Source organism: Lissotriton vulgaris, chromosome 2_1, assembly GCF_964263255.1.
Source record: "Lissotriton vulgaris chromosome 2_1, aLisVul1.2, whole genome shotgun sequence".
In the NCBI taxonomy this organism is placed as follows: domain Eukaryota; kingdom Metazoa; phylum Chordata; class Amphibia; order Caudata; family Salamandridae; genus Lissotriton; species Lissotriton vulgaris.
Genome location: NC_141687.1, coordinates 713,931,841 through 714,003,929, shown reverse-complemented (window position 1 = coordinate 714,003,929; position 72,089 = coordinate 713,931,841). Strand labels below are relative to the sequence as shown.

The 72,089-nt window shown below is 45.7% G+C and overlaps 1 protein-coding gene across 1 annotated transcript; it reads left to right on the top strand.

The window, feature by feature from the left end:
- Nucleotides 1-38,682: 38,682 nt before the first annotated feature.
- Nucleotides 38,683-63,004, top strand: WEE1 (WEE1 G2 checkpoint kinase). The gene is made up of 11 exons (XM_086955968.1): nucleotides 38,683-39,627; nucleotides 46,308-46,516; nucleotides 46,851-46,917; nucleotides 47,008-47,180; nucleotides 48,534-48,655; nucleotides 56,554-56,700; nucleotides 57,742-57,837; nucleotides 58,154-58,239; nucleotides 60,208-60,378; nucleotides 60,499-60,644; nucleotides 61,646-63,004. The coding sequence occupies exons 1-11, from the start codon at nucleotides 39,103-39,105 to the stop codon at nucleotides 61,797-61,799; spliced, it is 1,896 nt and encodes a 631-aa protein (XP_086812094.1). The 5' UTR covers nucleotides 38,683-39,102; the 3' UTR covers nucleotides 61,800-63,004.
- The last annotated feature ends 9,085 nt before the right edge of the window (nucleotides 63,005-72,089 follow it).

The following is a 72,089-nucleotide window of genomic DNA, read 5'->3' as shown; positions in this document are numbered from 1 at the left end:
CCACCGGACCTCCTCTCGGCGACTGTGTCGGTTATCCCCAAGCCGGGGAAGGACCGGACCTTGTGCGGCTCGTACCGGCCCATTTCGCTCCTAAATGTGGACCTCAAGCTTTACACCGGAATCTTGGCGGCCAGACTGGGTCTACACTTACCAGGTTTGGTGGAGGCAGATCAGGCCGGTTTTGTACCCGGTAGGCAGACGGTCGACAACACGAAGAGAGTGACGCACGTCCTGGAAAAGGCCTCACGCGTCCCGGGGGAGCGGATGCTGCTATCGGTCGACGCGGAGAAGGCCTTTGATAGGGTTCATTGGCCATACCTCGAGCTGGTCCTTGGGAAACTAGGGATCGGCGAGAAGTTCCGCACTATGGTCTTTAACTGCTATAGGAGACCGTCGGCGTCAGTGCGTGTCAATGGACACAGCTCCAGCAGCTTCACCATTGAGCGCGGCACGAGACAGGGTTGCCCTCTCTCGCCGCTCCTCTTCGCCCTTTATATGGAGCCGTTTGCGCAGAGGATCCGCGACAACCCGGACGCTATTGGGGTGAAGATGGGGCAATACACACACACTGTCAGCCTATACGCGGACGATGTCTTGTTGACCCTAGATGACCCCAGGCGGTCGCTCCCTGCCTGTGTCCAGGAGCTGAACGCTTTTGCCCGTGTTGCGGGCTTTAAAATGAACATGACTAAGTCGGCTGCACTGGATGTGTCGCTCTCTGCCGACACCAGACGGGACCTTCAAAGTCTTTTCCCTTTGCAGTGGTCCTCCTCCACGGTGCCTTACTTGGGCATTTTGCTTGCTCCCACCCTGCCTGCCATGGTCGCAGCTAACTATTCCTCTCTAGGCAAAAAGATAAAGGAGGAACTCGGCCGATGGAACAAGGGCCTACTCTCGTGGCTGGGCCGTATTGCGGCGGTGAAGATGACAATACTGCCCCAGATCCTGTATCTTTTCCGCGCTCTACCTCTTCAGCCCCCCGTGGGCTGGATACGGCAGGCGCAGGCAGACATCTCCCGCTTTGTGTGGCAAGGCCGTAAGCCTCGGATGAAGCGGGTCCTCTCCATGCTTGCCCCGGAGGCGGGAGGTCTCGGGGTCCCGGACCTCCGGAAGTACTTTCAGGCGGCGCAGCTCCGGTACCTGGTGGAGTGGAGCCGGTGGGAATCGGACAAACACTGGCTCTTTCAAGACCAGGCAGTTGCGGGCCGTACCCTCCAGGAGGTCCCGTTCCTACGGCGCGTTCACCGCCCGCCTAATCTCTACGCCTCCTTTATCACCCGGGTCCCGCTAAGAGTGTGGGACGCGGTGTGTGAGCTACGGGAGCTCACCACTTTTCCGTCGCCGTTCTCTCCCATCGCTGGCAACCCGGACTTCACTCCGGGCCTGGAGCCGGGGGCCTTTTCACACTGGGTGAGTGCGGGATGTAGAGCGCTTTTCCAGATCTACGGGCCGGAGGGCGTGCTCCCCTTCCAGCAGCTCCGGCAGGAGTTTGGCCTGACGGAGGGGGACAGACTGCGTTACATGCAAGTCCGCCACTGGGCTCTTCAACCCTCAGTGCGTGACGTCGCCGCCCGTACAATTACGCCCTATGAGCGATGGTTGGTGACCCGGGCCTCGGATGCCAAACTCATCACTGATTTGTATAAATTTCTCCAACCCCCGCCGTTTCACTACCATAACCCAGGGAGGGAGCGCTGGCACAGGGAACTGGGCAGGACCCTGAGCCACAAGGAATGGGACAGGATTGCGTATCGGGCGAGGCACTCTGCGTACCACACTGGGCTGACGGAAACCTTCACTAAAGTGTCCACCTATTGGTACTACACCCCGGAGCGGCTCTACGAGATGCGCAAACTAGGCGATAAGGGTTGTTGGCGCGGCTGCGGACAGGAGGGCACCCTCACGCACATTCTCTGGGAGTGCCCGGTGCTGTCGGCCTACTGGAGGGAAGTCTTAGATGAGGTGGATAGGCATTTTGAGATTGAGCTCCCGCGCTTCCCCGCGTATGTCTTGCTTGGCCTCCCCAATGACTTGATGTACCCGCTGAAATCCCGCAGGGGCAGGCAGATTGCGATTGCGCTGGGCTCAGCCGTTCAGAACATACTTGTCCTTTGGCGCACCCCCACTGCCCCCTCTATCACTGGTTGGTTGCATAGGCTCTGGCGGGTACTGGGTATGGAGAAGATATCGCTAACGGTGGCTGGGAATGTTGACCAGTTTGAGGAGCTCTGGCATCCCTTTTTGGCATTGCTGTCCACGGAATTTCGCGAGCTAACGTGCCCACGGTACTTGCGCCTCCTTAGGCTGACACCGCCGGCGCCAGCGGCGGAGTGATTGTGCGGATTGGGGACCGGGGGCTGGGGGTGGGAAGTGGGGTTATATGCTTCTAATGCTGCTTTTCGGACGGGGATGTTGGGGTGTTGTTTTCTTTTCTTTCCTCCTTGCTTTTCTTTCTTCTCCTTTTCTGGGGTCAAGGGGCTGGTGGTATGGTATGCTTCTCTTTTGCTGTGTCGCAGAGTGCTATTCTGGCTTGGCCTTGCCTAGGGAGTGGGGGCCTACGGGGGGTTGTTTACAGTGCCTTACTGCCTTATGTTTTTTGCCTTGTTACCCTCTGGGGCACCCTGCCTCCCTCTTCTTCTTCTGACTCGCTGCAACGTTTTGCTTCTTGTATTGTATGTTTGCCTGACCTCCTGCTCCCCTCCCCGTGTTTTTTATGCCTTAATAAAATACTTTAAACCTAAAAATGTTAATGTTTCCCAAAGTGCTGTACTTGTTTCGGGCCATTCCTCTATTTATCAAAGAAAAGATAATGAAAAATTTGGAAAATGTTTTTATAAGATTTATTTGGCAGTATGGCAAAGTCAGGCGTTCCACCAGCCTTATGTCACTTCCTAGGGAAAGGGGTGGGATGGCACTCCCAAATTTAAGGCTTTATCACTATTCCTGCCTTTTGATACAAATGTCTGTCCTTTTTCACTCTGAGGGGGATTCGGAGGAGGAAAACTCCGATCTGCAGAGCCCACCCTCTATGTTTGAGATGTTGTTGGGAAAAAAAGCAATCGGCTTACTGCTGTGTGAAGTTGATCGGAGATTCTATAAGTAGGCTCGACTTAAGACTCTCTATGGGGCCTGGCTGATCTGGAAATCTATCCTGAAGTTTTTTAATGCTCCGAAGATAAATTCACATTTACATCTGTGTAACTCTAGTCTTTTCCCCGAGCTGGAAATGGATAGGAATCTCAAGGTTTGGAAGGAATTGGTTGTCAAGACTTTAGGGGATATCATGGAGGGAGAGAGGATGGTGGGGTTTGATGTCTTACAACGCAGGTTTAGTATCCCATCTAACCACTGGCTATTGTACGGCCAAATTGCCCGAACCCTTAAGGCTCTAAGACCAAAGATGCCGCCTCCTGTAGATCTCCCCTAGGTAGAGTTATTAGCTAAAGGGTGCAGGAAGATAAAAATAGTGTATAATTGTTTTATAATGAGGATCCAAGACGATATAGAGAAAACTGAATGTACCTGGGCCACAAAACTGGGTAACCCTGATGTCGACCTGGATCTTGCCATATGTTTGAACAAAAAGCTATTCCGGGCTTCTAATTTGCGGGCCCAGAACTTCAAAACGGTGTTCAACCTGTACTACACACTGGCAAAATTATTTGCATGGGGGGTCAGAGAAGACAATAAGTGCCCCAGATGCAACGCCTGCCAAGCAGACTTATTGCATATGTTGTTTCATTGTAGTTTGCTAGGCCCGATCAGGAATGAGATAGAGAAATTTTGGGAGGGGTTGCTAGGTCATAAGATCGATCTATCCCCTACCCTGATGTTATTGGGCACTGACTCTAAGCTTAATCTGGGAAAGGACGAGAAAGCTTTGGTCTTTTTGTCAGTTGCGGTACTCCGGATTCTACTATTGGCAGGCTGGAAAGATGCCACGGCTCCCTCCTTCTAGATGTGGCTCTCCAGATTACTGGGTATACATAATATAGAGTCTAGCCTATACGAATTGAAGGGTGCAAAAAAACAGGAGATGGGAAGACGCCTATGGGCTCCTATCACAAAGTGGAGGGAGGCAAGATTGTGATGAAGGATGCAGTATACCTGTCCTACTTTTGTATCCCCAGCTGGGTTAGTCTCCGATAAATGGATTTTATTATTATTATTAATGTCTTTTATCATCAATTGTGTATTTATTCCTGGACTGAATTTGTTAAGCCATTATTTGTACAGATTTAATGCTGGGCGGAAGCCCTGTTTAATGTATGTTCATGCTAAATTATTTGTAGCCTTCTATACTGTATGCATATGCTAAATTATTTGAAATGTCTTTTATAATGTACCAGCTAATCCCAATAAAAATATTAAAATAAAAAGTACAATACCAATAGCTCACACTTTCCTAATGTGAGACCTATTGCATTGCAAATGCTTGTTTTTTTTACAGTATGTGTAAAGTAACCCAATTGTGTGTTTGAAGATGTTAAGGCTGTTCAACAAGATGAAGGCTTTCTTGTGGTAAATTCCATGTTCACCCCAAAAAAAGCCTGCATCTGTGAAAAGAGGTAACTAAGATTTGGCCTGGGAACGACTTCTCTTGATGTACACTGGATTGAAGCTTTAATTGCTAAAACATTCCAAATGCTTCTGGTGAAACTGTTTCAGACCAATCATGTATATTGTTGGTCAAACACAATAACATACATAAATGACGAAAGCGGCTCTGGTCTCACACAAAAAGCTCAAACCACAAATCTGAGTGACAGAAACCTCTTTGAGAGCACACACCTTCCCTCTATTTTTACCAGGTCCTTGTATTCTCTAAATAGGGAACCTCTTCCTAGCACTTGGGTGTGGCCCACTGGAATGAACTGACTACCTTCCGACAGGGCAACTTTCTAACAAGCATAGTTCAATACCACATTCCCCTCAGATACCTATATTGAAGTCAAAATAGTTTGGGCCGAAGGCCACATCTGGTGCAGCATTAAACACCTTAAATGAGATGAGCCAGGCAAATAGAGACAGTGCATTATATTACATATGATGCACAGCCACCAGTGTGGCCGTTTATTGACAGGCAAAGCAGCAGTTTTAAACAGCTGTGTCGTTTTTTCCACGGTTGAAGCAGCATCTGGTGAGCTCCTCCTGCAGGCAGGTGCAGTGAATGACTGCGTTCGCTTGAAGGGGGGTGTCTGTGGTACCCATTGGATTCCCTTTCAGAGGGGGGCACTGTAAAGTATGCCTCCTGGTGGCCTCTTCACCATAATGCGGTTTGGGTGCACAGTCAAAGCAGTTTCCTCACTGCAGGAGGTTACACCTCGATTCAGTGAGGGAATGCCACCTTTATGTTACAGAAGGAGCTGCAAAAGTGCCTGTTGCTCCTTTTGTCTAACTAAGGTGCCCACATGGGCGGGAGAAGTGGCTGCAAATGCCCGTTGTGTCTCCGGGGCAGTTTAAATAATACAGCCCCTGATGACCCATAGTACTTATAATGCTGGGAACCTAATGAGTTGGTTTATTCCTCAGTTTCCCATCTTCTCTTCATCTGTAATTTAGGACCACATGTCCTCCTTCCTCCCTTGACCTTTACATTTTAAAATTCAAACCAGTGGTCCATATTTGGCAAAGCTCGAAACCTCTCCTTTCTTGTCTTCTTTAGGAAGAAAAGCAGTTTGAAACATAAAAAGGAACACTTCTGTAGATTGTACCATAATCATATTATTTCATGCTGCACACTGTACAATATAGGGGGTTCCTTTGCTCTTTTTGAAAGTGGAATGTTTATTTAACCCATTCGATGCTGATGACGGAACCGCTTCGTCAACAGCTGCGGTTGGGCTGTGCTGATGACTGAGCGGTTCCGCCATGGCCCGGCCGCCGCGCCTGCGCGGCGCTGATTACGCGCCTGTGTGGCGCGTTCTATTGAGCGGGCGGGGCCATGACAGAACCGCTCAGTCACGAGCACAGCCCAACCGCGGCTGGTGACGGAGCGGTTCCGTCACCAGCATGCAGCCGCTGCGCGGCCACCCCGCCCTCTTAGCGCTGCGGCGGAATAGCCGCCGCAGCGATGTGGTTAAAACTGTAAAATAAAGTGTTTGAAACAAGCTACTAATGTATGCTTTTCTTATTTTTTTATATACGAGAAATCTTTGTGCAAGGTCAACGGCTCGTCTTTCTTGGACAACATGAGGAGGAAGCAGGCATGTCTCAAAAATCTGCAATGTGAAAGGAGGCCTAAAGAAATCTCAGATTGTGGAACTATACATTGCAGTTTTTTTTCTTCAATTATTCTTTACACTTGTTAATGGTATTGTTTTGTCGTTCAGGGACATGGGTCCATTTGGGGTCAAGTATCTATTTACTTAAATAAATCTAATGTTCACACATTATTTATGATCTATTTCATTTTAATCGGTTCTTTCAGTAACTTGCCAGAGAAAGTCACTATATTTGAAAACAAAATCCTTCAGTTAATAGCTTGCACCTCCAATGAAGGAAAAATCCAAGGAGACAATGGTGACTATGGTGACACAAGCTGCAAGCCATCTTTTGAATGCAGAATATTTGATAGTTTTGCCTGCAGCCTAATTTTATTGCAGATGCATTTTATAACAGTGTCTGACGTGTCGCATCTCACCACAATTCCCTTTTTGGCATGGAGTCAGTAACCTCCCTAGTACTTTATTACCAGCAAATGTGGGTTCCTAAATTTTGTTTGAGGAACCATGAATAGAAAGTGACAATTGCAGAGTATGTTCTTGAAAAACACAAACTTCAAAAGGTAAATCAACCCTATGATGAGATTTAATCTTTCAGGTGTATTCCCCAGCAACTCCTGGAGTAATCTACACTTACTGTGCAGTTGATATAAAATCATCCTAAGTAATTTATGCTCGTCCTGAAGGTGTCCTGAAATCATACTAAAATAATTCACACTCATTTTAAAGATGTCTTGAAAACATCCAGACCTAAACAGCACTCATCCTAAAGTAATCATGAAATTATTCTAGAGTAATCCTCGCTCATCCTAAAGTTGTACTGGAATCATCCCGAAGTAATCAACCCTCAGTTGTCACTTAGTATTCTTGGGGGTAGTAGGAGATCATCACACACTTTCAATTGACGTCATCAGAGCATCATCCTGGGGTAGTTTTAGTGATGTCTCTAGAGTCATCTCATTTAAATATTTCCCCCTATACACATATTTCAGGGTGGCTTTGAATGTCTTTACTAGATTTTTACCGGAATATCCCAGCTGAAGTCATTGGATGACTTCATAATGGCGCCAGGATGAACTTCCTTTTTGACTTGGGCGAACTCATGACCACGAAGCGTGCCAACAAATAGTCCCTACATCATGCCTTTCCAGAATTGGTCGTGAGCCCTTGCTCACTGGCACTCCTACGGAGAAAGATTGTGATACAAAGAGAACACCCATCTGTGATGTTCAAGAGTAGTTAAATGCTCACTGGAAACATTGGCATTGATTTATTGGTGGGTGCTTGCAGTGTGCATACCTCTCTATTCAGATTCAGGAAGGCCTTAAAAACCTGGCTGTTTAGGCAAGACTAGTTTCCCGATCTTTCTTTGTTTCTCTGTTTTGCAGCTATTGCAGCGCTGGGACACCTCTGGGCATTTGTTTGTGCTTTATATAAATATAAATCAAGGAAATGCTGCGCACATTGACTCAGACTTTCTCCACAAGACGAGCCAATTCCTCCATACCCACGGGTTGCCTTCTCTTTCCAAAATGCCAACAGCCGAACAGAAGAGCACCCCCATCCTAGTCCTATGACTTTGGACTTAATTTACAGCCGATTGCCAGCAGGGAGTTCACCTGAGTGTAGCTAGAGTATCAATCAAGGTTCCACCACCCAGTGCTTGTGGAGTCAGGAAACAGGGGCCCCACATAAATTGTGGAAAAGCACAGTCAGAGGATCTTTCAAGGGAAAAGGAAAAAGATAGGGACGTCAAAGCTGCACAGGTTGTTGGGAATATTCGTCCTTTCAGAGAGATTCACAGAGAAGTACATTGCTTTAGGTAACAAAACGTGTTGCACTTGAGGCTGTTATCAGAATTACTCTGAATCCTGCCTCCTGTAGAAACGTATAATCTGAAAGTCCCTGATTCTAATGTTGACAGGGCCAACTCTGCATCTAAGCGTTCTAAAGTAGCCCAAATAAGCACAGAGTTGCTGAAACGTGCCTTGCTATTCGTAAATGCCAATATAATGCATCCCATTGACTTCTTTTGCAGGGCCACATTGGCTGCTATGAAACGGCAATACCTGACGTAAGTACGATAGATCATTTAAAAGTTATTTGTAATATTAGCCGGTTATGTTTAAATCGAACCAGCTGATAAAGAGAGATATTTAACTAAACGTTAATAACATATGAAATGGTAGAGAAAGAATCTACTCAGTGTGATAACTCTTAAGCTTCGGTAACGAAGGAGATAAGTACGCTTTTCAAAAACGAAACTAGACGCGAGTTGACCTCTGTATTGTACAAAGGTTGCAGTCTAGTTTGGACCAATGAGACGTGGCTCTTATGACCTCATCCCAAGTGTGAGATAATCCTGGGAGGTGATACTATTAAGGCAAGCAGAGATACTGGGGTGTTGTTTATCCCGGTGTACCCTCAATTACGCGAGTTCTGCAGGTCAAAACGGGGGCAGAGTGGTGATACTGGAAGTTTGCCTCAATTCCGAGCAACATACCTCAGAACTACGCAGGTTCTCATTCGCATATATTTTGCAGGTATAAACTTGCGATGGATTTACCTGCCCTATGGTATGCCGAGAAAGACTCCTCATTGGAATTCTGCGCATGACCTATGATACCGATTTAGGCACAAAAAGGGTTTCTGGCCAAAGTGCCGGTTTTGGGGGGAATGTGTAAAAGTGAATCAGCACTCCAGGTCCCCTCTTGGTGCACTGCAAGGGACTGAGAATAACTGTGCAGGGCACGGTTGTACAGTTCAGCCAGCAGGCGGTGCACAGTGACCGCCTCTGAATACTGGCGATTCCAGTGGGTTCCCTTACTCCTTCCTACCTGTGAAATTCTAATGGCATGAAGCGAAATGTCTGGATGTTAAACGAGGACAAAGGTCATGGACGCAGCACAAACACTTAAAGAGATGTGCGTGAATGTGCCATCCTCGTGCACGTCAATGAGAACTCACTTCAAATTAGATCGCACTCTTTCCATCGACCCCTGACAAATGAAAGGTTGAGTCAGTCGACTCAAACTTGGAAGGACATGAAGCTGAGGCTCAGCTACAGCAGGCACGTTAACCTCCTGAGAGGCCTCGGTGATGCAAAGGGTTTGAAACAAGCTATGCTGCTAAATACATCTCACTGATTATTGATCGCAACACTCGGAGGAACAGGTCTAGGTTTTCAGGGTATTTTTTGCCTTCATTTTAAACTGTCATATTATAAAAATGACAATGTCTTGTAAATGAACTGGTCTTTAAAAGTTCTTAGGTGACGAGTAGAACATTAACCGTGCATAATTCCTAGAAGAATAAAGGAACAATTCCCTTGAATAAAAAAAAGTAACTTGTTCTATATGAACAACCTGAATGCGGGCTGTCTCTTTGCAGAGGAGGAGATAGCAGGGAGCAATAGCACCAAGGGAGCTCAACTAAAGTAAAGATTGCATGCCCACTATCTAATCCCGCTTTGGTATGGCTGACTAATTAATATGTTAACAAGTGATAAACTAGCATTCCAGCAGGTGACAGCAATTCAGCACCGTAGGCACCTTTTGAACTCTAAATGAAGCAGTGGTTCTTTAAAGATGGATCACTCCCCCTAAACAATTCTGATGCAGATTTAACGCACTACATAAATGCTTTGCTTGGACTGTTTTGGGAATTTTAACGAGAAATTAATGTCTTTTTTCACTGTTGGTCCGCTGTTATTTTTTTTACACGATGACAGAAGTGCATTAATAACACGTAGAATCATAAGAGTGTGTGCAGTGCTTTAATATTGCCAAAAATAATACAGAAGCATGACGGAAACAATACGAACGTGAAACTACAAAATCCAGGGTGCTTCAATTTGGGTTAGCAGTCATAGCTATGCGCGGACTGTCTATGGTGTCTCAGAGAAATCAGAGCAGTTTGTAGCACGTTAACAAGCTACCAAACTATAAAAAAATGAGAGAGAGACTGGCAATGTCCAAGTTACAAGCTTACAACTCAATCAATCAAATCAGGACAATTGTAGAGCGCACTACACACCCGTGAGTGTCAAGGCGCTGGGGGCTGTTGGGGTACGCTGGGCCGTTGTCGTGGAGGGCTTTGTGTGCGTAGATGAGGAGCTTGAAGGTTATCCTCTTGTTGACGGGGAGCCAGTGTGGGTCTCTCAGATGGGGAGTGATGTGACTGCGGCGGGGGATGTTGAGGATCAGATGTCCCGAGGTGTTCTGGATGTGTCGCAGCCGTCTCAGGAGCTTGGCCGAAGCTCCTGAGTAGAGGGCGTTACCGTAGTCCAGCCTGCAGGTGCCGAGGGCCTGGGTGACTGTTCTTCTTGTCTCAATGGGGATCCACTTGAAGATCCTACGAAGCATTCGGAGGATGTTGAACCAGGAGGAGGAGACGGTGTTGACCTGCATAGTCATGGTGAGGGTGGAGTCGAGGATGACCCCTAGGTTGCGTGCGTGGTCTGTTCGTGTCGGAGCAGTTCCCAGTGTGGCCGGTCACCAGGAGTCGTCCCAGGCCGAAGGGGTGGACCCAAGGATGAGGATCTCCGGCTTTTCCGAGTTCATTTTCAGTCGGCTGTTCCTCATCCAGTCGGCAACGGCCTTCATTCCTTTGTGGAGGTTGGTTTTGCCTGTGTGGAAGTCGTTGGTGAGGGAGATGATCAGCTGGGTGTTGTCGGCGTAGGAAACGATGTTGAGGTCGTGTTGAAGGGCGACTTGGGCGAGGGGTGCCATGTAGATATTGGCGTCCTGACGCTTGCTGAAGGTGGTCCCTCCCCTCGGCCCCAGCTCCTGCCTGGTATCGTTATCTGCGCTGCTGCACAATTTGGTATCGCTTTCTGCTGCCTCCTACACAGCATAGAGCTGTAGTGCGAGGGCCTGTTTGCAACATTTAGAAAATCGTTATTTACTTGTTTGCGCTTTTGGGATCATTTAATACGGCGCTTTAAGTCGCGCTTTCATTACTGTAGCGCGAATTGTACCGCTAGGCTGACTGTGCATTGCCTAGACTGCTGTATTAAAGATTAAAGCCTTGCTGACTGTCTGTGCCCCAGCCTACCTCCAGTTTCGCTTCATTTCGCTGCCGCCATCTTCCTTGTTGTTGTGGTGCCTCGGAGCCCGTCCCCCACAGCCCGGCCCGCCTCCCAGCTGACCCTCCCTCGCCCCTCCCCCGCCACTATCCATATATGACAGATGCTTTTGCGCGCAGCGTTCGCCCCCCATGCGTGCCGAAGGTGCGCCAAAGGTAAGCCCGTCTACGCCCGTCCGCGCTTGGACCACGCCCAGCGCCAGACCCCCTGACCCCTGCGGTACCCAGCCCACTAGATTCACATATGGTGCCGCAACTCTCCTCGCCCTCAACCCCGGACGCACACCACAATGCTGCAAAGCCACCCCAGGACGTACCCACGGCCCATTCGCCTGCCACATCTGCAAGTTCACATGCTTCAGGACCCTCACCAAATCCACTTCCTCCAAACATAGCTCCGACTCCAACCACCTGAAGTGCATCCTGCTGAACACCCGCTCGGTACACAGACACGCCACTGAACTCTGGGACCTACTCGACACTGCGTCACCGGACATCGCCTTCCTTACAGAAACATGGATGAACACATCATCAGCATCCGACAACGCTATAGCCATACCGGACGCTTACAAGATCATCCTAAAAGACCGCACCAACCAAACAGGAGGAGGCATCGCCATCATCCACAGGAACTCCATCAAAATCACGACCAGCTTCGACGATAATCTTGCAACCGCCGAACATCTCCACTTCCAGATCCACACCGACCCTAGGACCACACTTAGAGGCACCCTCATCTACAGGCCTCCGGGAACCCGCACCCAATTCAGCGATGACATCACTGACTTCGTCAGCCCACATGCCCTCGCCTCCGAGAACTACATTCTATTTGGAGACCTCAACTTCCACCTTGAAAACAAACACAACAGCAACACCAACTCCCTTCTGGACAACCTGGCCAATCTCGGACTCAAACAACTTGTTGACACCCCCACCCATGTAGCCGGACACACGCTCGACCCTAACTTCACCTCCAGCAAGCACATTTCCTTCGACCGTACCACAGCTCTCCATTGGACGGACCACAGCTGTGTTCACTTCAGCTACAAAATCACCCACAACCGCCCACAACCTATTCCTCGGAGAAACTGGAACAAAATCACCTTCGACCAACTCCTCACATCACTCAACCAAAACCCTCCCACCCTCTCATTGGACCCAAACCAAGCGGCCACCAAACTCAAGCAATGGATCACCCACAGCGCTGACGAATTAGCACCCCTGAAAAAGCACCAGATCAATTCAGGCAGCAAAAAGGCTCCCTGGTTCAATGATGACCTTAAAAAATCCAAGAAGCTATGCCGCACCCTAGAGAAAACATGGAGAAAAAACCCAACCACTGACAACATGGCCACCCTCAAGGCAGCCACCCGCAAACACCACCAACTGATTCGATCCACCAAGAAATCAGCATTCAAGGATCGTCTCGACAACAACGCCCACAACAGCAAGGAACTTTTCAACATCGTCAAAGAATTCACCAACCCCGCCGCAGCATCTAACCACATCACTCCCTCCCAAGACCTCTGCGATGCGCTATCCTCCTTCTACAACAAAATTGCCGACATTCACAACAGCTTCGAGAACACTCCCTGCGAACAACCCTCCCCACCCCCCTCAGATCCTACACCGCCAACTAACAACCTTACCACCTGGAACCCAATCACCACTGAAGACACCATCCGCCTAATGAACTCAATCCACTCTGGCTCGCCAACCGACCCCTGCCCCCACCACATCTTTAACAAAGCGGATTCCATCATCGCACCCCATCTCCGTGATGTCATCAACTGCTCGTTCAACTCTGCCACCTTCCCAGAAAGCTGGAAACACGCCGAACTCAGCGCCCTCTTGAAGAAACCCACAGCAGACCCCTTTGAACTTAAAAACTACCGACCCATATCCCTCCTCCCCTTCCCCGCCAAAGTCATTGAGAAAGCCGTCAACAGCCAGCTCGCCGCCTTCCTTGAATCCAACAACTCCCTCGATCTCTCTCAGTCCCGATTTCGAGCCAAACACAGCACCGAAACCGCCCTCATTGCAGCGACAGACGACATCCGAACACTACTGGATAACGGAGAAACAGTGGCCCTCATTCTACTCGACCTCTCCGCCGCTTTCGACACAGTCTGCCACAGCACCCTTATACAATGCCTCAGCAACATCGGCATACAAGGAAAAGCCTTGGACTGGATTATCTCATTCCTCGCTGGTAGAACTCAAAGAGTCCGACTTCCCCCATTCAACTCAGAGGCCACTGAAGTCATCTGTGGAGTACCACAAGGATCATCACTCAGTCCCACCCTCTTCAACGTTTACATGAGTCCACTCGCCTCCATCGCGCGTCAACACAACCTTAACATCACCTCTTACGCCGACGACACCCAGTTAATCCTTTCCCTCACCAAAGACCCTAACACCGCCAAAACCAACCTTCACGAAGGCATGAAAGAAGTAGCCGAATGGATGAAACATAGCCGCCTAAAACTCAACTCAGACAAAACGGAGGTGCTCATCCTAAGATCCTCCCCCTCTGCCTGGGACGACTCCTGGTGGACCTCCGCTCTGGGCACAGCACCCACACCCACAGACCACGCACGCAACCTGGGCTTCATCCTAGACTCCTCTCTCTCGATGTCCAGACAAGTCAACGCAGTCTCATCCTCCTGCTTCAACGTACTTCGTATTCTCAAAAAGATCTTCCGCTGGATCCCCCTCGAAACAAGAAAGACTGTCACCCACGCACTGGTCACGAGTCGACTGGATTATGGTAACACACTATACACCGGAATCACAGCAAAATTACAGAAAAAACTCCAACGCATCCAAAACGCATCAGCGAGACTCATACCGGACATCCCTCGCCAAGATCACATCACCAGACACCTAAAAAACCTCCACTGGCTTCCCGTCAACAAGAGAATTACATTCCGTCTTCTCACCCACGCACACAAGGCCCTCTACAAACTAGGACCCGAATGCCTCAACACTCGATTGTCCTTCTACACACCCACCCGCCAACTCAGATCATCCAACCAAGCCCTCGCCGCAGTCCCGCGCATCCGAAAATCCACCATGGGTGGCAGATCCTTCTCCTTCCTGGCGGCCAAGACCTGGAACTCACTCCCCACCCACCTCCGCCTTACTCAAAATCACATCTCCTTCAGAAAAGAACTTAAAACCTGGCTATTCGACAAAAATTGAACCCCCTTCCCCAAGCGCCTTGAGACCCTCTGGGTGAGTAGTGCGCTATACAAATCCATGAACTTGAATTTGAAGTAGATATTGAACAGCGTCGGGCTGAGGGACGAGCCCTGGGGTACGCCACAGATCTCGGTGGCATTGGAGTGGAAGGGGGGAGGCGGATGCTCTGAGTTCTGCTGGAAAGGAAGGATGTGGTCCAGTCCAGGACCTTCCCTCGGATTCCGGCGTCGTGTAGGCGTGTGCATAGGGTGTGGTGGCAGACCGTGTCGAAGGCAGCTGACAGGTCCAGGAGGATGAGGGCCGCTGTTTCTCTGTTGTCTAGTAGGGTTCTGATGTCATCTGTGGCGGCGATGAGGGCGGTCTCGGTGCTGTGGTTGCTGCGTAAACCGGACAGGGATGGGTCCAGGATGTTGTGGTCTTCGAGGTAGCGGGTCAGCTGTTTGTTGACGATTTTCTCGGTGACCGTAGCCAGAAATGGGAACAGGGAGATGGGCCGGAAGTTCTTGAGGTCCATGGGGTCCAGAAACGATCAGCAGCGGGGCACAGGGCACACAGGGGGCTGTGCGGCGGTGAGGGGAACGACCTGCCTTTTGACATCTAAAGTTATGCAAGAAGAGGAGAATCAATCTCATAGCTCTAAAACAGGATATCGAGTATGGGTTTTACTCCGTCGGGTCAACGAGATAACCACACACCGAATTTAGAGATGTCTGCCAGCTCACAGGACATCTCCGACCATTGGGAAGCACTGTCGTCACAGCAGTTTCTGACAACATATTGGAAATGTGTCCTACTGCTCTGTCAACGTCACAGTTACACCCATCACAGTTTCAAAAAAAAATTTATTTTGAAAAAAAATCCCAAAGAAGGATTAAAAGATATATATATATATACTAATGACCCAATTCACAATGGAAGTTTTCTCTTTCTCCTTCCTCATTTAAAAGTGTTTACTTTCACTTACTGCCGCATTTTTGATGGTGATATCTTAAAGTAAAAACTTGCCATTTGACTGGCTAAAGCGGGCAGAGGATCAAACATCCGATGGCCCTTAGTCAGTTGGGCCATCAGAGGATTATGTGAGTGAGGAAGACTGATTAGTCTCCATCGCTGACACACTGAAGGTCCCTCCTACTCTAAATGAGGCGGGTAGGTCTTCAGTTTCACAGAGAAGGTACTCCATTGCCATGCCAATGGAGTACCCTTCATGCCAAATTCTAGTCCAGGCTAAGATTTTATGACAATCTGCTCTACTCTCAATCTTCTTTCACCTACCTTTAACCGGACAGTCTCCAAAAGACAAGCGAGCTGTCCTGGCCTAAACGACGACTCAGAGATTGGTCTAAATAAATTCTAAAACACAGGGCGACGAGGCATCATAAAATAGAAGAATGAATTAATAGGACCACTTGTTGCCAAAAGAGCTACAGAGGCCTCACTGAAAAGAAAATGGGAAAAAAGGATTTTAGTTGCTTTCTACTTAACTTGAGCACTGAACTCCATAAGCTGACTTCTCCAATTCGGAAACCTTCAGTCAACATACTCCACGCTAAATCGTTTTTCATTGTAATCTGAATTATCAAGAGCGCAAAAGTCAGTAAGTCACAGTTCCCATCATTTCATAAATAAAACAATTTTTAGAGAATGACAGCATTCCCAACGGAAGCATTTTTCACCTTCAAAGATAGATTTTACTTTTTGCTGTAACTCTCATTCCCTTTGATAAAGGGACATCTGAATCATGTCAATTAACAAATGTACTGCCCCCAGTAAATGCTCTGTAGTGTAGTTCCTATAGTACCCCTGCAGGACCTACATTTTTGGATAACATACACTGTGGGTCTGGTGGTAGACTGATTCAGTGCACCCCACCGCGTATGTTAGCAGTGTTTTCCATTAGCTAGCTCACAGTGCCACTAGAATCTCCTTTTATCAGAGAGATTCGTTTTTGGCAACCTCAGAACATAACAAACCGTGATTCCTCAGACTTGTGGAAACAATATACTACTTTTCACACAGTCACTTGTGCTTGCACATTTGGTCTCAGAGAGATACACGGAAGATACAGTTGAGCGTGTTTACAATACGAATTTATTGCACTGTTCTTCTAGTGTAAAATATATGTGCTGCTACAACTGTTACACAGTAGCAGAGATATAAGCTCAACAGTACAGCGAATAAAAAGGAATAGTACAGTTCTACCATTTTGCAATAGTCATGAACATATACATGAATATAAAATGCATCTATAAAATAAATCGCATACTCCTACGATGCCTGTCTAGATGTACCCAAATGTACCTAGCATGTGAATAGGTTCAAAAGAGCAAATAAGCCTAGGAGCCAAAGAATCCCTCTAGGATTTAGACAAACCCAATTACCTGAATAATGAGAGTGTGGGACCTCACCTGGTCTGGAGTTGGACATCCCACAAGGGATGTTTAGACCACTGTCAGCTGGAACGGCTGCATGCAGGAGCTTCAGTGTCTCTGGTCAGTGTGTCGGCGTTAAAGTCTCAGTTCCCTCCAACTAATGATAGCAAGAGGTGCTGTATTTATACAGACCTTGTGCGTGTGTTAGCCATTGTTTAGTATGAGGATGACGTATGGGAATAATCCTTGTGCGTAGATAGGAGCGGTGAAGTATACCCCCTGGGTAGTGTCCTCATAAATTATTCATATGTGCTAAGGATGACGCATTAGCATTATTGATTGGGAACAACCCTCCCTCTGCATGGAACTAGGTGGAAGGTTTAGTCCATAAAAGGCATCAATACTTATAAGGCGTTCTGTCCCCATAATGCGCGCTGTCCTTATTAGGAGTTATGTCCTTATAAGGTTTGTTCATATGAAATGAAGGGGAGATGATGTAGGGAAAGAGTACGACGTTTCCTGGACCTATATTAGGGTACCGATATGAAATATAACAGCTCCATGAATCTAAAAGGTGTTGAGCAAGTGCTATATAAGGTTATCACTTTACTTTCATCCCATGCATCATATAGGTGCATGGACAGCGACTGACACCCATTTTTTGGATTAATCTTTTAATCACAATGTCCAAATAACAAATGTCAGAAATGTGCCTTTGAGATTACTCCTAAGATTTGAGCAAGTTGTCTTTTTGGAATCCTCAGAGAATTCCAAGAAAAAGATTTGGACATTTTGTGACAGACCCAGACTTTTAATACTGAAATAGAGAGAAACCTCTACAATCAGAATTCTAACCAAGTGTACTAAATGGTACACAGAAATCTCTTCCTATAAATTCCAGTAATATATGGGGTTCACTTCCCAGTTCTATAATAAAAACAAACACCCAAGCTCAACAGCAGTAAATTTGCATGCATTACAAGAGTGGTGAAAGTTGCAAGGCTACCATTATGTGGAGTTAACCACATTCTCCTGGTGGTCCCAATAAGGAACACCCACAATCCTGATCTTAGGATAGACTTTGTGAATGAAAAAATTCAATCAGAATGACAAAGTCTTCAAACAATTATCTCCAGAGTCTGCTATTCATGTTTCTGGAAAAAAAACCAGTGACTTCACACTTCTTTTTTTTGCACACCCAAGTTGAACTAAAAGCTTTGAAAATCACGACACTTCTGAACACAAAGCAGTGCACACTTTATGACTCATTAATAAACTCACTACAACGTTCCACCTGCTTCTTTACACGCCACATATGAAAAATTCCATAGTGCATCCAATATGTAGAAATAAAGCCTGCTAAATTATAGTAGAGTAAAGTCAACTGAAAGAACAAATGAAGTTCACTTATCCAACATAAAGGCTCCGGGAGGTATGTCATTACACATAGCATCAGAACAATGGTCAAGTTCTAATGTGCACAAGGAATATTAAATAAAACCCTTGGTGTAAAATACAGATTAGATTTAACATGGACAAAAACTTCGGGATATATCATTAATTTATAGTCCATCAATGTGTGTCTGTTACACATGCTAAATACATGTTATATTTCAAAGATGTTCTCATGTTAGTATCTTAAATTGGTAAATTACAATGCCTAGTAAATGACTTGCCTTGCATCAGAAGCTTCTCAACATACAGGCGAATGGTGCCACCCAAAATGGATACAGTGACTAATTAATGTATGTTGAAGTATCTATTATTTCATCAAAAAGATGTCGACCAAAATATAAAATCTAGCGGACTGCAACATTATTCGGTGCCTCACGCCCAAAACCCCCGATCCTGACCACATTTTTTATTATTATTTGTATTTGGTACTTTGATCAGATGGTTTAGACTATGACTCTCCCATATAGTGAAGGCAACTCATCCATAATGCCCTGCCAGGGCTCATCCCATTAAGGGGTGTGTGGCCACTCCCACTCTGGTCATAAACGCAAAAGGTTTCTTGGAGCCACTTCCGAAGTGTGTCTTGGTGATCACGTAATCTGTAATGGATTTCAAAAACACATAGCCTCCATAAATGAGCTAAAAGCTCACTTTAAGTAGGTATTTCCACCTCACCAGGTGCTCATTGTGTCATATCAGCACTTCACCGGATGACAGCATGAATAAAAAAGCCAATATCGTGTGACGGTGGCAAAGAGCAAGTGGGTAAGAATGTAGTAGGGTCAATCAAAAATGCCAGCCTACTTGAGAGGGCTACCAAAGAAGCTGATAGGACTACAATGTGTTAAAAAAAATGAAGACTGCTCGGTTTGTCCCTGAGCTCGGAAAAGCCAATAGAACTAAGATGAATCTAAAGTTTATCCTCTTACTGCAGATGAAGAAAAAGTTTCACATTGACCTGCCTGGTTTTCAAATGTGCTCACTGAACTGATCCCAGTTACATTTAAGACACGTTACATGATAAGTTAGATATATCAATCTATAAATGCTGCTGGTGTGCTGTCCGACTTGTCACCAAATTCAGAATCGACTTCTGGAATCAATGTCATACTTTTGTCATGGACAGCCCTATAAATAGAATGCAATAGCCCGATGACGAAGCATGAAACCTAGGTGGGTGAAGGCTATTGCATCCTATCTATAGGGCTCTCCATGACCAAAATGTGACCTTGATTCCACCAGTCGATTCTGAATTTAATGGCAAGACAGAAAAGCACACTAGGTCCATTTATAGACTGCTTCTTGTGGAGAATGTGTGCTGAACCATGTTAAACACATTCACTTCTTTCTTTATTTTGCTACTTGAAGTCAGATATTGCCTGAGCCAAGCACTGAGATCAGACATTCACAGTGTATGAAAACGTATGGAAGAAGCAGCATTAGCAATGAGACTGGTTTCCTGTGATGGCAACATTGACCTGGAACTCACTACCAGATTATATTAAACACAAGTCAACCCTTCTAGAATTCAGGAATGCATTAAAAACGTCTCGTTTTTCTGAATCAAGGGTCTCTCACTCAACAGTGTGCACTGCAACTAACTGTACACAATAACATTGGTAATAAGCTTTGTCTCTCACCTAGAGGAAAGTAAATGTGCAGTGCGCACGTTCTAAATAAACTTACTGCAACTATTACCGCGGCTATGTTCATTCTGAGAAATGGATAAGCCACGTAAACTTGCGAAAGATGCATTACTTTGGATTAGTTCGAGATCCTTTTGGATCTTCAATAATAAAACAAGCTGAGCTGAATGTGGTTTCTGCATGCCACCAATGCTTTAACCTCACCCAACAATTAAAGACAAAAAATAACCTTTGATGTAAAAAAGGACAGAGAAAGAGATACCCATCCTGTGGCTGAGTTGCACAACATGAAACCATGATCAATTCCAGCATCCCAATTTCAATAAGTTTATTGCACTGTTGTTCTTCTAGTGTAAAATATATGTGCTGCTACAACTGTTACACAGTAGCAGAGATATAGGATCAGCAGTACAGTGAATAAAAAGGAATAGTACAGTTCTACCATTTTGCAATAGTTCTGAATATAAAATGCATTTATAAAATAAAGCGCATAATCCAACAATGCCTGTCTACATGTGCCTAAGTGTACCTAGCATGCGAGTAGGTGCGTAAGAGCTAATAAGCCTAGGAGCCAAGAATCTCGCTAGGACTTAGTCGAACCCCATTACCTGAATAATGAGTGTGGGACCTCGTCCTGGTCTCGAGGGATGTTTAAACCACTGTCAGCTGGAGGGACTGCATGCAGGAGCCTCAGCGTCTCTGGTCAGTGTGTTGGCCATGAAGTCTCTGTTCCCTCCAACTACTTATACCAAGAGGTGCTGTATTTATACAGTCCTTGTGCGTGTGTTAGCCATTGTTTAGTATTAGGATGAAGTATGGGATTAATCCTTGTGTGTAGATAGGAGCAGTGGAGAATACCCCCTGGGCAGTGTACTCATAAATTATTCATATGTGCTAAGGATGTCGTTTTAGCAATTATTGATTGGTACAAACCCTCCCTCTGCATGGAACTAGGTGTAAGGTTTAGTCCATAAAAGGCGTCAATCCTTATAAAGAGTTCTGTCCCCATAATGTGCGCTGTCCTTATTAGGAGTTATGACCTTATAATGCTTATAAGGCTTGTTCATATGAAATGAAGGGGAGATGATGTAGGGAAAAAGTACGATGTTCCCTGGACCTATATTAGGGTACCGATCTGAAACATAACAGCTGCATGAATCTAAAAGGTGTTGAGCAAGTGCCATATAAGGTTATCACTTTCGTCCCATGCCATTAAATTTTACCAAACTGCGTGATCATAAGTAAATATTTTATTTCAAAGAGCCTCTTCTTTTTTCTTCATTCTCACATGAGTTCGCCTTCAAATATATGTGTTCAGGATATGTACTGTACAAAAACCTCTTGTGTTTGATTTAATAGGCTATAATATTGCTCTGTCTATAAGAATCAAGGCCATACATAGGGTACACATGACAACTTATTTGCCTCTTTGGTCATTAATAGCCTTGTAGTCTGGGTAGAAATGTTTATAGGTTCATGCATTAAACTATCACTTTTCATAAATACTTCTCAATTCAGTGATACACATGATTTAGTAAGGTGAAAGGCTTGCGCATGTTAAAGAAACACTTTTTGGTGTCACATTTTACATGACGATTGTTGCATTATTTACCTGCCAAATATTTTCACGGCTTGGCTCATGTACTGGCTTTTAGAGCAAAGCAAGACTATGTATCCGGCCTCCACAACTAACTTCCCCTCTGTGGAAACACTGTACTGCACCTGCTCTGCTACTGCATTCATGATGCATCTGAAGACCATACATATTTGTGCTGCCTCCCTCCCCCGCACTGTGGAATCTGATGGGCGTTATATTTTTGTTGTTCTGCTCCTACACTGGTAGCAAGAAAAAAGTATTGTTTTTAATGTGTCCATCATGCCACTGCACACCTGGGTGGACATTCTATTTATGACTGTTCTGCTACTACACTCTTGCCGCATCATATTGTACCTTTTGTTCCAACTAATTTTTGCATCCTGGTGCTCCGAATATTGTGACTTTTCTACTTCGATCCTTTTTAAATTGGACGTTGCTTTAAACGGAGACTGTTATTCTCCTATAATTATGTTGCATCTGGGTTGAAATTATATCCATATATTACTATTGCTTCGCTCATATAACATCTACTTGAATTTATTATTTTGACTGTTCTGCTTTTGCGCGCAATTCGCATCTTGTGTGTTATACATGCTGACAGGGCCACAGTTATGTTTACTTCTTTACTGTTCTGTCACTTCACTCCTCAGTAGTGTTGCTAGATGGATCCTTTATTGTGCTTTTGTTTAATGAGCAACTCACCTGCCTCTGGCTCAGCCTGTTACTTTGATCTAATGCACAATTTGGGATCGTTTGGTTGCCCTGACCCATTAGGATTATTCTCCAGTTTTGATACAGACAGGCATTTGGTTCTCTTATTTTACTCTGGCAGATGTCTACTGGATCTTTCAGCATTCCCCCCTCATGATCCCAACTAGTCCACTTCAACAGCTGTTGACTGTGTTATAAGCATAAGCAGTACAAACCCCGAACGTTGCAAATCCTGTTTAGAACAACAGAGACGTACATGTAGCCTTTGGTTGCAGGAGTTTTGAAATGTATGTATGGGTCAGTGTGCAGTTTGCACATCACAATATCACGAAATTTGAACAGGAGCTCAACTCTTTGGGCCACCTCAAATACATAAGCATGCTGCCGTGCACATAAGCTTCAGAGGACAATTATTTGGACAGTGAATTAAGCCTGTGTCTGTTTAAGTCCGCTGCTACAGAGAGCATATTTTAAGGGAACTTTACAGGGTATTCAGGTGAACAAAGTGCACTTAACCTGAACATGTTCTGTATAAATTGCAGCTTGGTACGACTTAGCCAAAAAGCTACACCGTTTGCAAATCAGGTTATTGAGCAAATCTAGGATGTGCAAAACGGTTGCAAAGAAAGGTTTCAATCAAACAAGGGTGTGTAACAGCATTGTTCTGTAACCGCTGTTTTAAGAATGAAATGCAGTGCTCTTCACATTTACAGCGAATTTTGAGTGTATGGAGGTTTATACATTTTAAAAGAAAATACGACGCATCACTGCAAAAGATGTGCAATGCTGCTGCCTGCAACGAAGCATGGTTCCCGCTTAAAGCTTCGACCACGGCTTTCACCGCAGGCCCCAGCACGCTGTTGCAGCGGGCCAGAAGAAGCAAAGTAGCATGCGTCCCAAGCGCTCGGTCTCTGACGTCCGTGGAACCCGCTCCGGCAGAGCACCTGCTCGCCGATGATGAATCGACACAGCGCCTGCCTCAGGGAAATGAAATTGACAAATTACCTGCATAGCCCCTACCAGATCAACACTTAGCATCTGGATTTTCACGGCCTTGCCTTCAGCGATAATGCAGTAAGGAACCAAGGTTGCATGTCCGGAAACCAACGCATCAGCTCCCCTGCCAATAAGTAACCAACGCATCACCTCCCCTGCCCAGCAGTAAGGAATCCGATGCAACATCTCCCCTGCCAGTAAGGAGCCAATGGATTATCTCCCGTGTAGTAAAAAACTAACACATCTGAGGTTCCGTGACAATTGTAAGTGATGTTATCGACTCGCACGAATATGGTCGAGTCTGGTATCTATGAACCGCAAATGACGAGTTTAGTGGGTGTGTGTAGTTTCGCTGTGCTAACCTAAACCGTTCGTTTGTTACGTGGGTATTTCTATCTGTACCCACGGGTTTCATCTTAGATACGGCATCCATTTTGTCTCTTGCCCTCAAGTAGCCAGCGAACGGACGTTGTCCGCTTCGCGACCCTGGGACTCCCAAGATACTTGCGGAAGACACATGTCCTTTGTAAGTGTCTTTATGACGAGGGGGATGATACTGTAAGGCAGATGGCCCCGCTCGAGGCTCATCTTGCCGTGCCGGTCTATTGTCTCAGCCGTTCATCTCATTAGGCACGTCCCTTTGATGCCTGTAGCTCGTGTTTCCTGATACCTCCCCTTTTACGCCCTTTCCAGTTTCCCACTGTCTCCATCTTCCTCCGCACTTGTCCTTGATCCTTCTTCGATCTGTTTTACTGTTGATTGGAATGCACTAATGGTGGGAAGATGGGTTTTTACAGTTGGGAACCACCAAATGTTTCCGCACTTATGTTCCGGACCTCGATTGTATCAAAGAGACCAAAGCGACCCCTCTGGGGGATAATTGTGGGAACCAAGCCATAAACCTTTGTGTACCATGTAAACCTATGGGTGAATTGTGTATAAAAGGAGCGATCCACAGAACCAATTTGAAGCAGTCTCCACAAGTAGCACGTGTTGTACTTGCCGTGATTTCTGTGTTCCCTGCAGTAAATAAAGCTCGAATCTTTGACGCCGAAGGAAGTGTCCCGTGTCTCTGTCACTTGTACGCCGGAGCAGGTTACCCACGAAGGTTTCAGGTGTTGTTCCCTGGCACCGCTGGGTCTTAAATAACCCAGTCCTTCAGTTGGCGCCCAACGTGGGGCTGCATCAGTGGTACCGGTCCAAGCCCGACGATCGTGAGGAACTTCGTGTGAAATCTCCGAGGGAAGGTGCACTCCGCTTCATCGATCCTGTTGTCGAAATAAGTGGCCCGAAGACTTTTCCCGCGAAGATTCCCGCCTCCTGACGGCTGCGACGGACTGCTGCCCTGACTGTAGACCTGTTTTGGCGCTTGGCGTAGACCTTGGTATAGCGAGACGATTGACGGGCCTTCCTGGTGACGCCATCGATCTTTGAGTTAAGTATTTGTGGGTCGCTCCCAGAGTTCTTGGTTGTGGTTCTTAGTTGTTGCATGGTTCCATTGCATTTGTGGTTCTTGGTACTTTGTTGTGATATTTGACGACTGCAGACGCCAAAAACCGAGGGTTTTTGCTCTTTGCTGGGACTTGGTAAATCCCGTAACCCTTGAAGTTTGTGAAACTCGGCTAGTGTGCAAGATGCCTGGTCGCTGTACTTTGTTTAGTTGTTTCAGACGTTGTGGTACGGATTCCCGACTGGAGGAATCGTGTCCGATACCTCCGGTTGGAACTCCCACTTATGAGCTCTACAGTAAACACGGGCTAGGCCCGATTACTTTTAATGATTACTGGATCCGGTATACTAAGAAGGATGGTGTCCTTAGTTGGCCACCTCATGGTAGTTTTGAGACTCCAATCTTAGATAATCTAGAGGCTAAATTATTTGCAAAAAAATCAAGGCCGGCCATGTTTGATGCCTTTCGGTTGTGGCGTAAAGAAGCCCGACAGAAAGAAATCAGACAGACTAAACGAAGTCAGAGAGATGGTGTTGCTACCATTGTAAAGAAAGCAGAGCAGTATCAGCGTGATAAGGAGGATAAGGAAAAGGAAGTGTTCGATAGGCTACAGCGTATGTCCATAGATAAATGCTATCCTGCTTTTCCTACGGAGTCGGATAAGAAGGAAGAACCAGTTGAGGATTCTCTAATGTCTTATCTTCTGAAGTCGCCACCCCCGTATGTACAGGGTACAGCTGCTCCAGTGGTTCCCCCTGTACCTGTTCCACCACCTGTTCCTCAGCCTGTTCCTCAACCTGCACCCGTTCTTCCGACTGTTCCTGCTCCCTTACCCACTGCTATTCCCACTGCTCATCCACTTCCGCATACTCCTGCTCCCGCTACTGTTCCTGCTCTACTAACTCCTGCTGTTGCTTCTGTTTCTACCCCTTCTCTTGTCAGTCCTGTGTCCTATACTTCTCCCTCTGTTCGTAGTCGTACTTCTCCTGTTGCGGCTAACTTCTTTCATTCTCTCGGACCTGTTCTTGGGTCCGCTGGTTCAGATGGTCCTCAGAGACGTAGTCAGCTTCCTGGTAACAGGGAACGCGCTTCGCTATATAATATGGCGATGGGTTGGATGACACATCCTCTTAGAAATCCACCACGTGTTGTACTCGATACGTTCTGTCAATTTAATATACCAACCCAAAGATTTGTGTTCGAAGAAATGTGTAAGGTCCTTCGTGATCAGATATCTGCCGATGCGCCTGACGAGGTGCTGTCCGCTTTGTCTGATCTACAGCTTCAGTTCTCGAATGGACTGATAGTGGATACCAACGTTCGACGTGCGGTTGAGCGATTACTATCTTTCCGTCCCACTCCTATACCTCAAGCCCTGTTTGTCGAGGACGTTGAGAGGCAGTTCGATGCGTCTGGTCAGTTTCCTATGCGTGAAGTTCCACCAGTATGGATGCCAGGTGATGCCACCCGAGCACAGCCAATTCTGCCGCATTTCCAGAGAGTATGGATTCATCTCCCGTGGAAACGATCAGAAGTGTTGCAGGTGAAGCAATCTTTGCCTGACCCTCGCAAAAATCCTGCAGGGTATTATAAAGAGTTATCGCAGCTTGTAGATGCTACGATAATGAATCTTGCTGATATTGATATGCTGTTTGGCAATGTCGTACCGCAACCGGTCTGGGCTAAGATTCGACAGGAAAACCATCCTAACAAATTGGGCGGTGATTGGGCTGCCCTTATAGCGGCTGATGGGTTGCAAACTGGTGGTGCTAAACCCGAGCAGTTGATTGCTGCTCTCCCTCAGAGAATAATTGCATTAATGAAAACTCTTATGCCAGCTATGAGGGTGAATTGGGACAAATTGTCAGCTTGTAAGCAGAAAAAGGACGAGAGTGTCTCCGACTTCTTTACGAGATTCGAGGAGGCATTCATCGACCATAGTGGTCAGGATATGGGTACTGAGGGTGGCCAACGGTTGTTCGTGGATAAATTTGTCTCGACCTTATTGCCCGATTTGAGCAACAAACTGAAGAATTCAGAAAGTGCGTGGGCCGTTTCTACCTCAGCTCAGATATTGGCCACAGCACAATATTATGAGAATAGAGAGAAAGAAGAAAACGACTGTGCTGATAAAAAGACGAAAGAGCTTAAAACTAAAGTGTTGTTACAGCAAGCGTATCCTCCACGATCGAATCAGAATGCTTCGCTACAGAATAGATCGCAGTCGCAATCTAATCGACCACAATTTAGGAATGACTCCTCTTCCCAAAGATCCTCTTTAGGGTACAATCAGTGTGCCTATTGTAGACAGGAGGGTCATATAAAATTCAATTGTCCTGTTCTAAACGACCGTAATAGTGGTACTTTCTCTAGAGGAGGTCGTGGTGGTTCACAACAGACATCACGCGGTAGGGGTCGTGGTGCTCAGAATGACCGTTCAGATAACTCATCAAATTCTAATAACTGTTTTGATCACCGCGGATCATCGCAAGGACGATCTGCGCAGTACAATGTAGACGATTATTACGTCGATCAGGGAACTGACGACAGCAATTACTAGGATAGCCATAGACAAGGAGAGGGAGTGGTATCAGTTCCGGTTGATCAGAGAGGGCCTTACGTCGCAGTTGCTACATCGGGCGTCGTTGAGCCTTTTCTGTTGGACACTGGTGCAGCGAAAAGTTCTATTATGCATTCGAAACTCCCTGGCGCACCTTTGTCTGGCTTAACAAATGTTTCCGTTGGATTCTCTGGCGCCCCCGTTAGCAATCCAGTTTCACGCCCTTTGCCTCTTACGATTGGGCCACGTGAGCTTGAAGCTCTAGTTACGATGAGCGTTTTGTTGGAAAAGCGCGGCCTACGCCCTCCCCAGATAAACTTGGTGATTTTGTGTTGAAGGCTTCAGATCTGGTGTTTCTGGATGGGAGTAGGAAGGGACTGAAAAAGATATAAGACTTTGGGGAGTACCCACATTTTAATTGCATGCAGGTGACCCAACCAGGAGAGAGTAAGGGGTTTCCAAGTTCGCAGATCCTCTAGAACCGCATTCTTATTTGGGACCATATGGTGAGAGTAGAGGTTAACTGAAGCCCGAGGTAGCGGCTAGAATGGGAAGCCCATTGATAAGGGACAAGAGACTGGAGTGCAGGGATCTCTCCCTTAGGAATCGTACGGTTTAGGGCCCAGGATTTCCCATGATTCATTTTAAGACCAGATGCCAAATCAAAGGACCGTAGTAGGGTCTCCATTCCCCTTGTTTACTTCCTTCTTATCTGATTGGCCGCCAATGCAGTTGGATAGATCACACTATATAGATCTATAGGGCTATATGAGATATAGAAGTAGGAAAAAAAAAGATAAGTAATAAAGAAAAAAGAAAGAAGAAAAAAGAAAAAGAGAAGGGGGAAGGAGAAAAAAAAGAAGGGGAAAGGGAAAAGAAGGGGAAAAAAAGGGGAAAAAAAACCCATAGGAAAATAACCAAATAAATCAAAAGGGGGAAAGCGGAAGCTGAATATGTGTAAGCTTCCGCACAAGATAACGCACAAGATAACGCACAGGTAATCTCTTAGTTCTTTTTTTTTTTTTTTTTAAAGGCGAGCACTTTGTGGTGTGGGAGGAGTAGGCGAAGTCTGGCGCGAAGCCGGTCTTACAACTGGCCGGAGTAAGTATGGTTGGGTTCTCCAAGGGGAGGGAGGAGGGGGAGCTGGGAACAGGGGGGTGGGGACACAAAAATTCAAAAATATCCTCAGGAGTCTGGTCCCTCAAAACAGGTTCCTTTTATTTTAAACAGTCCAACTGTCATAGCTAAGACAAATAAAGTAAATAAAGGCGACAAAATTAAAGTGCGGAGTAGGGAAGTGTCCACCATGAAGGAACGATGACATCAGTTCAGTTCTTATCTTGGAATGTTAATGGTCTGCGCGTGCGAGGAAGAAGAGAACGCATCCTACAATATCTGCGAGATTCCCCGGCGCAGATCATTGTCATCCAAGAGTCACATCTTTTAAAAAGTGAGGCTGATTTAATACTAAAAAAAAAAAGTGGATAGACAAATTCATTAACACCGATCACAACGCCAATATAAGAGGCATTCTCTTAATTTGCAAAAAATCAGCAAACGTGCGGATCCTTAATTTCAGTGAGGACAATAGTGGAAGATGGCTTCTAGTTAAGCTGTCTATACACGGGTCGGTATATAACCTAGTCGGATATTATGGCCCTAATATAGACAACCCTTCTTTTTTAGAAATAGTTAGAAACAACTGGACAGGGGACTTTAACGTTATTTTGAATCCAAAATTAGACAAATTCACTCACCACAGCAGACATAGAAGTCAACCTCCTTCGAAAACCAGACAGTCCCTTAAAGGGATCATGAAGGAAATAGGGTTGGCAGACTTATGGAGAGAAAAAGCCGGTACTAAACTAGGGATATCCTATAGAAATCTAAAATATAAACACACGTCAAGAATAGACTTTGCCCTGTTTAGCTATTGCCTCCAAAATTCTATATCCACTATCAAGTATATACCCTCCCACTTATCGGACCACTCAGCTCTCTTATTTATACTAAAACTTCAAGATCAAAAGAAACACCCCTCTTGGTCATTTGACCGAACCATCTTATTGGACCCGGAGGAAGTGACACATTTTAAGTCCGAAGCTAGGACGTTCGTAGATATCAATTTGGGCTCAGCATCTCTTGATACGGTCTGGGAGACTCTAACAGCATACTTGAGAGGTTGCATCACAAATAGAGCCTCTTATTTGAGAAAAATCTATATATCGAAAATCCAGAACCTTGAACAGGAGCTAGAGATAATTGAACATAGAATTGAGGCTTCAATTGGGTCACTACAAGATCAAAAGAAGATGTCTGATCTGAGAAACCAGTTAGAAGATATTCTACAAGAGAGGGTATCAAAGAGATGGGAGGCGAGCAAAATATCAAATTTTGAATTCGGGGAAACAGCGGGCAAGATCTTGGCTTGGAGGGTGAAAGCTGTTCAAGCAAAAAATCATATAAGAGGGATCAAGGTCGAGGGGGAAAGTGAGCTCAGGACATCAAATCAAGAAATTAGCATAGCCTTCAGGAAGTTTTTTGAGGAGATATACAGTGAAGACATCCTTGATAACCAACAGGCAAGAAATACATGGCTAAATCAGATACACTTACCGTCCTTTTTGCCTGCACAAAGTGAGGCGATTGAGATGGATATTTCTGAAACGGCAAAGCCGCAGGTCCCGACGGACTCCCCGGAGAACTGTATCGAACTTTGGCTGACGCAATTGTCCCTACTTTAACGGCCGTTTTTAATGGTATCTTGATACATGGCACCGACCCCCCTCGATCATGGAGCGAGGCTACTATAGTACTGATTCTAAACCTGGCAAAGACCCAACCCTATGTGGGTCATATCGCCCAATATCACTACTGAACAGCGATTACAAGATATTTGCCTCTATCTTAGCATCTAGATTGGGTTCAGTAGTGGGGGAAATTATTCACCAGGACCAGAAGGGATTTATTAAAGGTCGTCAGCTTTCTGATCTAACATATGACCTAGTGGGGGCAATCGACATCGCCTCATCTTTTTCCCTCCCGCTGGCAACTCTCACCCTAGACGCGGCTAAAGCCTTTGATAGGGTGAATTGGCCCTATCTCAAGGACGTATTAAGGAAGTTTAACGTAGGGAAGAAATTTTGCCGCACAATAGAACTAATGTACAACTCACCATCGGCACGACTCTTAATAAACGGTACACTGTCTGAATCACTCGGGATTTCGAGAGGAACTAGACAGGGCTGCCCGCTTTCCCCTCCTCCTCTTCAACCTATATATTGAACGTTTGCGGAAGTTCTAAGACGGGATGTATCTATTCCATCTTTCAGGTTTGGGGAGTGGGAAAAAGCAGGTAGCTCTATATGCAGAAGACATCCTAGTTTTCACCTCGGACCCGGAGACTATACTCCCAGAGGTAATAAGGAGAGCTGAAGAGTTCGGCCACATCTCGGGCTATGAGATTAACCCAAGCAAAACTGACATCATGACATGGAATATTCCCGATTTACGGCTAAACGTAACCAACTCAATGAGATATCTGGGTATCCGGGTTGTGCAGGATGTTGGCAAAATTGCTCAGGTTAATCTTGAGAGAGTGTTTAATGAAAGTAAGAAATTGTTAAAATCTTGGTCTAATCTCCCACTGACTATCTTAGGTAGAATAAGTCTGATAAAGATGTCCATCCTTCCTAAATGTACCTTTATTTTTAATACCATTCCTCTTTCATTTGATAAAGCAGCCTTGGAGAAATGTCAGAGAGAGCTTAATTCTTTCGTGTGGTATTATAAATCGGCAAGAGTGGCATGGAAGAAACTGAGAAGGAGGAGGGAAAAGGGGGGTCTGTCTCTACCTGACTTGCAGTACTATGCGTGGGCATTCCAATTATCTCATTCAAGAATGCTTTTAAAAGTTCCATCTAATACATCAATTGGTCTTATGCTTAATGCCATGCTGATTGGAGCCGGCTTACCAACTAACGGCTACATGTTCAAGTATGGAGATCAGAAATACTTCAAAAAAGTTAAATAAAGATTCTTATGTCCCAAGCGAAGCTATGGTCACATATAAGGAGGAACCTAGGTCTGTCATACTACTCTAAGGCTGCACCCATTTGGGAATCCCCAGGGCTGCCGCTTTGCCTGGATGACAGGCTTGCTACCCCGTTGAAAGCAGGAGGGATATCATCATGGGGAGATCTGCTGGCAGGCGAATCATTGAGGCCCTGGGAGGAGTTGCGGGACCAGCTGGGTACAGAGTTTTCGAGGTTTAAGTACTTACAACTAGACAGCTGGTTCAAAGCACTGATCAGGTCAGGAGCAACACTTGGGAAGCGCAGCATCACAGAAGAGAAACTGGTAGCACAATCAGGAGGGGGCAAAGAGGTTTCGCAGTAGTATTGGTGCCTGTTAGAAGAGATAGATGGAGAATTCATCCTCCCGGAACAACTATGGGGCACAGAACTCGGTGCCCAGTGTATTGAAATTTGGCAGAAATCCTGTACCCTGTTATACAAGTGCGTTAAACCTGCATGGCTCAGGCGCAATCATTTTTTTACAATTCATCGAGCCTATTTCACACCATTAAAGTTATCTAAATTTATCCCAGGGAAGAAATGTAATAAATGCGACTATGTCGCAGCCTCGGACATCCACATGTTTAAGGAATGCCCTAGCATACATCAGTTCTGGAACGAAGTAAAAGCGACTTTGGGCTCCATTCTTAACATCTCGATCACTATTACACTTTCCCTGATCATATTTGGATGGGACAACAACATCAAAGGTCATGCAAGGACATTTCTGTTCTATGCAATATTGCTTGCAATAAGAGAGATATGCAAGGTCTGGACGGAAAATCTGGCACCAACACATGCAAATTGGCTATAATCTCTCTATGCAACCTCCAAAACGGACATGTTGAGATCAGGTGGCTCACGTAGCCGGGCTTTCTGGGACTTTTTGGTTTATTGGAGACAGTAACCGGGGTTTTTTTTTCCCCCGGTCCTATGATTATGCCTTAGAACTCCAAGAACTAGGTCCCCTCAATTGGCTCCGAAGGCTAGTTCAACTGAGCAAAGCATCAAGTCTGGAGTCATACCCGCTTCACTCTTCCGGCCATCTCCTGCCGATTTTCATCTTTCATCAATCGTGTTATCAGGTGCGGGGGAATCTCTCTGAATACGCGCATGGCAGTTGGAGGCTGAATAAGAGTTGAGCCAGGCATATGAGGATTAAAAAAAAAAAAAAAAAAAGTAGCTGTCCCCAAGGGCCTCACCACCTTCCCATCCCCTCATCGCTGGGAATCTACACTTACCGCCTGCTGTAAACCCCCAAGCGTGTTCTGACTGGCTCCACTGTGGATGTCGGACGATTAAAGATCTTTTCCTGGGTGACATATTTAAATCCTTCGACCAGTGCAAAAAAGAATTTCAACTCTCGGAGGGGGCTGGACTACAACATATACAACTCCAACATTGGATACACACATCCTCCTTGGCGCAGGCGGCCACCCGAACACTTACCCCTTTTGAGCGTTTAGTATGCTCCTTCGATGACTCCAAAGGGCTAATATCCAGCACTTACCATGTTCTGCAGCATCCCCTGCTCACCACTCTCCACCTCTTTCAGCTTTGATGGCAATTGGACACCTCCTCTGAAATTGCTCGATCCCAGTGGGATCGCCTGTGGCGCGACATCCCGAAGGTCTATTGCTGCATTCCCCAGAAAGAAATTGGTTATGAATCAATGGTATTACACTCCCTATGGATTGCACAAGATGTTTCCCACAACTTCTCCTCTTTGCTGAAGATGCTCGAGCTCTCCAGGGGACTTTCTCCATATATGGTGGTCCTGCCCACTCTTGTCTACATACTGGAAGGAGATCCTCAGTCATATAAAAACGGTGCTTGGCTTCCCCCTGCCTTAGAGACTCCAGCTACAGTAATCCTAGGCCTTAAACCGGACAACCTGCCTGCATTCACATGCAAAGACTGGCATATCTCCCTCCACATGTTAGGCACTGCTAAACAACGTATTGCCCTATATGGGAAGACAGCAGAGACCCCCCCCCAATCAGTGTTTGGTTCACGCGTGTATGGCACACTATGACCATGGAATTGATTAGTGCGCGTTTGCAATCCCACGATTCTCATTTCACCTTAATTATGGCAACCGCTTGTCACTCATCTCTGTAAAATGGAACATGTCCGCCTCCAACCTCCGAGCTCTACGCCTCTTTGATGACGCTGTATATCCCCCAGAATTTGAGAAGCCTCCTGCATACTTCAAATGATCCTCCCTGAAGCGTCGCCCAATCATTTTAAAGGGCGAGCCTGACACTGCACACCCGTGCACCTCCCCCCTCTCTCCCTTACTAGTGTTATAGGTCATGCCTGTGGACTTGATAGGATCGTATTCCCACCTACCCCCCTCGTCTATTTCTTCCCTTTCTCTTCATCTATTTATCTTTTCCTCTTTCTCTCTCTTATTTCCTGTTGTTGGTTTTTTCTCATAATTGAGAATTAAATCTGTGATTGTCTTACTACGTGGCTGGCCCATCAAAGGGTTGTAGGCGACATGCTCTATCCACAAGATGTATCCTGTTTTCTCACTAATAAAAAAAGATTTAAAATAAAAAGCTGAGTTGGTCTTTCAATAACCCAAGTTTGGTACGAGGCATCACCTTTCTCCCTTGTAATCAGCAATACCCCAGGTTTAATGCACAATTTACATACACGTAGGGCTGTGGTACTCAAACTTTCAAATGAAGCCCCCACCCAGAATGAAAACTTTTTTTATAACAATTATTCTGTTTAACTGCCAACTCTGAGCATATTTAAAAAGTCAAATATTGCAGTTAATCTTTTTTACAGTGTAATCAAATACATAATCGCCTACATTCTATGGGCAGCCAGGCATTACTAAAGTGTAAACTTATCTAGTGTGATTCTTGATCAGAAATGGGGGTGGGGTTTTTGAGGATTAGTTGGAGGCCCATAGTGGCTCAGTGCCTCTTTTTTCACAGTAAAATGCACAATATTGGAGTTAAAGTGTTTTCTAAAAAAAATTCTTGGCAGATTGAAGGACTGGGTGGAGCAACACTCAATAGTGCCAGCAGAAGAAGGTGGTTTTAAGGAGGGGCATTCAACAATAGACCACTGCTTTGTGTTATGGGCTGTAGCACGGAAATCCATGAAGAAGTAAGGAAGATTATATTGCTGTTTTGTGGATTTTCGTGCAGCTTTTGATTTAGTCGACAGGGAGTGTCTCTGGGAGACGCTAAGAAGCTGCAATATCCCAGAGGAACTCCTAGTGGTAATTCTGGAGTTGCATAGCCAGAACTGGGCTCAGGTCATTAAAGATACGAAGGTGGGAGCAAGCCTAAAAGTACATGGGAAGCAGTTGTCTTGCCTTCTGTAAACAGACGATCTGGTGATCTTGGATCAGACAGAATTGGGTCTGCAAAGGAAGTTGAATACGTTCAGTACTTACTGCGCAACCAAACGTGTCTCAGTGAACATGGACAAAACAAAAATCCTGTGTTTTGGGAAGAGAAACCAAAAGTTTAATTGGATCCTGGTGCAAACGAAATTAGAGATAGTCAACGAGTATAAATATCTCTGAATATGGTTCGACAAATCTCTAAAATGGAGCACGCGCCTAGAAGCCCAGAAAGTAAAAGCCTTAACTTCAATTTGCAGGTTGAAAATCTTTAATTGCAGCTATGGCTCCATGTCCGACAGACCATTTCTGAAGGCTTACAATGCAATGATACCACCACAACTGCAGCATGGTTCAGAGATCTTATGCCGGGGGGGGGGAGGGTGTCTGGGACAACGTGGAAGGGAAATGTCTAATGGCATTGATGTCATTGTCTAGTACATCAATGATACAGGCAATTAGACGAGAGCTAGACATGACCGCATGGAATGTCCAGGTGCAAGTGAGCCTAATTAGATTCTGTAGAAGGCTGGAGACAGGTGAAGAATCAAAAGTGGCACAATAGTGTATGAAGGAGATTCAGATGAGTGAATTAAAGTGGGTGAAAGTAGCAAGAAAGTTACTATACACCATTTGTGATAAGTTAAAGACTATTGACCCACAGTCTTTGCATATTGATGAATCGAAAAGTGAACTTTAAGCCTTAGGGAAGAAATTATCTAAATTGAAGGATATGGAGTATCTGATAAATAGAGTTTGTGCGATTTATGATAAATAAATAGCTGGACGAGAGAGAAGTGGTACCCTTACTTAGACTTTTAACCAAACCCATGGCTTAGAATGGAATTATTAAGGGTAAGAATTTGCATCATTCCTGTTTGGTCAAATTACAAATTGAAAAGGGAACTGATGTATCCAGATGGTAGATGTACATGCAGGATTTGTATGAAATGCAATTGCTTACATATTTTAATGCACTGTCAAAAATTGCTAGACCAACGAAAAAAAATGTACGGCCGATTTTCTTAAATTATTATACCAGGTCCTGTGTGCAAGCAATTGAGCTCCTTACGGACATGCATTACTTCGATATTACAATAGCTGTGGCAAAGTTTGTACAGGCTGTTAAAAGGTTTTTTTTGGAAGAGGGATCTGAGGGATAGACTAAAAAAGAATTGGGATTTTAAGCTTTATCTTTTAATGTTTTAAAATTAAATGTTAATATATTGGATCAAATAGTCAATACCGATTGAGTCTAATTCTCCTGGTTGGACGCATTTTTAACAAATTAGGATGGCCGCCATGAAAATTTGTGAGTTATAACGGAATAAGAGGCTGTTTTAAAGAAAAAGAATTTATATCTTTTTTAAATAAAAAAAATCTGTATGCTTCATATGGTTTATATTTCTAAATAAACTTTACTTTTTGAACTTTGAACAGGAAAATGCACTCGTTTCCGCATGATGCTCGTCGTGGCCTACGCTATATACCTGGAGCCTTTTCTTAAAAAAATAGTAAACATGCTGTTCACACCTGTTGTGAGCAATGGGAATGTAACCAAAACTGTAGCTTATGTGGACATCGTCACTATTACAGCTTCACAATTAAATTAGAGGCAAGTAATTTTGGACTTCTATCTGGATGTCTACTTAATCAAAATAAAACACAGATTTTGGTCAGTAGACAAATCAAAGAGTCAGGTAATCGGAAAGCTCAAATGGAAGATGTTTGTGGGTTAATCTAACAATTAATATAAGATTAGATTATAAAGTTACATTATGCGCCACACTTATTGAGGATCAAAAATTATTTGCAAAATGGCTTAGCTTACTGGTTTTACTTTTAGGTCCATGTAACATAATTAAGATGGCGGACCTACCCATACTTTTATACCTTTATTGTGCACATTGTTTGTTTTTTAACAATTGATTCTAAATGCAATAGCTTCATATGGGAATATAAACATCCCCATAAAAGCGATCAAATATCTCAGACTACCCCAAGGCAAAAGTGGCAAGCCCTCTCTTAATTTCAGGGTCAATATTTTCTCCAGCCAAGACACACAAAATGTGTTTATTTGCAGGGCAAAATCATGCTCTATGGCCATTTGACCGCCCTTGTTTTATGAATAAAGCTCAGGTGAGTTTGCCAGTGGCTTTTTAATCTATTTCATAGAACAAAGCTACTTTAGGAAAGTGTTATTTAAGGTGGTCAGCACTGCTATTAAAATATAGATTTTTTTGCATGTTTAGCATTACTGCATATAATTACAAAAAAAATGGGCATTACTATAAAATATTTTCAGTAACCGTCTCTCACAATTTAGAGTCCCAAGTAGCTATTTGGGGTAGCCTGTTAGATATCAGTATAGACATATCAAACCTATTTATCAAATTAGGAAATTCCCTCCTATCATCTAATTTGAAAATACAAGAATATATTTTAATATGGATCATACCCCCTCCTCTCCCCCACCCCCCCCCCCCCCCAAATTGTTTTTACGTGGGGGCATTGACCAAATGACTTGTCACTGGTGCTGAATTCCCAGGACTGGTTTAATACATGTTTAAGGGATGCTCTTATGTGCAAACTTATTTCGAATTTTTTTGGTGTAGCATAGTAAACAAACATACAGAAGGCTCCAAGAAATTACGTTTCGGGTCATGGGTGATATATCTGCAACATGATATTTGTAGCTATTGTAATTGTGCATATTTGTATAGCGTCATGCTAACTTGGTATTGATCCACCTCAACATCTTGCCCATTGAGAGCTCGCCACCTTGCTACCTTTTACACTGAACAAGCTTTATATACGTGTAAGTGAAAAACTGTTACCTAGAGGGGTGCCAAGATATGGGGACCTCTATCTATTTGAACTGAACGCACGAATCTGCATTTCTATATGATCTTTGCTACTTCCCACCAAAATAAAACCCAACAAGAAGTTGTTTCTTAGGAAGCTCAAGCCGCTAGACGAGATACAGAGCAATCTCGTTGAAATGTTACATTAATTTCTGCAGGGCGACAGGCTGGATTGGATGACCACGTATTAGATGCAGAAAAGCCCATAAAAAATATGGGGCGTAGAGTCCCACCTAGAATTATCAGTGACAGCTGCCCACATTACCTCTTGCACTTGGCTGAACACCCCGTCAAATCATATGGCAAGACTGCGTGTGGGGGGGGGGGGGCGGGGGGCACTTACCTAAAAAGACGATACGACATAGAACAATGTTATCTTTGGAAAGCTCTCTGCCGGATCGATGATACAGGAAAAGTTGCCCTCGTTATTATAGATGTAATTGGAATGGCTACTTCAAACTTTCTTGAAATAGTTGGAAAAAAACACCTGTCACGGCGGTGAGCCCAAGTGGCAGCGAGATCTACTCATTTAGCACGTGCGTTACCATCAGGGTTTGTTTCTAGTCGAAAAACGTAAGCAGTATGTTGAAAGGCACTAAGCAGCGAGCACTCGGGTCCGTAAAGTTGCAACTACACTCTAGATTAGGAAACCTTAGATTTCACGAACTTGTTAGGTTCTATAATGCATGTAGAACTAAAAAGTTGGGAAATTCAATGAGCCAAGCGAGTGAGATTAAGCGTAGAATAACACGCCCACCGGGAATTTCTGTCGGAGTTTCCATTCGAAAACGGCAAAGTGAGTTTTCATAGTTACCACACAAATATTATGCCGTTGCAAGGACCGTGATGTACGGTCACTCCTACTACCACAAAATCCTTTCGAACTTGAGGACTAACTACTGGTCATTACATAATCATATTTTCACAAAAATACAACCGCCCCTTAACAGTTAAGTACCAAAATCAATTTCGCGCCAAATGGGCGTTGGGCGTGCTCCGCCTTTTTCTGCGTGCTGGCGTCACCTTCCTTTTGAAACCTCGCCGTGGAATATCATTGGTCGACAGCTAAGACCACGTGACGTGTAACGGTCGCGGGAAAAGGAAAAGACACCTATGCGTGGACTGGAAGGCGTGCGTGACGCAATAAATAAACAAACGGCCGAGCAGTCGTGTTGCGTTCCCAGCCCCTCCCACGGCGGTGATTACGTTACTTGGGTCTGTCTGCGGTGTTTGTTATTGTCGGTGATTGAGTTACCGCCCGTTGTCTGGTGCCTAGTCTCTGCTTACGGCGCCCTGATAAAGCGGCCTGCCCCGGGACCGCCATCTTGAGAGGGGGCGTGTTGAGGAGCTGGAGTTCTACTGAACGGGACATGGATTTTCGCCACAAGAAAACACCAACCGAATAGAGTTTGTATAGCGGTGGCTGTTTCTCACCCTCCTTGTACCGATCTTTCTTTCTGTTCACCGGACTGTGGTTGCTGAACCGACCGCCGATATGAGCCTGAGCTTCGGCAGGTGCCGAGCTTCCCCCAGGGTTGCCGCGCCCTCCATCCGCCAAAAGCTGCACTTTTCCCCCAGCGATGACGAAGACGCTGGTGGCAGCAGTACCGGCGAGGACTCGGCCTTCCAGGAGTCGGACTCTCCGCTGTGTCGGGGGGCGCAGGAGCGGGCCCCAGAGGAGGAAGAGATATGCGAGGCTGACTCCTGGGAGGAAGAAGGCTTTGGATCCTCGTCGCCCGTCAAATCGCCCCACGACTACTTCCTGAACGCCATCTCTTCGCCCGTCAAGTCTCCCGGCCGGTACTTCATGGACGGCTCCCCGATCTGCTTCATGCGCGGTTCCTCTCCTTCCCCGCTGCGGGCTGGAGGGCCCGTCACCTCTCCGATCCGGTCTCCCCGGAACGGTTACCGACGGGAGCAGCGCGAGGGCTCCAGCTCCCCTATCCCCGATTGCCCAGGAACACCCCCGCACAAGACTTTCCGCAAGCTACGGCTCTTCGACACCCCGCACACGCCCAAGGTGAGTGCCTTCCCGGGCCATGTGGGTGACTGCATGCAGCCGTGGGGTTGATGTTGGTGTTGGACAACAACGTCTGCTGTCATCAAAGTTGTAGTTTAATGTCTTTATGGGAACTTATGGATGGGTTATTGGTTGAACTTTCTTTAAAACGTGAGTGTTGGTACAAAAGTGTGGTCCCCGTCCTTTGGTAACTGACGGGCCACTTTGCCACGCCCACTTAAGACCAAGCGACCGCTTGCAGCATGTCATACCTCTACGAAGAAGGCCAGACATCTTTCATATTTAATGACTTGTCGGAGCCCCCTTATAGATTTGACCAGCCAAATGCTAGTCCCAGGCTGTCATATTACAGCCACCAATCACTCGCCCCAAACACCTAATCAGCCTTTTGGCACTACCCAGTTACACGGGCCGTGCTTAGTCGCTTTCATCACCAGAACGCCACAGGCCTTATCTGTAATGCACGTTTGGTTATTGGCCACATCCGTCCTTTTTCATCACCAGATACGATTGGCACCCCAAATGATTCCCGAATTACTGTTCGCAGTTGCACATTAGCCTTCATCCCATTACAATCTATTGCTCACAACGGGTCACCGCAGAGGTGACATTCACTTCTGTTTTATCGCAAGTGACATGCCCCCCACAGCAACATTGTAGAAATGACATTTAGCTCATTATATTTCACCAGGCACTTACACCGCCCTCCTCAAACGTGACACCTCAGTACATATTTCTAGTTGCCGCAGTACACCCCTGTTCGAGCAAGTACAGTTTTGGCACTTTCTACATATAAATCTCGCATTAGCCATTCAGTCCAAATAGTACAAGGGGTAAATTGACCAGAGTGTGCATCAATGGTTCCAGACACTGCACATACATCACTGGTTATTGATGTTTGGTTTCCATTTGGGCGCTGGAGACGGTAAGGCTCCAGCTACATATTTCTCAGATACCGCTTGTGGCCCACTCACGTGGGGGCGCCACAGAAGTGACTCTTCATTACACACGTATGCACTTAACAATGCATCACAGGTGAGATACCAATACACATCCAGCTGTCACTTGTCACCCCCTTATGGGGTCCACGTCCTAGTGCATACATAAGATGCTTCAAAGGTGACACGTTTTCATTACAGTCTTGCACCGTGGGATACGAAAGGTGACTGTACAGTCTGCGGAGTACCCTCGCTGAGGCATAAAGATGTTTTCATACATCATTATCGGTCACACACAGTTACTGACGCCCACCGCCCCTGTTCTCCATGAGAAGGGGCCGTTTACACATCAAACGGTTACCCCTGAATCTCAGGTGTAACGCAACTTGAGTATTAAGTAAAATACAGCGGGCGTGATCAATTAAACTCTTATTGGTGGCCGTCGGAGTTCATGTGTTATTCCAGTCTTCTACCCAGACATGCATGGGCATGTTCATTAGCTTGCATCTTCTAGCACCTCTACAATTACTAACATGTTTCTTGTTTTAAATGTCTACTGCATGGCGTCCAACATGATTCGGCATACCGATCACACTTATCTGAGACCTTAGGTCTTCTTTAAATGCTGTCCCCGTTGGTGATTCCTAACTAGCTAACCAGACAGAGTAAAAGCCTTGTCGGATGTGAGTACAGGCTTCACTCTCCCCGGAGGAACCATGAAATAATAGCCAAACAATATTAATAATGCAGTAAATGATCATCTGATAGGTGGTATAAGTATATACACTTTTAAATGGCATGCTTTAAGTGGTAGCGGGAAGTTCATATCTTAATAGAAGTTATTTCTCTCGGTCCTGATGAATAGCCAATAGGGGTATGGCTAGAAACATGGCAAATGCAAAAAGAACAATTGCTGAGCAGAATGCAGAACAATGTCATACATTCACCCCTGTACTGAGATCTGTGCTTACATCCATCGTTTTTTTGCTCGCCATGCTAGTCCGTTTTAGACGCATCCATGTGCAAATTAGTCTTGACCCTGCACCTAGCGCTTCACATCAGGTACAGTTATGAGCAATTTTTGGCAAAGACAAACATCTGCAGATTAACAATTTAAGCGCATTAAAAAACAAAGTTACAATACAGATCTTCAGGCTGAGGGGTATCAAGAAGAGGAGTTAGTTGTCTTTCCTAGAGTCAATTGTGGAATTCACGTTGCGGTCAAGAGCGCTAAAGGAAGAGGGCTTTGAGAAGTATCTTGAATTTCGGAAAGGAGGTGGTCATTCTGATGTGGGGGATGGAGTTCCAGGTCTTATGTGCATTTCCCGCAAAGGATTTGTTTGCAGTTTTGAGTTTCCGTGATGTCAGTGGGATGAGTAGAAGCGTGTTGGAGCTTCTGAGGTTCCCGGACTGGTAAACTCTTTTGAGTTTGGCGGCCAGGTATTCTGGTTTACTAGGGTGTAGGGCTTTGTGGGTGAGACAGGCTGTACGGAAGCTGGCTCGTTGGTCAGTGGGGAGTCACTTCAGTTCCTTGAGTGCCTGAGAAATTTGTTCGAATTTCTTAGTTCATGTGACCATTCTTGCTGTGGCATTGATGGTGGTGGTCAGGGGACCTAGGTGGGATTTTGCTGTCCCGGTCAAGGCTGCGATTCCGTAATCAATTCTGGAGAGCACCAGTGCCTGGGTGGCTTGTTTAGGATAGGGTTTCATTTTGTATAGTAGTTTCAGATTTAGGAATGCACTTTTGGCGGCTTTTGAGATGTGTAATGCACTTTTGGCGGCTTTAGAGATGTTTTTTCATGTCCAGTTTGGGGTCAAGGGTAATACCTAGGGATTTCACGGAGTCCTTTGGCGCAAGGGCACCATTGAGGGCATCGATGGCTTTGAGCCATTCTTCGATTTGGGGGTTTTCATCTCTGTTAGAAATGAGGAGAGCTTCTGTTTTCTCTTGGTTGAGTTTGAGGTGGTTCGCGGAGAGCCAATGTTGGACCTCTTTGAGCGTGACATTTAGTCTGTGTATGTCTTTGATCGTGGTGGTTTTCAGATAACATTGTGTGTCTTCTGCATAGAGGTAGAAGGGAATGTTAGAGTTCCTGTGAAGTGTGGTGAGAGGTTCCATGTAGATGTTGAAAAGTTGGAGAGAGAGTGCTGACCCTCTGTCAGGAAGAGGGTCAGACTCGGCGTTATTGATTTTTATTCTATGCATGCAGTTGAGAAGAAAGCCCCCTCTCATGGTCTTTATATCTTTTCCATTATCATTGCATAATAGCGGGATTGACCCGATGATTAAGCATGCCACCAAGCTGTATCCCTGGTGCGTGAGGGTTTTAGAAGAGAACTTTTCTCCTATGTAGTTAGTCTACTTGGTGTAGCTGGGTTTCTATTTTTGGTTGTGAATCTTTTTAAATGTTAACAAATGTAATTACTAAATAAGAAAGGGAATATGCAGGCACTACCTGATCACAGATGCAAAATTGCAGCAGTCATCATGCAGATTTGACCTTTGGACTGAGGTATGATTAATCACTGTAAATACCCAAACCCCTGCACCAGAAGTTCACAGCAGCACTCTGCCTAAAATAGTTGCATTGACTGCAATCTGTAGATAGACAAGTACATTTGGATTTTGCATCCTCCCCCAATTTAAAGAGTCGAAGCGCCAATGTTGCGGGTTTCTATAAAATATTTTGTTTGATGTTCTAACCGAAGCAGTCAAACCTTACTAAGGGATGAATAGGTTTACTGATAAATCCTAATGTGGAAAAATACTAATCTAATTTTTCCCTAAATCCTACTGTGTTGACCTACTGATGCCCTGGTTGGCGTGTAGTCCCATAGCAATGTAATGAATAAATGCTTTCAACTTGTATCCTTTACATTATCTCTCGTCTAGCAATGTAACTCTTGGGTTGCCAATTTGCTCTGTGTGTCATTGGCGAGTGGGTGTTGCAGGTTACTAAAGATAGGCGATAGGGAAGTATGGGCTACCGTTGGTATCAAATTTTTCTCCCCTCCTTCCTCTGATCTGCCTGTTCTTAGCCCTAGTTCACTAAGAGTGAGAACGATTGAGGTACCTGACACACTTTGAAGTGTTATGGAATGGGAATGAGAATGTCATTGATAGCAAGTGAGTAGTCTTCAGTCTTCCTTTTGTAGGTCTTGCCCAAGACAGTGCATACGCTGTCACCCCCGCCGCCCCCTCTTTTTCTTCTTTCTGATACTTACAGCTTAGTCCCCGTCCTTTACTTATGGTTGGCTTCATTTGTGCTCTAATTTCCTTCATTCTTGTTGGTAAGCTGCTGTAGACTTCCTTCCATATATTGATTGCCCCTCCCATGTCCATACATGTATCCTTCCACCTCTCCTTTAGGTGCTATTTTTTTTCTTTGCTTTGTTTCAGAATTATACCTCAGTGTACCTTTTCCAGCTGGCTCCCTCGAGTATTCTCCCCGCTCTGTGTTCCTCTGCTGTCCATGTTGGCTTTGAACAACATGGCCAAATTAAAGTTGAGAATGCCAGTATTTCGCATAGGTGAGACCTATCGGCTTTGCCCAGGTATGCGCGATTTACTGTCACTAGTTCTTAAAACATAGTCCTGGATGGAGCGAAAGTCCACACTAATACTCTCGCATAGTGCTATTGGCTATTTGGTGTATCTTCCCATTTTCGACGGCATGCTTCCATTTAATGGATAAAGTACTATTTTACATTTGAAAAGTGGACTTGTTCATCGGTTCCATGCATTCTTTACCAAAGCAATCATTGTTGCTGTTTTTTCTGATCGTTGGCAAAGCCATAGGACAGTTAATAAACAACGTTTGTAAATGCCTGTTTGTTTACATTTAACCCCTTTAGGCTTTTGCCAATGCTTGTTTGAATAGCATTGGCACAGTTTGTGCTTTGAGTATATGATGTATTTCCACGGCACTGACCTAAGCCGAAAGGCAGCGGGCACTGTGAAACTTTAGTCCAGTCATCTGAGAGGTAACTGGATTCTGAGAGTGGAAGTGACTTTTACTTTGTCTATTCAGGGTGCCTTAAAGAGGCGTGTTTAGCTCCCGTGTACGTCATTGGTCGTGTTGTGCTTTAAACCTTCGTTTGGATTCCAGAGATGAACCTGCAATTAAAAAACATTTTTTAATACCTTTTTTCATTGTCTCGATTTTCAGACACTTTCGCTGAGTCATGATGACTCGTCAATGGTTTTGGTTAACATACCACAGTGCTGACTCATCACACTTCTCCAGATCTGTACATTGCATGCATTTCTCTTAATCAGTAATACTACTGCAGTTATATGAATTTATCCCTAGTAAAAATACGAGTTCATGAACTCTGCTTAGGATTCCGAGGTGAGGTTATGTATTTTAGCTAATAGCGTCCCATGCTAGAGATTATTTCTGGGAACACCAGAGGGCCATCATCTAGGAAATGCCCGGCCCAGGGGTGGATACTAAATACTAATACTAAAGCCTACTAAAGCCGCTTTTTTTAATGTCCATGTGTCGCCATTGTAATATGTATATTTTTTAATTGGTAGGTAATGCATGCCGTTGAAAATGTGAGTTGTCTCGGAATATTCGTTGACTGCATCGTCTAAGGTGGCATCGTAAAAACTTGAGCTTGTCACTTCCCATGAAGATACTTTACTAACTTCTATAATGAGCCATTACCCAAGATCCAGAGTGAATTGCAAGAATTCATGTCAAGTTTTATGTTCATATTTTTAGTTTAGTTGATTTCCTATGCGAGACAGTTTACTTGTTGTAGATCTCAATCCACCAGTAATAAGTTTGTCTTCGGACATGGTGGGTGTGACAGGTGAATAGATTTTGGAAGCATCTACCTTCCTTTTAGACCCATTTCATTTATCCTCCTTTCATTTCTGACATTGTAACCGAATTAATTTTACCATGCTTAATTTCTTCTTGATGTAGTTACTAATATTTTTACAAGCTCGCCTATAATCCTGTCCCTTCGCAGACGTAGTTGCACCGCTTTACCTCAACCATCTTTTGCTACTGGGCTTTGGTTCAGGGCAGCAACCGGGTCACATTTTTACACAGTGGCATGCACGCCCTTTTGCTGTCTGTCAATTTCTTTTAAAATAAAAATGACAGGCTAGGTATTCTTTTCCGTTTTCATAATTCGTTCATTCATCGCTAATTTATCACTGAATTGCAAGAAATGTCTGATACGGGGTAAGTTTACTAAAGTAGCGACATATGGGCCTTCCTAACTGTAAATAGGGGCGAAGTGAAGAATATAGTGAACTCTTACACTGGCACTTTTTGTTAGACCATATGGAAGATAATGGAGCATAAAAAGGTTGGCATAATGTGCTGCTTTTCTCCTCTCTGTTGTGCTGTCCATGGCAACATTGTTCTTGCCCCATGGCTGCTTTTGAACAACTCTGCTGCAAGTTCCGCCTGCCAGTACCCGATCTAAAGTTTTCCCCCACTGAAGCAAACGCGTGGTGCTGTCAGGGAATTCACCTTTGTGGAATCGTCCATGGATTGCCTTCTCCATCATGCATGTTCAGCTGAGTTTTCTGTTTTTAACTTTGTGTGTTGGCTTAGTACTATGCTGCCAATTGTATGGCTTGAGTGTTGGCAAAATTCCTAAACTACTGCTTCAGAGAAATCTGTCTGTTCTTGAAATTTATCATATCATAATTTGCTGTTAAAATCTTAACACAAGAGACTTAAACATTTTGAACCTTTTTCATATTATTTTCGGCAGAGTTTGCTTTCAAAAGCTCGTGGATTAGGTTCCAATTCTCTCAGAAGCAAAGGTGTGTCACTCTTCAGGAATGGGGAGAAAATAGAAAAGCAGGACTCGAGCACTGACAAGACGCCGCAGGTGAACATAAATCCATTCACTCCAGACTCGGTTATACTTCAAGCTACAGCTGGACCGTGTCAACGGCGAAAAAGGACACACAGGAATGAGTAAGAATTATAATTAATCCTTGTTCCTTGAGTCATGCCTAAAGTTTATTAAACTAGACTAGTTGAGTAGTTTGTACTTTCTGCTTCTTGTTTCGTAACTTAAGTTTCAAGATTCTTTGATATCACAGCCCGAGTTGCCATCGCTGGTTTACTAACAGCTAAGACATTTAGTACATGTTATGCCGCACTGAATCCAGAGTACGGTGGATCTTTATTTGTTCAGCTTGTCAAATCCTGATCTATTTTTTAATCTAATTTCCAGTTTCTTCAAATGTTATTGCGTTGACGTTGAAGCATATGTACTATAGCTAATGGAAATGCTTTTTTTTTTTAGCTCCTGTGAGGAGGACATGGAAGCAAGTGATGGAGAGCTTGAAGATGATAATAGCAGACCTGCTAAGGTATAGTAGAAGCTTTCCTGTCTTATGTTAAAAATGTCACTGTAAAAGTATGTTTAAATTAATTTGTTTTCTTTTTTGTCCCTACCCAAGAGGATCACAATTACAGAAATCAATATGAAATCGAGGTACACAACTGAATTTCACGAGTTGGAAAAGGTTGGATCTGGGGAATTTGGATCAGTGTTCAAGTGTGTGAAAAGACTTGATGGATGCATCTACGCCATAAAGCGATCAAAAAAGCCCCTGGCTGGCTCAGTAGATGAGTAAGTTTTGGATGAAAGAAATGTTTTATACTTGCAGTGATGTCAGGATTATATTTTTGTTTCTTTCGTAGCACAACCAAGCGGACAGCAGAGCAAATTCTTTATTAGCTTAATGCCAAAGTCCGTGTGTTTTTTTTCTTTTTCTTTTCTTTTTTTCCCCAACATATTTTTATTGGCATGCGGTTCATCATCAATCGGGAGTAATAGCTGTCAGTACACATCTTAATTTAAGAGTACAGCAGGTCAACAACCCGCATCTATATTTGCGTACTACTATTCGCCCTCCCCCGTTCCTAATAAACCTTCAGGATGCACCTAGGACATATGTTTGTGGTGGGTCAAGTGGAGGTATGCCCCTCTCCTACCTTTATGAGGAGTTGTGTATGGCCTGTATTATGTATCTATGAAAGGGGGCCTTTAGGCGGATGTCTTTCAGTTTATATAGAATGGTAAAAAGTAAACCACTTCAAACAAATGGGGGTGCGCAGTTCACAAAGTCCGATAAGCCAGAGTAGATGAAAAAAGTCACTTCTTCATTAGAAATCAATTCACTTTAAGAACATTCCATTTCATTCAACAGCCTCGATTTGCATGTCTTATTAAGATTTGCATCATAACAACAGATGCACCCTCTAGATTGGCCTCCCACTCCTTGGAGCTCGTCACTCAAATCCTCCAAAGTGGGAAAGATGAGGATGCTTAACCCCCTAGGTACTTTTTGTTACCGATTATACTGTTGGAGGGTTACGCTATCCCACCACCTCGGCAGTTCTTGTTTTTGTAAGCGTTCAAGTTTCAAAAACATAGCAAGTAATCCTTATGTATTCTGCCATGAGTAAACAACTTCTTAACCTTTCAACTGTGCAGAGAGGTCTAGAGCAGGTAGTTGTGCCATGGGCACCTGTATAAAAGTCTGGGGTATGCAGGATAGATGGCAGGTAGGGATCGGTAGGGACTTGGCTGCTTCCCACGTGTTGTCAAGCCTTCACAGCGCCTATTTTGTATGTTAGAAGCACTGGTGGGGGAGTGGGGCGTGGTATGGCAATTGCGTTGGGGCACTTCCTACTCATCTTCCACATGTTCCATTATACTTGTGCTGTAGCTTCGAGTTCACCTCCATTATGGACATCCCAGTGCTGCCTGCAAAGATATTCCACTATCTAATTATGTTAATTGCCAGGCTGTGTCCTCGCTGTTCCCCTCCCTCTGGCCACGGTCCGGGTCCTCCCATACCTATGAGCACGTCCGTGTTAGATTTAACTTTGACTTGACCTGTGTGGCAAAGAGCAAGTAATGTGTTGGTTTAGACAGCCCCTGTTAATTCATTTAAAAATCTTATTCTGTTTGTTTTAGGCAGAATGCTTTAAGGGAAGTGTATGCACATGCTGTACTTGGACAGCACCCGCATGTTGTCCGGTACTACTCTGCATGGGCTGAAGACGATCATATGTTAATACAGAACGAGTATTGTAATGGTAAGTCTTGATTTTTTTCTTCCTACTTTATATTTCTTTCGTTCTGCTTTGCCTGTCCATGTATCTATCTTTCCATTTGGTTAAGAAGTAGAATTTAAAATGATTTGCATGATGGAAAATCCGGCCTGTTTAAGTGATTATCAAAAACTTTAGACTATTTTTCAGAGCTTTCCCAAAACTAATGTACTTTTTTAAATTTCATCAAAATTATTGGAAGGTTCCCCTGGTTATTAAACACCGGTAGGGGTAGAGTACTGCAGGAAAAAAGGGGACCTGTAGTTTGTACTTGACTGAATGGAGTCAGAAATAGTGACTAGGACAAGGCAATATACGGGCAAAGCAAGTTTCTAGGAGGTCCTAGAAACTTGCTTTGCCCGTATATGCCTTGTCCTAGTCAGTATTTCTGACTCCATTCAGTCAAGTACAAACCACAGGTCCCCTTTTTTCCTGATTTTTCAAATTTCACAATTCTTTCCAAACAGGAGTACCAGAATATTTAATGCCATCAGACATATTTGTTTTGGATTGCATTGATCTGAGCTTTTCAGTCTCGTTCGTGAGTAAAGAGACTGGCTACATCTGCCTGTACAGTGCATCCAGTGTCTGAATATCTTGCTCTTATTTAGACTGACATTGAGGAAGGAGTGATTACAGTAGAGCTTTACATTAATAATGAAATACTGATTAAAAATAAAGAAATGTGTGACGCTAGAAGATAGTCGAGCTGTAGATCCTGTATTCCATATGCCTGTTGCATTCCAATTGAGGACTATATATTCAAACTAAACAAGAGCTTTATGGTATTGGAGTGTAAACTGTACTTGTCTCTAACCAAGTTCTAACATACTTCAGTCGTTCCGCAGAATGGAATTTTTTGAATCTTTGTGGTTTTTTTTTTTTGAAAATCTTTTTATTAGCAAAGTTTCAGAGCAACAATAGAATATAGACATGTTTATACAACATTAATGTTAAACTCCGTTGCACACATATGTGGTTGCTCATAGCAAGTATATAGACTTGATAAATTCGATTTTTCATTTTGTCGATGAATCATTACAACTAACAAACCCCATCCATTCCCAATCCCACCCCCCATCCTGCGGGTTCCCACCCTGCACTCTCAAACTAGGCATATGATCTAAATATCGTTATGCGGGTCACACTTTAGTCATTTACACACAGTTAAGTCAATACACAGTCTGGTTAGGCAGTGGAGTGCGACAGACGGGTACGATCTACCCGTGTAGCCTCATTGTGCACCGCAGGTACTGTTCGTGGTAGTGCATATGATGGGCGTAACCGCACCCCAAGTGGCTATTCACTAATATCCTCTTCATCACTGTCATTGCCAGCCTCAAACACCCCCAAAGTGTCAAACCATTCCAGTGAGATAGGTGTCTTGCGGAGGCCCCTACTCTCTTCCCTTTGTAGTGCCTCGCCCTCAGCCTTACCCCAACGTACAACTTCAGCCCTCCACATGTCAGGGTTGGGCGGTTTCGTTGACTTCCACCGTATCGTGATGGCACGCTTAGCCAACAGCAGGGCCAGATCCGAGAAGCGCGCCGCCACGGTCCTGGTGCGGGTCGATGGGCCTAGCCCTAGGAGCATGTGTTCAAGTGTAGGTGATCGGGTCAATGTACCAGCCTTCTCAAGTGAGTCATGGACAGTGGTCCAGAAATACCCCAGCTTGGGGCATTGCCACAACATATGTACCAGAGATGCGTCGTCTGCATCACACCGGGGACAGTTGCTCTTGGATGTAGGGAACATCATATGTAAGCGGTGTGGTGTTAGGTAAGCTCTATGCAGCACCATCAGTTGGATGAACTTGTACTTGGGATTTCTAGCCACCTTTCTGGGGAATTGCAATATGCGCTCCCATTCCTTATCCCTTAATGGCCTCCCAATATCCGCCTCCCAAGTCGCTCTTAGTGGTGCCAGTGTAAGCGCCCTCCCCGATTTAATGCTAACAGTGAGCCACTTAGTTAGATGGCCGCCCGTCCCCATGAGGTAAAGCATTGTGACTAGAGGATTTGCAATGGGTTCCTGTCCGTCGGGTGACCAGGTGCGCAAGATATAGTGTCGGAGACCGGCATGCAGGAGAAAGGAGCCGCCGGGTACGCCCTGCGTGGTTTTGAAGTCTGCGAAGGACAACAAGTGCCCCCCCGCAAACAGGTCACCCACATGTGTCACACCCGCGTCATGCCAGGGCTCCAGCAGAGTCGTTGTAAGTGTGCCCGGGCCCAGTGGTATGCCCAGGAGTGGTACTGTGGGGGCATAAGGTGTCCCTGCGGACGTGTATTTCAATGCCCTTCGCCAAAGTGTGATTGCCAGTTTGAGTAGTGGCGTAGTGTTTCTAGGCAGATCCGATCCAGGCAGGAGCAGGATGTGTAGTTTCCCCTTAGCATGGTCCTCTTGGGTCAGATTAATCTCATGAAGATTGCGGCCCGCCACCCAGTAAGCCAACCATTGTAGCTGACATGCATAATGATAAGCCCTAAAGTCCGGCAAGCCCATGCCTCCGGAGTTGGAGGGAAGCTGCAACTTAGCCAACCCTATACGCCTGCGGCCATGGCCCCACACAAGTTCTGTGAGCAGTGAGTCGAGGGTCTTGAATGTTACCGCTGGGATCTGGAACGGCAGGTTGGTGAAATAGTAGATAAGACGGGGCAACATCACCATCTTGGAAATTGCCACTCTGCCGGGTATGGAGAGCGGCAACGTAAGCCAAAATTGAACTTGAGACTTCAGAGCTCTAATGGCCCTCCCCAGGTTGCCATCTATCATCATGTTCGCCTCTCTATATATCTGTATTCCCAGGTAACGGAAGGTGGTTTCCGCCATCTGGAATTCATGTGGGGCAAAAGACAGGGGGGTCGAATCACCCGTATCTACAAAGGCAAATCCGTAGGACTTAGACTCGCTGATGGTGAGGCCAGATATTTCTCGAAAATCCTCAAAAACCTGGGAGATTGGGCCCAGCTCACCCCTCAAATCTCGGAGATATAAGATGATATCATCCGCATATGCAGAAACAATGTGGTTCGTACCATGCCGCCGTATACCGTAGTGGGGGGCTAGCAGCCTAAGTCTGCAGAGCAATGGCTCGAGGGCAAGAACGAAGAGGAGGGGGGAAAGAGGGCAGCCCTGCCTGGTGCCTCTGGCAATGGCCATGGGGCCCGAGATTTGGTTGGAAGTGCGTACCCTCGCCGTGGGGATTGTGTATAATAATCTGACCCAAGCGAGGAATTCCGGCGGGATCCCATATGTTAATAATGTGGCAAACATATAGTCCCATCTCAGGGAATCAAAAGCCTGTTTTAAGTCCAGGGAGATGCATCCTTCGGAGCCCACGCCCGTATCGTTCCCAAGCATGAGCTGGGCCAATCGCCGAAGGTTCATGGCCGTATTACGGCCTGTGACAAAGCCGCATTGATCCTGGTGGACCAAATGTGGCACGTAGTGTACGAGCCTTGACGCCAGTATCTTGCTCAAAATTTTTGAGTCAGTATTAAGAAGGGACAGGGGTCTGTAATCGGCCAGCTGTAGGCCTTCTTTGGCCGGTTTCAAGAGGGACGTAATCAGAGCCTGCATGGTTGATTGTGGTAGAGAGGCTGTGTGTAGAGCTTCCAGATAAACAATGTGTAGTCGCGGGGCCAGGAGGTCCATGTAAGTGGCGTAGAAGTCGGTTGGCAGGCCATCCGTTCCAGGGGCCTTACCCTTAGGGAGGGTTTTGATTGCCTGCCTGATTTCTGCCAATGTGATGGCACGCTTTAGGTCTTTATTCTGATCTGCAGTAAGCTGCGGGAGAACCAGCTCCGCCATGAAGGACACTAATGCGGGTTCGGACAGGGGTAGTGGGGGACCATATAGCGCGGTATAGTAGTCTTTAAATGCTGTATTAATCCCTACTTGGGTGGTAGCCAGCTGGCCAGAGTGGTCCAAGATTCGCAGAATGGGTTGGCTGATCGGGGAGTCCCGCAGGATGCGGGCAAGTAGGGGGCCGGCTCGGCGGCTGTGTGTGCTGCCTGTTCGTGTACTCCCTATAGTCAATAACTCGCAGCTCTTCCAGCAGCTCTGCATGTCTAATACGTGCCTCCTGCAGTGGTGGAAAGGGAGCGTTGGTACCCGCTGCCTCGTTCTCTAAGGATGCAAGTGAGCCCTCCACCTCCTTAAGCTGGCTAAGTACCTCCCGTTTCCTTCCCACCCTAGTAGTCATAGCAGCCCCCCTCAGGCATACTTTGAAAGTGTCCCACTCTACCTGCCGGGAGCTAGCCGTGCCCGCATTCGTGGAGAAGTAGGTATCAATAGTGTCGGAGAGGGAGGACCGGAAAACCGAGTCCTCAAGGAGTTCCGGGTTTAGTCTCCAGGTCGGTATGGGGGCCAGCCTCCTACCCCACTGCCATGTGACCTCCACGGGGCTATGGTCCGAGAACGTTTTCCCCATGTGTTGTGTTTGGACAATCAATGCAGTAAGGGACCTTGAGCAGAAAACATGATCGATTCTGGTGTGAAGCTGGTGGGGAGGGGAGAAAAAAGGTGTATTCCCTGTCCGTGGGGTGAATGCTACGCCACACATCTGCTAAGTCCCAGCCCTCAGCCCAACTCGCAAGCGCAGCAGCCTGCTTCCTGCTCTCCGTAGCCATTAATGGGGGGTGTGACCTATCCAGTAGAACATCAAGTACAGCATTAAAATCTCCCCCTATCACCCAGCGAAGGTCAGCCCAGTCTGCAAGCACCCCGTTGACACTGGACAGAAATTCCAACTGGTTCGTATTAGGCGAGTACATGCACCCCACAACAATTTCCTCCCCATCCAACAGACCCCTCACAAACACATAGCGACCCTCCTTATCCACCCGTTGTTCCAACAACTGGAAAGGAAGAGACCCACGCATCCAAATTGCGGCCCCCCTTGAGAATGCGGAATATGAGGTGGCATAGAGCTGTCCTCTCCACTTCTTTCGCAATTTCACCGCTTCAGCAGCGTTCAAATGTGTTTCCTGTAAACAGGCAATTTGTGTCCCTCTCCGGTTGAGTTGTGCAAGGATTCTATGACGTTTATGCACTGATCCCAAGCCTCGAACATTCCAGGTGCACAAGTGATAATTGTTAAGCGGCCCCATTCCCATCTGTGCAGTGTGTCAATGTGCAACAACTGGGTGACCCCACAAATTCTGCTGTGCTGAAATAGAAGAGTGTCTCGCAAACAATAAACCCCCAAACAAAAAGGTCCCTGAGCCAACGTACCCAGGAGCCAAACCATGGTGTCCAACGTGGGCACAACACAGTCAAGTACGTGTGCATACCGGGGGGCGGTGGACCTCCGACGGTTGGCACTGAACTGTCTGCGTGGGCGTAAGAGCCCACAATATGGTGGATCCCTGCACACTCAACCCACCATATATGAGGGAGGGGATTTGGCATACGTTACCACTTGAAGAGAAGTAATCGTGTCGTGGCTCAGAACTCCGCCGCCATCTGTGCCGTGATCTTCGGGAAAAGTTGCAGGCTGTCAACTGAACCAGACACTTCAGTATGAGTGTCAGTGGTAACGGTGAGTCTGTCTCCGGATGCTCCCGCGTCGTGGGCAGCCAGGGCCGCCTCAGTGAGACGCTGATGCGTGGATGATGACGTGTGGTCCGTCGCCCGTTGTCCAAGTGTATGCGCCGCTCCTGATGCTCCATGAGGTGAGTGTCGCCCAGGGCTGTGAGCGTCGTTTCGTCGTTCCGGTGAGCCCCTACGGGCGTTGCCGTGGTGGTCTGAGAACTGGTCCTGTGACGTCGGCGGAGTCAGGGCGACCTCCATCCATTCAGCCGCCTCCTCAGGCGAGTCAAAGAAGTGGGACTTGTTGTTATGCAGGATTTTTAGCCAAGCAGGGAACAAAAGGGCATATTTCATGTTCCTATCACGCAGCCTGCGCTTCACCCCCATGAAGGTGGACCTGGCTCGCTGTACAGTGGGTGTGAAATCAGGGTAGACCGATATGGTCTTGTCTTCGAAGCGTATCGGCGCTTCCTCCCTTGCCGCCCGAAGGATAGTGTCACGATCTTTGAAATGGAGGAGACGAGCGATCAGTGGGCGCGGAGGTGCCCCAGCTAGTGGGGGCCGTGATGGCATCCTATGCGCCCTCTCCACACTGTAGAGAGCAGTGAGATCCCTCTGGCCCACCAGCTTCCTTAGCCAATCCTCCACAAATTGCGTGGGGTCTCTCCCCTCGCTTCTCTCCGGAATGCCCAGGATGCGGACGTTGTTGCGGCGGGCCCGTCCTTCCGCCTCGTCCACTCTACCCCACAGCTGCTTCAGTTGCTTCTCCACGTTTTCAAGTTTCGTGGAGTGTTCCGTCTGCTGCGGGATAATGTCGTCCAGCGCTATTTTCTGCTCCGCCACTCGATCCGCCAACTTGTTGTGGTCCGCCTTTAGTAAGGATAGGCCAGTCGCCATATTGTCTATGCGCGATTCTAGCGCTTCGCGCGTATTTCATTTAGTATCAGGTCTAGCTTGGCGTCTTGAGAGCCCTTACCGGTCGGCGGGATGATGTCCATATTGGAGGAGGCTGGTGGGTCCTCCGAACCCGTGGACTGCACATCCATTCGGGCGCCCTGGTCCTGAGGTTTGCCCTTCGGCCTGCCCATAGTTCTTGTTAGCAGGGTGTCGCTGTAGTAGAGGCAGCCGCCCGCCTTGGTCCCTCTGAGTAAATGGCAGTGTTTATGGCCTGACCACTATGTGCTGTGGAGAGGCAGATGCAGCGTAGCTCCCAGGGCTGGCAAGGTTAGCGTAGTAGACCTAGACGAGGCGTCAATATAGGGTGGGACGGTGCGCCACTGATGCCTCGGTGAGGTCCGCCGTGTCGGTGAGGGAGGCAAGGGTGGCGGGAACCAGGCTGGTGCAAAGCAAGGGTATCGTGGCTGTCGAGAGCGTAGTCAGGTCTGGCCTATAGCGCTGCAAGTAGGCGCCAAAGCGCGAGGCACACCACCCCTGCACAGGCCCTCACACCCATGGGCTGCTGGTCTCCAATGTCTGTCGCCCTGTAGAACGTGGCCGGCCCTGATCCTCCGACTGGCGGAGCCGTGGGAAATGGGGCAAGACTGCCAGGGTCCGAGGGTCTCCACTCAGTTCCAAAGCAGTGACAAGATGGCGCCAGTATTTACCTCAATGCCAGCCAGAACCACTCCGTGGCGCTGATATCCTATGTGGGGCAATGCTAACCTGCGGCGCCGGCTGCGCCGCGTTCTCCGCCCGTTCTGAGTACTTTAGCCCAGTGGTGGTAACGCCGGAGCCCCGCTGAGTACCTGGGCGGCTGGGGGACAGCACGGAAGCGCTCCTGCGCCTCAGAGGGGCTGCGCAGCAGCGCGGGCAGTCTGTGTTGCAGCAGCTGAGGGGGGAGGGGGGGGGCAACGGAGCCTCAGCGGGGGTATCGCACCCTGCGGCACTGGTCAGTGAAGCGGCAGCAGTCCGATCCCGGGTCCCGATTGGACCACGAAGGAGGATGGGGGTAGGCCGGTCAGGCCAATCACTCGAGGCCGGGGCTTCACCTCGATCTGCAGGCCGCAACAGGGTCCGTCAGTAGATCTTCCCACAGGAGCGGGCCCGGCGGGGCCACGAGGCACCGTTACACGCCGCTTCCCCCCGGAGACAACCTGGGTAGGAATCAGGTGGGTTGCAGGCAGGGGATCACAGGATAATCAGCTGGTGTTCAGGGCACAGGACGGAGCTGGCAAACTACACGTCCACCATCAACGGCTCCAGGCCACGCCCTTCTGAATCTTTGTGGTTTGTCAGTACGGAAGTCCTTACAATCCAGGAAGTTATAGGAATTTGCTAGCAGAGTGATTACATTGTTTATATGGGCCAGAGTTGGAGGCTATCTATTGATTGATTTCATTTCCCTTTGACAGGTGGAAGCTTAGCCGATGCCATCAGTGAAAATTACCGAAATATGAAGTACTTTACAGAATCAGAACTTAAGGACCTGCTTCTGCAAGTGGCCAGTGGTCTTAAATATATTCATTCAATGTCACTGGTGCACATGGATATAAAACCTAGTAAGTGTCTGCTTATGTCTTTCACAAAGTAATATGCAAAATGGGCAATTTTAAGTGGTTGGCGGTTGTATTTGCTGCACAGCTAAAACTCCAAATATATATATATATATATATATATATATATATATATATATATATATATATACACACACATACTACGGATTCATTCTATAGTCCTTTTGTTGTATGTTTATGTAACAACCTATATATTTTTATTTGTGTATGTATTTGTTTGAACACTTATTTTTATTTTGTGGCCAAGCATAGTTGTTGAAGACCAGTTTGCCACTAAACAATTATTTTCTAAAACTCACTTGGATAAGTGGGATTTTCGGCTGTAACAAAGTGGGTTGCTAAGGTCCCTGGGCACTTCCTGCATATCTTGAATCCTTATTATACGTGTGATTTTTTTTTTTTCTTCAGTGAGTGGCACACAAAATGCTCACTTCTGTTTCGACCCTGGTGATTTTAATGTTCATTATAAGTTCCTTTTTGCTGTAACAGCAGTCTTTGATTGGTGAGCCAGTTATAAAAACAAAGGATAACTGAGGGACATAAAGGCACCTCCAAGTAATTTGTGAATTTTGAAGCTGCTGCTTAAAATTGCTGTTAGAAGGAATCCAGGGGCTTCGCTGCCCCAGAATACCCAAAAGTGTCTGAAAGATATTTCTTTTTCACCTGTACACCTGTTTCACCTGGATTCCTGTACAAGTCTATGAGGTCTTTTATTTTAAGGCATGTCCGTCACTTTGAGGTGCCACTTCTGTCTAATTCTACAAACGTTGTTTCATCCTTAACCACCATCAGTAATTTAGCCCCTCCTTGGCTGGGGGATGTAGTCTTGTACAAACTCTAGTACCTTCAGTTCAGGAACATGCACAAGTCCTATCTTATATGGTAGCTTTCATAGAAGCTGTAATAGTCTAGGCTGGCTTATGAGAGCCCCACTTCAAGTGCCCATGTACAGTAATGTTTGTGCTTACAAAAATGTTCGTTTGACAGTTTTTATACATAACCATTTGACATACCCTTTCTCTTTAGGTAACATTTTTATATCTAGGACAGCCATTCCAAATTCAACAATAGAAGAAGTTGATGATGATTACTGCTCATCTGGCAAAGTCATGTTTAAAATAGGTAAGTAAAATGGCATCCATATACATTTAGAGCAAGTACTTGTTTTGATAATCTGTCATAGACTTTAGGGAAAAGCCTTTCTCCTCCTTAATTACATTTGAAGGTAACAATAATTGCCCTTCTTGGATGTTTCAACTCTGCATGCTGAATCCTGTGTACAATTTACCACGGTGACCTTTTTGTTCCTGTATTATCGATTTGATTAAATAATGTTTTTTCTGAGGGATTATCTTTTGAGTTGAAATCTCCCAATTAAGTATTTTGCGGTTTACAAGAATATCGAGAACAATGACCACTCTTCTGTTTCTGTTAATAGGGGATCTTGGTCATGTTACAAGAATATCCAGTCCACAGGTAGAGGAAGGGGACAGTCGATTCCTGGCAAATGAAGTTTTACAGGAGGTAATAATACATGGTTTTGAAGTATTATAAATTATTTTTTCTCTACCTAGATTAAAGGCTGCAGAGCATTTCCCTTTGCTGCCTTTTCTTCTGGCGCTCACAGACTGCCCTACCTCTGACTAGATGTTTTGGAGAACGAGTATGCTATTTAGAAGCACCACATATGTAGAGGTGCAATGTTGAATATCAAAGGCAATCCTCTGAGTTGGATTGGGTCTCATTGGACATTTGGGTGGTCGTGGATGTATTCCAGGGTACCTTCCCAGTAAAAGGAGAATTGAAAGCTCTTTACTGCATTGCTGCCTTTACCATTCCCTTTCAATGTTTGCAGTTGATGTAGAAACATCTCTACGTTTTGTTGAATTTCAGCATGTTTGTATTTCTAAGACTCGCCCCTAAATACAACCCATATTTTATGGAAGCTTTACATTTACAGAATGTATACAAGTGCCAAATAACATACCAGCCACCCACCCATCAGCAAACCAAAGAGTTTTCGGCCTTCAAAATCTGCAACGAGCTGGATCAATGGATGGTTCTGCCTTTCGGGTTGAGACCAGCCTGCTCTTTTTCTCCAATTACACCTTGTATTGTTGTACTTGGAGGACTTTTAAGAGACCTCGCCGACCAGAAAGCTCTGATCGATTTGCATGACAGCTGATATTGCCCACAGCCTGATTCTCTGGATTTGGGAGGGGGCAGGGGCTGTATAGTGAATTATGTTTTTCAAACAGCACAGAATAGCAAGTTCTTTCCTTAACACCAAGCACACAGGAGAGGGGAAATTAACAAAACATGCAAGCAGGTTCTTGTCTTACCTACATTTGAGGTACAGTCAGAGCAATAGTGCTCGTTAAATGTGGGGAGTGATCATAGCTTTAGTAGAATATCAGCTGTCATGCCATCACCCAGGTTTTCGGACCAGATGTGGCGTCTATTAGTCTTTCACGTACAGCTATACAAGCATTTCCTGTCTCGCCCTTAAAAAATGTACTGCTAAAGGAGAAGTGTGGCTCACTGGTTAGAGCAGGCAGACCCTGAAGCAGAGGTCAGACCCGGGACCAGGGTTCAATTCCCGACGCGGCAGGGTCTTGAGCTCAAATGTCCACGGACTCGATAATTCTCGCTTCGGTGCCTGACCTAATCATGGGTTCACACTCTGCAACTCTGGGCATTAAGCTTGCTTAATCTCCACAACGGCCCCCCGCGGCGGGATGCCTGGCTTTCACCTTGGGGATGCCCGTTAGGGGCTATCTCACAGGGAAAAGCCAGGACGGGTTCCCAAGGCAAGCGCCGAGATGCCTCCGGGTAGTCGAACGCTATATAAGAACATACAAAAAAAAAAAAAAAAAAATACTGTGTTTTCTGGGACAGCGGGGCCTTTGGTTACTTAAGGGAATAAGAGTTGTCCTTATCAACTTTTAGGGGCCTGCCAAATATTATTTTTTTCTTGCGCTAGTTAGAACATTTTCTGTGAAAATGTATTCCGGGATCTTTCAAACGGATACTGTCTGATCTTGATGTAGCAAAGCATATCTATAATGGTGAACTAGACTTAAATCACATGTTCTACATTTACATTAAGGTTTTGTAATGGTTAATTTCTTTCATCCAATATAGCCACTTTTTTAGGCAGGTAGTAGCTCTTATTCTAATTTATTTTCTCACTCCCCTTTTTTCTTGCGACTGCATTTCTGTTTTAAAATGCAGTATCTTAATCTAGCAGATTGTTTTCCACACGTAAACTTTCCAAATAGCCTATAAAATCCTTTTTTCCCCCCCTTATCACTTGATGAAGTAATATTTTCTGTAACACCCCGTTTACTATATCCGACTTTTTTGTACTGGAGGAACACCTTTATTCTTTCCTGAATGTTTGAAGGGACAAAATGGCGCATGATCAAAGATGATTACTGTCTTTATGGTACTCTGGACCTGAATAAGTATGTATATTTTTTTGTCTTTTAGGACTATACTAATTTACCGAAAGCTGATATTTTTGCTCTGGCATTAACTGTGGTGTGTGGTTCCGGATCTGAACCACTTCCGACTAATGGTGATCAGTGGCATGAAATTCGACAGGGAAGACTGCCGAAAATACCTCAAGTGTTGTCTCAAGATCTCTTAGATTTGCTAAAAGTAAGGCTTGCATCAAGTTACTGGGTGGGAGTTAGGGTTGTAGTGATTATCTATGGCATGGATTTTAGGTCAAAGCAACTAGTTTACTGTGGCCATTATATTAAATGTTTTGTTTTGCAGGTTATGATTCATCCAGACCCAGAAAGAAGACCTTCTGCCTTAGCCCTAATCAGGCACTCTGTTCTGCTCTCCGCTGCAAGGAAAAGTGCAGACCAGTTACGGATAGAACTTAATGCAGAAAAGTTTAAAAATGCGCTCTTACAAAAGTAAGTGACCGTTTTTAATGTAACTTTTAAAAAATGTTTTTCACATCTATTTACCCTGGCTTTTTGGCATTTTACACCATAATTGAGGCCATGGTGAAATATGTGGGTGTGCATGTTGCCGCCAGGAACATTGTCATTTGCACGGCAAACGTTCTGAATAATGTCAGTATTGCTAGGTAGAATTTTGAATTGTACACCAAATATGTGCTTTTCTCAATCATACAACAGTTTATGGCAGTTTGATACCATTTTAATACGAGGGTGGCAATTTGAAAACTTGCGAGGTTGTGCACGTTTTACTTATTGAGCATGTTGATAATGTGCAGTACAGGAGCCCCACCAATGCCCAAACGTACCTTTTTGTCTCGTACTCTCATATTATGCAGATTTTTTACTATAGGTCACAATCACCCACTGCCTAGCAAACAATGCATGCATTAGATTCGTGAAGGGGTGCAAATCCTTCCCTTTCTGACCACGTCCATCCACGTCCATTACGGTTTCATTCAGAATAATGCCTTCAGAGGCTGTTCTAGTGGGCATACCATCCACTTGCCAAGAGAACAAATAATTGTCAAATGTCACTAGACAAAAACTGGAATATAACACAGCTGAGCAAATGAATGTTACAAGTTATTTTACCTGTATTTTATTGGTTTCCAGCAAACCGTACAGTGCATGTTGACTGTCCTATACATATACGATATAACTTCTGGGAATCGATCACCACCTGACGCCTTGGACTTGTTTGGTGCCTTCATGCTGGCCCCCACCTCCCCCAAGCAGAGGTTCTCCTCCAATTCTTGCATTGCCTCCCTCTGCAGCTGAGGGAGTCCCACCCTAGCCAGAAACTTTACCCACCCCATAGACCAGCTTAAAGTGGTCGGCAGGGCAGACCGGGCAACCCGTGTCCGGGACTGTAATTGACCCTGCACATAATGAATGTTAAAGTTACCTCAGTTTACATTCGCCTTACAAAACTTGTACATATTTCTTTTCAGAGAATTGAAGAAAGCGCAGATCGCGAAAGCAGCTGCAGAAGAAAGAGCACTGTTCACTGACCGAATGACGACCAGATCCACAGTACAAACTAGTCGAACATCTCGTCTCATTGGAAAGAAAATGAACCGTTCTGTTAGTCTTACGATTTACTGAATATTCAGATGGCAAGACTTGGACATTGGAGCTTTGAATCAGAAAATCAGACATTGAAATATAGCGACTTGCTGCAGGACTGACTTCAGAAGTCTGAAAGATGCCGCTGATGGACAGTTTATTTTACAATTTTCACATGGCTTGAGTCAACTGCTAAAACCTGAGTCTGTTGCTTTTAACGTGTGGATTACAGCGTGTATCTGTATCGAGCATAAAAACGGACTTAATTTGGTCTATTTAGAACCAAGAATGTTGACCTCTATTGGGGTAGAAAAGGCACGACAGAGCGAGAACTGTGGCACTATACCATAACATTTGGTAGATTACCTGTGATTTAGTTGATTTGACGTGTAATTTCAAATCTGGCGATCTCAAATTGAAGACTGCTAAACACGGAAGTCCGGCGCCCTTGAAACTAGCCTTTTATGAAAGGCTGTTGCAATGTGTCTGCAATTATTTTGCTAACTGTGGTGGAAAATATTTTCTCTATTGCAAGTTTTGTAACGAACCACACCTATCGGCCAATTTGTGTTGGTTGTGTGTGCCCAATGTATGGGACCAGAACAGACCAAGCAGTAAAGAAGCCTTATTTTTCCACATTAGTTAAATCATCCTAGTACTAACCACTATTGTGGTTTTGCTTCGGCATGTTAAAATAATATTTTACTACATTTGATTTCTTTCCCATCCTACCATTTTCACCTTGTGCAATGGTGAAAAAATATGTCTGTATTCAGGAATTGGAAAAGAAAAGTGTTTCTAAAATAATGTTTAAAGAAACTGGGTGTCGGATTTGATCAATGTGACATTGGGTTATTTCTTGTGAATTTTACTTTTATACTAAACTGAGAGCACTTTGTTGGCACAGTAAAAGCCATTGGAGATTAACCAATGGTAATACTTGCCTTGTGATATTGCTGCTATTTTAGTTTGTTTTGCATTTGCTGTAAATTTGTAGCATTAAAACAATCATTGTGTTAATAGGCCTTATGTTTGGAAAAATTATGTGAATAAAAAAAGGTTGCTTCTGCTTGAGGCAGCGTTTTCCTTCTGAAGCTAGTGCGTTGTACAATGCACCTGTGCTTGTTAGTATCACATGTCATTTGAACTGTAAAAGTGTAATAGCTGAACGGTCTTGACTGTTTTTATTTTGTTTTATATTTGTCAAATAAAGTTCTGTAAATGTTCCTTTTATCCCCTATAAACAATGTGAAGTGTGTTTTTTGCGTAAAGGATATCAATCAAGGATATCAGATTGTGCATTATTGTAACGTTACGTTTAACTGAACTCTGTAATTTATTGCCCTTTCGCAGGAGGAAACCTTTTTACCAACCAGTCTTTCATTGGGCTGAACTTTGAAAAATAAAGAACTTAGGCGTTGATAGTAAATTTAATCACTACAAACTGTAAGTCACCCCCATGTTGGTGTGTAGGGTTTCTTTTATTCTCAAGTGTGAATACGGCTCATGTTTATTATTGCAAAGCAGACTCCAGCCGTACAACACGTTTTTGAAATTATGATTCTATTGTTAAAACATTTATCAGTTAATCTTTAGGAATTGGAAGATTTTTAATCCATGTTTAACTGGTTTTGTGATTGCAAATTAAAATTTAACGTTCACATCCTTTTGCAGTTTTGATTACAAAAGGCAGTGTTCAAGTGTGGTGTGCCTGATGGAACCCTCTGTTATAAAATAAGCCGAAATTTTCCTTTTCGAACACATTTACCAATTTTGTCTGCTGCAAGAAACTAGCATTGGCGAGGTCGATACATTTTTTTCTATGGGAGGCCTATTGGCATTGTCAAATTTTTTTTTTTTTAAGATCATGCACAGCAGCGTGTGTTACTGTGCAACGTGGCTCAAAGCAAACCAAACTCTATGCCAAAGCCAGCATTAGCCGCGTCACAGCGCATAGTTTTTATTCAATGGGGAACAAAGGTGACCGGGTGAGTGGGTTAAAAGAACTTGTTTGGGAAGTTTTATATAGCGCAAACTAGACCTGTGACATCTGGTATCGGAGCGCTTTACATGACCACCAGTTTCGTTACAGATGGACACATTCATTTTTATTTGTTTCAGAACTATGTTTTCGCGTCAGATTACAATTGCAATGCAGTTTAACCCCTTCCACGCTGATGACGAGCCCAGCTCGTCATGGCGTAGCCTCCTCGCACGCTGATGACGAGCCCAGCTCGTCACGGAACATGCGTGTTAGACCTGTCTGACTTTTTGGCGAAGTCCCTCCTAATTTTTATTTATTTTGTCCCCTTTTTGCCCCCCATACTCTTGTTAATTTTTGTGTCTACTGACTTTTTGCAGGTGTTGGTCAGGGGGATAAGTGTTTTCTTCCCCCCTCATAATCTTTTACCTTAGGCCCAGAGGCCTGTTCTGACAGGAAAGTTGGCACCACCTAAAATGGTGGCCGCCAACTGTCCCAACTGTCACCAACAGAACCTGGCCATAGACCAACATAGGGCATTCCAGAACCTTCTGGTCCATTCTGGACCACTGAAGGGCAGCCTATATAAGGCGGAATGCTGGACAGCCATTTTGTCTGTCAGTGAGGAGCAGCTAGAGTGAAGGTTGAGGTCTAGTAGGGGTAGGATTCTGAAGGGTGGTTCCCTCTACAAGAGTAGCCCCCTGTCAAGACTTTCCCACCTCCTAGTCCTGTTGTCCTAGCCAGGTTAGCCCATCCTGCTGACCCTGGATAGAAAGGTTAAGGGGTTAATTTTAGTAACCTTGGGAGCTGTGAAGTACTCTGCCTTGGGAATTGACCTAAGAGTTCCCCTGTGTCCTGAATCTGTCCAGTAAGGAGGGTTAGGGGTCTAGTGCTGAGGAAGTGCTCTGTGGACTTGTTCTGAAAGAGCCTCTCCATTTGTAACCTCCCCTCCTCGTCATCGTGAAGAAAAGAGGGTCTTTCATTGGACTAACTCAAGATTGGCGTTTTCCTAAAACTGAACCTTTGGTGTGTAGCAAGTTCCCTCACCTGTGGGTCGGCAGAGAGAGCTGAGGAACCTGCATCCTGCGTGCCATCGATAGCGGGACCCCTGGGGCACCTGTCGCGCTATGTGGCAGCGCCCCTGCAGGTTCCACTGAGCCTGAGAAGCCTTGCGAGGCTTCCCTGTGTGAACGGGACCCCAGGGGCGCCTGCCGCGCCGAACGTGAAGCGGATCGATTCCCTGCGCTGAAAGCGCCGTGTCCTGCCAGCGCTGTTCCGGTGATCAGAGCAGGTTTGCCGGTCATTCGAGGGCGGGGCTGGAGGAAGCCGAGTGGAGCAGACTCCGGAGTCAGCCACTGCTCACTCGCGCATGCCCTCCCGCGCCACGCCTCTCCAGGAAGACGGAGGCGGGATCACTCTGAGAGGCGCCGGGAGCTGAGGAGCGAGTGAGGAGACAGGCATCGTCTTTCCTTTTCCCCGCTCGAGCGCCTCAGAAAGGAGCCGGCGCGAGCGAGAGGGGAGAAGTAGGCAAAGTCCTTCCTCTGCTAGGGCACCGCCAGAGGAGCTGGCTGAGCCCGGAGGGAGAAGCGGAAAGGCCCGTTAGAGGCTTGGGGGCAAGTGAGAATCTGGCAACCCTTCCCCTCGAGCGCCACGCAGAGGAGCTGGCCCGAGGGGGGAGGAAAGAGCAGGGAAGTCAGCCTGTTCGGAGCGTCGTGAGGCGTGAGAGCCTCGCCTGCCTTGGTTCCCCGCCCCTTTTGCCTGCTGTCCCCTACCAAGCCTGGTGCGAGGCGATACCAGCCATAAACAAACAAGTAAGGAGTGGAAATACAGGGGGAGTGGCGCTAGTGCCTACAAAGCAGTAAAGTAGTTACTGGCCAGTCAAGCCCTGCTATCCTCAGGTTGGAGAGTAACATAAGGAAACCAGATCTAGCCATTGTGGTGAATGGATTAACTGAAAGGTGTTTCATGTGACTGAGAGTGAGGCTCTGGCCTGATTTAAGTAGGCTGAGCACAATAATTACCTAATTGAACCTACTTAGTTCAACTGTGAGAAACTGCCTTGTGATTTACTTTTAACCTGGTTTAATGACAAATGAACTGAACTGTTGAACCTGAATGCCTAGATTGCTTAGCAGATTAAATGTTATTACTGTAATGATATTTACTCTTGCTTATAGTGAGGTGTAGTTTTCTCCCAAGATTCTAGCGGAGTGTATCTAGCCTAATTAGTTCTAAGGTACAGTTATTCCAAAGAAAAAGCGTGATCAGAATCCGGAAGTGCAGTGACAGCTAGTAATGTTGAAAAAGTGATTATCTGCTAATGATTTAAAACGTGTAATTGCTAACCCTGAAAGTGATTTAAACTGATTTGAACTATTCATATGTGAGTTACTGATTTGACAACACAGAGCACATTATTTTTATATAAAGCAGCACGTATTTTCATATTTTGGTGTAGTGTTTTTTTTTTTTTTTTTTTCTTTTTGAGTGCTATTGCGTGAAGTTACTTTTGGGTGGTCTGCAACCTTTACACTGTGCCTCTAAATGTTAGTCTTGCCCTAGGCCAGGCTACCTAATTCCAACAATGCGTTTTTAAAAATCTCAGCGCAGGAGCGGAATTCCGCTAGCGCGCATGCGGTTAAGGCAATGTTATTTTAGTCAATGTAATAAAAACCATGAGTAAAATGAAGAAAAAGTCTCATCCATGTAGGCCTCATGGATGACCTTCAGCAGCAGAACCAACATGGACTTGCTCTCTATTACATGACGTCAAACTCAACATACAAACTAAAATAAATCAAACATGCTTCTGTTACAACATATAAACAGCTCTTCAATTTTATGAGCCGGTTTTGTGGTTAATATATTATGAGATGCGAAATGCTTTCCTCTGCAAGTAATTACCAGATCCAGAAGTCTGGTCCTTGTAGAGTTTTGTGGCCTTTATTTCCAAATGGAATTGGCTCGGTGGGGTGGGGTTCATGACCTGACAGACGTGTGGGGACACTAAACATGCGTCTGTATCAGAATAATTTCTTGGCCAAAACCGGAAGAATAAGAGAGAAAAAACTAAGTTTCAACATCAGACGAATGCAAACAACAAGACACGCAGGTGTTTACCTTTTTAAATGCCAGTAAATAATTACTGAGGTCACCGAGGACCTCAAAATGCATTCTAAAAGGTGGTGAATTCAAACTATTAGAATTATGTTGTGCATGAAATGTGACTTGTGATGACTACATAGCGGCAGGACATTTTAACTGAAGCATGGTCAGACTGGAGGTGTTAACAGTCAGAAGGCGAACTTTCCAGAAATAAGAGAGGCAGAAGAGGGACGCATGGACTTTGTGGGGAACTGAAGTTAGTTATTCTTTAGACCTATTTTGGAGATGAAGAATTGGGTTAAAGATTTGAGATGATGTTCAAATTGAAACTGGACATTTGTGCAGAATGATTTAATTAAAAAGTAAGTGGAAGATTAGTGTTGAATTAGTATAGTGAAACATGCAAGTACATTTTAAGTGGTGGATAGGGTAGCCAGTTATTTGGATTTGGAATGATATAGGGGAGGTCAAAGGTTTGTATTTATGTAGCGCTTGTTGACGCACGCTATTCAGGAAGCCTATAAAGGATTAGTGGTGAATTAATATGGTGAAATAAGAAGTAATTTCAGTGGTGGATATTAGTCAGTTACTTGGAGTGAGAAGAATAGCAGAGGGATAAAAGGGCTAGAGCAACAAAAAAAAAACCTGTGACCGTGAGGTTGAACACAGGTCCCTGCAGCGGGCGCCTTCGTCAACTGAGCCACCAGACCCGGCATACACATCTCTCTCTCCATCCCTCCCTATTTCTCCCTCTGTCTCACTCCCTGACTCCCTATCTCACTCACTGTCTCACTCCCTCTATCTGTCCCCCTCTATCTGTCTCCCTCTCTCCCCCTCTTTCTCCTTCCCTCTCCCTGTCTCCCTCACTGTCTCCCTCCTCCTTCCCTCTCTGTCACCCTTCTCCCTCTGTCACTCTCCTCCCTCAGTCACCTTCCTCCCTCTGTCACCCTTCTCGCTCCCTCTTTCCTCCCTCCCTCTGTCTGTCACCCTCTGTCTCCCTCCTCCCCCCCCCCTCGGTCTGTGACCCTCTGTCTCCCTCCCTCTCCCCATCTGTCTCCCTTTCTCGGTTTCCTTCCCTCTCCCTCTTTGCCTCCCTCTGTCTCCCTTTCCCTCCCTCTGTCTCACTTTTCCTCCCTCCCTCTCTCATTTTCCCTCCCTCCCTCCATTTTCCCTTCACCCCCCCCCCCCCCCTTAAAAGACCATTTGTATGTTAATGAGGCTTTTTTGTGTTTCACCTCTTAGCGCCCCTGCAGCCCCACTCTGACTATCACTGGAATGCCGGGTCCCCACACTGAATTTTTTTTTTTTTACCCAGGTAAGATGTCTTCAGGTCCGCGGGCTGCCAGGGAAGGCTTGCCGGGCCGCTGAAGGCCCGCGGGCCGTACTATGAGTACCGGTGGGCTAGAAGATATATTGAGCGGGGTATAGGCTGAGAAATAGGGTAGTGCATTGGAAATGCTAAATTAGAAGAAAGTGATAAATATATAGATCCATAAGTACATTGAAAGGATATAGATACATAAAGGAGGTAAGTATATGTAGATTAAAGATATTGATAGAGGCACAGGATGAGGAATAGGGTAGTGAATTAGATATGTTTTTTCAGGAGAAAAGTAATAGACGCACAGATCCAAGTACATGGAAGGTACATAGATGCACAATGGAAGTATGTACATGTAGACCAAAGATTATTTTGCTTTATTATTTTTTTTGTCTTCACATAATATTATTTTACATGTTTATACAAAGTAATACACAAAGATAGGTACATCTCTATAGTGAAAACAATTGCTTATATATTGTGGTGCATTACTCAGCATAGTGTTGTGCGTGGTGTACATTTGGTGTGAGTGTGTTGCTCTGTTTGTGGATTATGTGGGCTGGGTATTGCGAAATGAGAAATAGGGCATAATTTAAGGTCCTAGTCCCGACCAGACTCGAACCGAATCTAACAGGCAACTGCCCTTGTCCTCTCCGCCCTTAACAGGATCAAACCGGCAATTACCCTTGTCCTCTCCGCCCGGGCTGAGACGCCCTAAGGCTGGCCTCTTATAGCCCTAGTAATCCGGTGACCCCTTCAGCCAATGGGAACCCTAGCCCTAACACTATCTAATCCGAACACTAGCCCTAAAATCTAGAACCAATAGGAGACTGGGACCGTACAGCCAATGTTAGCCCTAATCCAAGCACCCAATAAGTTCAAAAACCCTGATCTCTACGTCCAATATATGTCCAAGCCCTACCAGTAGTCCCAACCAGTCCAAGCAACCAATGGCACAGGTAGCCCTAGCCCTAGTCCCTACTTCCAATAGAAAACCTAACCCTACTCTTAGTCCCAAAACTAGTCGAGCAACCAATCACACCAGAAGCCCTAGTCGCTACTTCCACCCTACACCCAACAACATAGGAAGCCATAGTCCCTACTTCCAATAGAAATCCGAACCCTAGTCCCAACCCTACAAAGATTGAATCACAGACCCAGAAACCAATAAGGACACTCAAATACCCAACCAATGAGGACATCAACCCTAATTCAATAGAAACACCAGTTATAACCACCAATCAGTGTACACCTGTACCAACCACTAGCAGACCATATAATGTCCCAGACACCTCAGACAAGGTATGCTGGCCAGGGAGTTGGAAGCTGCTTTTCCTGATCAGAATCTCCTAGAAGATAGACGGGCTCAGTGGGTGGAGAGGAAGTAAGATGGCGGCTGTGTGAGGAAGCCGCGGAGCAGCAGTGTGGGCAAGGCAGTAACTCCCATTTCCCCCATGGCTTACCTGGAAGTTGTGATTGGCTGAGTGTGAGCTGATGCGGTGTGACTCTTGGTGTACCGGGGTGGTGGGCTATGGAGGGAGGCAGCTCACGGTTGCAAGCGAGATCCTGAGGCTGCTGGCTCTCTGGGCTCGATGTCTGCGGCGTTGGGGGCGTGTCTGCAGCGGGTCCAAGCAGACTAGGCGAGCCGAGGAGAGAGCTCCGGGAGGAGCGGCTGCACTGATCCGTTTCATACAGCGGAGCCTGCAGTCAGTAGCTGCCACACAGAGAATGGCCCCCCAAAACGACAGCAGGTATATCAGCAAAGGCTGCAGCAGCAGCAAAGAAGGGGGCACAAGCTGCGCAAACAGCGCAGGCAGTACAGGCGGCCCCAGCCCCAATTCCATAGCAGGCACAGCATGAGCCAGCAGAGGCATCCCGGGCTACAGGGGGCCCGAATATAGGTGATTCAGGAGAAACGCCGGAGCTGCCCAAGAGAGGCAAACAGGTGATACAGTGCCCACGACAGTCCCCCTCTATTTCAGAGCTGCTGGTACGTGGTGAAAAGGGCCAGAAGAGTGTGGTCGCGAAGGTGCCTCATCCCCCAGCCAAGGAGACAATCGAACAGGAGGCCATGGAGGCTAAAATGTCAGGTACCAATCCTGTATATACCCCTCTTCAGACGATGATGAAATGGAGAGGCTGGAGGATGCACCGACGCCGATTGTTGTACTGGTAGAAGGTTTGGTTGAGGCAGGCGAGCAAGGAGAGCAAACGGTTGCTGAGGGATTTCTGGAGGCTACCGGGACCCATGAACAACAACCTGATGGGGCTACAGTTGTGAATGAGGGGACTATTGAAACCATCTCTCACCCTGTACAACCTACACACGTACCTGTATTGCCAAGTAATTCGCTGGAGGCGGCTTCGGGGTTAGCTCTGGCAGTTGAAGGGGATTCGGGTAGAGTGAAGGAGAAAGAGATTACACTACTGTGCCCTCCCCTGGCTCAGCTGACTTTAATGGATGACCGGGATAGGGTACAGGAGAAGGTAAAGGATAGTAGTGAGTATTTCTTCACGCTGTCTGAAGGAGCAGATTGGTCGGATGAGGGAAGGACCTCCTTGCAGGAAAAGAGTAATTTTGAATCAGACAGCGAGTTAGAACAGCAAGCCCCCCCCCCCCCCCCCCCCCCCCCCCCCAAGCACGGCTAAAAGACCTGCCGCCAAGGGGAGTATCTATGTATAACCCATGCGGGATCTGGCCTGGGACCACTCTTCAGCTACACCCCTTCAGGGAAGCCCTAATGCAGAGGCCCCAGCTTCCTATCCTCCACTATTAGATGTCATATATCAGACCATCCTCACACATAGGGAGGAAACTAGACAGGACACCAGGAAGGCACAGACGGCAATGCACAAGATGCAGGGTGTTGTCAGAAAATTATCTAAGGCATATACTAATGTGGAGGATAGTCACTAATTTGGAGGAACGGATTTTGGCAACTGAAGCAGAAGCTGCTATAGCTTCATCCAAGGTAGATTCCCAGAGCGCCCAGGTCATCGACATCCAGTGGAAACTGGAGGACATGGAAAATCGCTTAAGGCGCAATAATCTGCGAGTCCTGGGTGTTCTGGAAGGGGCAGAGGGCTCAGACATCAGGGCTTTTATGATCAACCTTTTGAAGTCGGCATTCCCTGAACTATCGGAGTGGAACTGGGCAGCGGAAATGCAGAGAGTACATCGCACTCCGTTTAGAGTCTGCCCGGGGGCTGGAAGTGGCGATAAGCCAAGGGCAGTTCTGATATTTTTGGGGAACTTTGTCCTTCGGCAGATTATATCTGAAAAGGCCCGTCCTGATGCAATAAGATCTAGCGAGGGAGTGACTTTTTTCGTGAGACCGGACTTTTGCCACGCAACGGCCGAGAGGCGGTGGAGACTTCGTCAGCTGATCAAGCCCCTCCAGGATAAACATATCCAGGTTTACCTTGTGAATCCGGCACAGCTTAAGATAGTCAAAGATGGGAGGACCCTATACTTCTCGTCAGAAGTTAAGGCAAAGGAGTTTCTGGACTCTATGTGAATTAAATAATTCTGTCTAGTTAAGTGTCTGGTCTGGCAAGGGGGGGGGTTTAAAATCTACAATCTGTTTGCTGTTTTAAATACCCGAACTGTCCGGCTTAGAAGTATGGTTACTTCTTTGTGTTTTTTTCCCATTGCCTGCATAGTTGGTATTTGGTTTAGGCATATGGATTTAAGCTCTGTGCTGGATTTTTCAATCAGCTCAGGTTGGATCTGTTTCTCTGGGTTTTTTTTTTTTGGTTTAGCTATCTTGGGCGGATGGGGAGAGTTGGGGGGGTAAGACACGGTTTTTACAATTGTTCTGTTCTAACCACAGCTGCGCCCACGCTCCACACTGCTGCACACACTCATCATAAGCCCAGACCGAGGTCTCAGTGCTTCCAGTGGGAGGGGAGGCAGGAAGAG

Bases quoted from the DNA above. Each gene is read 5' to 3' on its own strand.
- WEE1 (XM_086955968.1), top strand. From the start codon at position 39,103: ATGAGCCTGAGCTTCGGCAGGTGCCGAGCTTCCCCCAGGGTTGCCGCG. The intron at 46,517-46,850 runs GTAAGAATTATA...TTTTTTTTTTAG, and splicing joins AAAAGGACACACAGGAATGA to CTCCTGTGAGGAGGACATGG. The intron at 58,240-60,207 runs GTAATAATACAT...TTTGTCTTTTAG, and splicing joins CAAATGAAGTTTTACAGGAG to GACTATACTAATTTACCGAA.